The sequence below is a fragment of the Camelina sativa genome, chromosome 6 (assembly GCF_030686135.1).
Source record: "Camelina sativa cultivar CO46 ecotype springtype chromosome 6, ASM3068613v1".
NCBI lineage: Eukaryota > Viridiplantae > Streptophyta > Magnoliopsida > Brassicales > Brassicaceae > Camelina > Camelina sativa.
In genome coordinates this window covers 5276542-5348324 of record NC_141885.1, presented here as the reverse complement: position 1 = coordinate 5348324, position 71783 = coordinate 5276542, and the positions used below count along the sequence as shown (strand labels likewise).

At 37.1% G+C, this 71783-nt stretch overlaps 4 protein-coding genes, 1 non-coding gene and 7 pseudogenes across 8 annotated transcripts; 4 read left to right on the top strand and 8 right to left on the bottom strand.

Annotated features, from left to right (window-relative positions):
- Positions 1-6621: 6621 nt before the first annotated feature.
- LOC104790473 (UPF0496 protein At3g28270-like) lies at positions 6622-8589 on the bottom strand. Of its 2 annotated transcripts, none has more exons than XM_010516232.2 (2): positions 8483-8589; positions 6622-8024 (listed from the first exon to the last, which is right to left on the bottom strand). In XM_010516232.2, the coding sequence occupies exons 1-2, from the start codon at positions 8532-8534 to the stop codon at positions 6844-6846; spliced, it is 1233 nt and encodes a 410-aa protein (XP_010514534.1). In that variant the 5' UTR covers positions 8535-8589; the 3' UTR covers positions 6622-6843. The 2 variants fall into 2 exon arrangements, with proteins under 2 accessions (XP_010514534.1, XP_087312118.1); XM_087455992.1 differs by having other exon boundaries at positions 8523-8558.
- A 6893-nt stretch (positions 8590-15482) lies between these two features.
- Positions 15483-15589, bottom strand: LOC147942303 (small nucleolar RNA R71). Its single transcript, XR_015560530.1, has one exon. It is a non-coding gene; the product is annotated as a small nucleolar RNA R71 (small nucleolar RNA).
- A 3383-nt stretch (positions 15590-18972) lies between these two features.
- LOC104698719 (uncharacterized) lies at positions 18973-19443 on the top strand. Its single transcript, XM_010414127.1, has one exon. The coding sequence runs from the start codon at positions 18973-18975 to the stop codon at positions 19441-19443; it is 471 nt and encodes a 156-aa protein (XP_010412429.1).
- Positions 19444-36001: 16558 nt separating this feature from the next.
- LOC104790472 (UPF0496 protein At3g28270-like) lies at positions 36002-38105 on the bottom strand (annotated as a pseudogene). Its single transcript, XR_015560419.1, has 2 exons — positions 37993-38105; positions 36002-37377 (listed from the first exon to the last, which is right to left on the bottom strand). The product of XR_015560419.1 is annotated as a UPF0496 protein At3g28270-like (transcript).
- Positions 38106-39866: 1761 nt separating this feature from the next.
- Positions 39867-44313, top strand: LOC147942302 (uncharacterized). The gene is made up of 3 exons (XM_087456009.1): positions 39867-40019; positions 40113-40635; positions 44096-44313. Exons 1-3 carry the CDS (start codon positions 39867-39869, stop codon positions 44311-44313), a joined length of 894 nt encoding a protein of 297 aa, XP_087312135.1.
- A 1363-nt stretch (positions 44314-45676) lies between these two features.
- On the bottom strand, positions 45677-46909 carry LOC104790471 (UPF0496 protein At3g28270 pseudogene; annotated as a pseudogene).
- Positions 46910-47235: 326 nt separating this feature from the next.
- Positions 47236-50153, bottom strand: LOC147942301 (uncharacterized). The gene is made up of 4 exons (XM_087455581.1): positions 48365-50153; positions 47981-48277; positions 47685-47900; positions 47236-47604 (listed from the first exon to the last, which is right to left on the bottom strand). Exons 1-4 carry the CDS (start codon positions 48692-48694, stop codon positions 47338-47340), a joined length of 1110 nt encoding a protein of 369 aa, XP_087311707.1. The 5' UTR covers positions 48695-50153; the 3' UTR covers positions 47236-47337.
- Positions 50154-52039: 1886 nt separating this feature from the next.
- LOC104698716 (putative F-box protein At3g28280 pseudogene) lies at positions 52040-59754 on the top strand (annotated as a pseudogene).
- LOC109133290 (putative F-box protein At3g28280 pseudogene) lies at positions 57395-58078 on the top strand (annotated as a pseudogene).
- A 506-nt stretch (positions 59755-60260) lies between the features above and the next one.
- LOC147942300 (protein THALLO-like) lies at positions 60261-61387 on the bottom strand (annotated as a pseudogene). Its single transcript, XR_015559520.1, has 5 exons — positions 61201-61387; positions 61014-61096; positions 60809-60872; positions 60628-60696; positions 60261-60523 (listed from the first exon to the last, which is right to left on the bottom strand). The product of XR_015559520.1 is annotated as a protein THALLO-like (transcript).
- A 215-nt stretch (positions 61388-61602) lies between these two features.
- Positions 61603-62756, bottom strand: LOC147942299 (receptor-like protein Cf-9; annotated as a pseudogene).
- Positions 62757-67506: 4750 nt separating this feature from the next.
- Positions 67507-68443, bottom strand: LOC109133453 (uncharacterized; annotated as a pseudogene).
- Positions 68444-71783: the final 3340 nt, after the last annotated feature.

The following is a 71783-nucleotide window of genomic DNA, read 5'->3' as shown; positions in this document are numbered from 1 at the left end:
CAGCTTCTTCTCCGTCTCTTCTTCATTCTTCTCCATTGCTACTCCATCGCTTCCACCTCGGCCTCCACCACCTACTGTTTAATCTTCTCCTCTGCTTGTAAAATTAAAGACAAGAACAATCTTTGGTAAAAAATCTGACTTTAAGCAATTAAATCATAAAAATCCAAATAAAAGTTAAAATCAAACTCGAAAAAGATAGAACTAAACCTTTTCCAACGGACTACCCAATAACAATTCTCATATCCAAATAAGAAAACCCATGTGGAACCCAAATTCAACCAACATAAAACTAAAAACATAGATTAGGTAGGTAGATATGAAAACAAAACCTTTGGGATTAGATTTGAATATAAATGAAGGCCAAAGCTGGAGGGAGATTCGTAAAGTCACATTTGCAGAACTTCTTCAATGAAAAAAACAAGAGAGAAAAAAGATGATAGATTGAAGTTGTGACATCTGTTTTTAGATCTATTTTTTTTTTTGGAGAGCCGAGATATATTTGAGACAGAGGCAAGTAAAATAAAAGAGAATCTAGGGTTTTCTTATTTATCTTTGTAAGCCACGAAATAGTATGTGGGTATATGTGGCTCAATTTTCTAGAGCAACAATATCAGAATTTTTGAGACGGAAATTTTGGAGAGAGAGAGAAATTTTGGAGAGAGAGGGATCACATAAAAGAACTATGGTTGACTTACAGAGAGAAGTATATATATATATATATATATATGGTTAAATTATCCGGTTAGGTTAAAATCAAGTAATCGGTACACTTTCGGTTAGGTTCAGCTATCGGTTTGGTTAAATTATCGGTGAAATTAAGATAATATAATATTAATCGTTGATTCCATAACAAAATCAACCACCAATAGTCTATAGATAAGTCTACTTAAGCAAATCCTAAATCAAAAATTTTAGCCTAATCAACCTTTCCTTGTTTAATTTGACTATTTTATATGTAAAATTATTTTATTTTAATGCAGGAACTCTATGTGGTTATTATTTGATCAACAAGTTTATCAAATTATTTTTTTATAATTTTATAATTATAATTTAAACTATAATTAAGGAGTAGAAGTCTTTTTATGTCTTCTTGTCAAAGTCAATTTGTAATCCACCTTAAAAAATCTGTTACAGACTTCCTCGAGTTAGATCAGTTATTTCGGCTTCTGTTTTTTGTTTGGTCGTAAGGGAGTCAACTGTAATTTCAGTACCCTTTTTTTTTTTTTTTTTTTTTTTTCAAAAGAGATACCGTTTTATATATATGGAGCCAGATTGTTCTTTTACAAAGTGAAAAGACAGGAAAAAACACACACATTCAGGAGGAAAACGATTTGTAAATGAAGCTAAAAGGTAGAGGGAGCTTGATTGTGGGAGCAGTCTTGCTATGTTATGTGAGCTGGAAGTTTTCGAACCATAGGTAAAGGTAGGTATCCTGGATGGCTGAGGGAATTGGATTGATCGCATCCCTATCCAATCCTGTGAGCCTCCTTCTCATTTGTAATTGAATGGCCTTTCTTAGCCTTGCCTCCGATAGAAAAGAGCCTGAATGGAGTCTTGCATTTCGTTGCATCCAGATATTGTAGAGAAGAGTTTGAAACAACAGTTTACAAATGATATTAAGCTTCCTATTTGTGGTAGGAGACTTAATCCAATGTAGATAACCGCTGAACGAGTTTGGTAGCTGAGGTTGGGGTTGGAGATGAGCGAAGAAGTCAAGCCATAAAACTTTTGAGTAGGGGCAGCGGAAGAATAGATGGTCCCGAGTCTCCTCCCCTACAATACACAGTAGACAAGTGGAAGGTACCTGCAGGTTCCATCTCCTTAGCCGGTCCCTTGTTGTAAGCCTGTCAAGCGTTGTGAGCCAAGCCATAAATGCCATTTTTGGGATGTTCTCCTTGAACCAGATTTGAGTGTGCCATGAAACCGAGGGTCCATGAGGATGAAGCCGCTTCCAAGTTTTCATTGAGGAGAAGGTACCACCAGGTTGGTCAGATGTGAGCTTTCAACTGAAGATATCGACTCCCATATCGTCAGAGGGGAGATTCAGAGCGATGAGGCAGAATCTCAGCAGATGCATGGCTGGGTTGCGTCCTCGAGGAATCGACCAATGACCGTTTGATACTGCTTCAGACACTTTAGCGTACAAACCAATCCCAGACAGCCTTGGTCCTGAATCACCCACTATGTCTAGCAGAGAACCTAGTCCTGTCCAGTTATCATGCCAGAACAGAGCTCCTGTGCCTGAGACAATCTCACAACAAATAAAAGACCTTGCCAATCCTTAATTTAACAAGTCTTCTCCAGAAACTTCTTCCTCTTATTAGGTATTTTTTAACCCAGGAAACCCACAGTGAACCCGCCTGAGAAAAAATTAACCAGATTAGCTTCAATCCAAAAATCTGATTCCAGTCAACTAGTCTTTTGAGCCCCAGTCCTCCTGCAGATTTAGGCGAGCAAACTGTCTCCCAAGAGACCTTGGCTCCTCGGGCTGACTCAGACACTCCCTTCCACAAAAAAGAACTGCAAATTTGCTCCAACTCTTCAAGACACTTGTTTGGAAGTAGAAATATCGAATTCCAGAAATTGATGGTGCTATTGATGACTGACTTAAGTAGTTGGAGACGGCCTGCGAATGAGAGATGTCGATGAGTCCAACCCGAAATGCGGCTTTTGACTCTATCTATAAGAGGTTGATAGTCCGTTGGAGAGAGTTTCTGTGTAATGAGGGGAACGCCAAGGTATTTGACAGGTAAGGAACCATGAGTTAACCCCTGTCGCATTGCTATCCCCCTGATATCATTCCTGTCGTTGCCATCAAGAAAGAGACATGATTTTGTGAGATTAACCCCAAGCCCAGATACTAGCTTAAATTGTTCCAGGACTCCAAGAATTGCTAGGAGGTCATCAGCAAAACTGAGATGAGTGATAAGAGGATCCATACACAAAGGATGGGGTTTAAACCGATCCTGAGAAGCCGCAATATCCAGTTGTTTCGATAAAACATCCATGACCAAAGTAAACAAGGGTGCTGAGATGGAGTCTCCCTGCCTGAGCCCTTTTTTGCCTGGGAAGTAGCCTATGAGTTCACCATTCATAGCCACCGAGAAGGATGGAGAAGTGAAGCAAGTTACTAACCACCCAACAAACACATCCAGGAGATCGTAAGCTTTGAGGATATTAATCAGGAACTCCCAATGTATGTTGTCAAAAGCCTTTGAAATATCAATTTGGAGGCATCCTCTGGTGACCGGTCCATTCTTGTTGAAGTCTGTGACTAACTCAGCAACTAGAAGTACATTCTCGCACAGAAGTCTGCCTTTTATAAAAGCACACTGGTTCCTCTGAACTGCTAGGTTGGTAAAGAGCTTCAATCTTCTTGCAAGGATACGTGATATTATCTTGTAAATTGTGTTGCAACATGACACAGGTCGGAACTCACCAAGTTTCTCTGAAGTCACCTTTTTGGGAATTAGAGCAATGATCGTGGCATTTACCTGCTTGAGTAGTTTACCAGTGATGAAGAATTCTCTGACCGCGTCAATTACACTTGGTCCTACCTTAGCCCACGACTTGACAAAGAAATCTGCAGTAAAGCCATCTGGACCGGGAGCCTTGTTCCTTGGCAAGGAGAACAAGGTTGTGGTGACCTCTTCTGGTGTGGGAATTGCCTTGAGTTGAGTCGCCAGATCATCCAAGCATCTGTAAGGAGATAATTCTTGGATTGCTTCCACTGATAACGGTTGAACGCATTCATTTTTTGTGCCAAGCAATTCCTTGTAATAGTCCTTTATCATATCTATTAGCTGAGCATTATCTGAGATCCTTTCATTGCTGTCATTTATAAGGGCGCAGATCTTGTTCCTTGCCTGATGAGATTTAACAGATTTGTGGAAGAAGCTGGTGTTAGAATCTCCCTCTGCATACCATCTGATTCTCGATTTTTGTTTCAAGAATGACTCCTCCGCTGCCGACAAGAACAACCATTTTTTTCGGAGCTCCTTCTCCTCCTGAAAAAGAGCTTGTGATGGTGACGTAAGAATTTGATTCTGAATATTAGTGAGCCTGTCATGAGCTTCTGAGGTCCTTGCTTGAATGTTGCTAAAGCTTCTTCGATTAAGTGACTTACAACCCATCTTGACAGCCTTTAGTTTTTGGCAAAGTTCAAACATGGCTGATCCCCTAATAACCGTCTGAGACCAGGCAGTTTCCAACAGAGTGTCATACTCCGGGTGAGTAGTGAAAAAAGAGTAGAACTTGAAGGGTATGAGTCTTCTTTCATTATCCGTTGATAGAGTGACCAGGTTAGGTGAGTGGTCTGATCCTCCTGGCGCATCGAACAGAGCATTAGATTGTGGATATTCAGACAACCAAGCTTCATTTGAGAGCACCCTATCCAGCTTACGAGTAATGGGATTGGATCCTTGTCCGTTGTACCACGTGTGCGCAGCACCTCTGCTTGTCATCTCCACGAGTTCACAATTATCAATGCAATTCTGGAATTCAGTCATACCTCGAAGCGGAAGAGTGAAGGGATAAAGGGAATAATGATCCTGAGCCTGAAGTATTTGATTGAAATCCCCGAGAAGAAGCCAAGGGTGGTTTTGCTGGCTACTATATCGGTGCATCTCCTCTAACGTTGTCCACAACTCACGACGCTCAGTAATGGAGTTCCGAGCATAGATGAAGGATACAGAGAATGAATTATTTGTTGAGGGATCAAAAACACCACAAGAAATGACCTGGTTTGTCTTCTTATATATGAAGACCTTGATAGAGGGATCCCAGATAATCCAAATTCTTCCATTTCTTGCTTGTGACGAGTAATTGGAGTCGTACCTCCACCCAGGGAAGTTAGTTGCCAAAATGAAATCCTCATTTGCTTCCTGAACGTGTGTTTCCAAAATGCCTCCTAATAGAGGTCTTTGAGACAAAACCCAACTTCTGAGCTCTTGCTGTCTTTGAGTGGTATTTAGTCCACGTATATTATAGCAAAAAATCTTCATCATCATCAAAAAGGTGTGCAAAAGGTTGAAAGCCTAGCTTTCAAGGATGATGGTTGGAACGACCCTTTGAAGGAGGTCGTCCACTACTAGCGTTCTTCCCATTCTTAGAGGTTTTCACGTTCCTGTTTGTCTTTGCATTCAGTGCCTTCGCCTGATTAGCAGTAAGGTTCCTGGATGTACCTGCCTTATTCGCATCTACCAATACAACAGGCAGTCCTGCAGTGCTCCCATTATGAACCTGAACAGGACCCCTCGATTTCAAACTTACTCCTGTGTCTTTAGTAGTTGCATCCACCCTCTTTGGAGATTTTGATCTACGAGTGACAACCTTCCATTCATTTGAGGAATCTGCTGGAGGGGAATCGATGTAGACATGTTTTGCCTGAGCCAGAGGCATTGATTTACTCCTCGACAAGGATGTGGTGACCGAAGGTTCAACTGCATCAAGTGGGGATGGAATTCCTTTATCTATCATCTCGGGTGTCTCTATCACCGATCTGACCTTCTGGTTTTTAATAGTTGTCCCTTCCAATGCTGGAGCTGGATTGGTAATTGAGAGAGCCAGAGGTGCATTGCTTGGAGCTGAATTGTTAATAGTTGGAGCAGAGGGACAACGATGGTATAGGTGACCAAACTCACCGCAATAATCACATTTAGGCGGAAGACGGGGATATTCAACCCAAATCCTCACCTCATTTCCCTCATCGTCCTCCACAAGCACTGATTGAGGTAGCTCCTTTTTAAGCAAAATCTCTACTTTGATTCTTGTATCGACTGCCAGAGGAGGCAGCTGGTGCTTCTCCGTGTGCAGAGGCTCTCCAATTCCTGAAGCGATGGTACTTAATCCTGGCAGTGAGTAGAGTTGAGGTGGAACATCCTTTAGAATTACCCATATTGGCAGAGAGACGAGTTTAATCGGGGTGAGGGAAGCTGTTGGAGACCAAGCGGTGACTGTGAACAAGCAATTACTCGCTTACCAACAACCAACCTCAAGAACCCATTTGCGAGTAGCAGAAGAGGGTATGTAAATTAGCACCAACCCATTTGGAAGACACCTTATGTTTATTCGCCCCTCTTTTCCCCAAATGGGATTTAGATCGACAAAAATCTTGCCAGCTGGAGGATGATTACCGTGAAAGTGAGCCACGATGTGATCCTTCCAGGTGTCTGAAGCTTTTAGAATGACAGAGGCTGGCGCACGCACCCTAGGGGTACCGTCTGCCGTTAGAGTAGGTTGAACTGCCTTGGTGAGATTGCGAAGACTTGGATCGAATCGCGCAGCCCATTGTAGCAGGATCGAATCGCGCAGCCCATCCGGGAGATCAGATGAGACCGGATTCTTAACAGCAGAGTCTGACGGAGGGTCAGTTGATTGGACTAGATTCAAATCTGGGAGCTCAGCAATGGGTAGAGACGTCTCGGTTGGATCTGGGGGGTCCTTAGACGACATCTAAACGGGGAGAAGAAAGGAAGAGAGGGGAGAAAGTGGAAATTCTCGCTGGCGGCGTGATGTTACAAGACTTGAGTCAGCCGATTTCAGTACCATTAGTGATTATGTTTCTCAAATATCGAATATGGGATCTACCATTAGTCTTGCCCCAATTTATAAAGATGAATGTAAAAACAAAATAAGGAACGTTTATTTCACGGATTATAAAATACATAGGGGATAGAGGTACATAACATATCAACCAATCCTCTCGGATGGCCAACCTTACAAAGTACAACAGAAAGGTACGATGGGATGTATAAACCCTCATGATAATTATTAAAACATAATAAATATGGAAATTCACTCTTGAACAACAAGTATCGATAATAACGATTAACCGCGATGATATTATCCAGAACCAGAACCGTTGATCTTTTCGAGAATGTGAAATCCGGCCTTAAGGATCAATTCTTTCTGCTTAGCCACAGATTCACAAACCTCCTTGATTTTCTCTGTTAGTGTCGTTACTTTTTCCCTGATTGAGTAGATGGCAAGTTGCGTGTCCACCTCATCTCCTTCATTCTCAATAGCCTCATCTGCATCTTTCATAAGAGACTCGATCTTTTTTTCTAGCTGGAGGACTAATACAAGTATGGTCCCCAGCGAGTCTTCGTTGGTTTCGATACCAATCTCCACCGGTGTTGAATTTTCATGCTCTTTCTTCAGAGCTTCCGCCTGTTTCTTCAGAGCATCCATCTTGTTCGTCAAGTAAGTGTGGACGCCTACCCATCCCATCGCAATCAAAGATAATGATACAGCCCCTGCAACGCCCAAAGCCTTACCCACTCCTGTTGCAATAAGAGCTATTGATCCGAGGGAAACAATGAAAAACACAGCGCCGAAAATCACATTCGAGATTAAACTCCATTTTTTTGCATTAGCATATTCATGACCAAGCTCTTTTATTTCCTCAGCAAGCTTTCTTTTAGCCTCACTCACTTTTTGCAGAAGGAGTATCTGCTGCTGTTGGATCAGTTGCAAACTGATCGAAGTCGTGACCGTTACGATTTGAAAAGAATCTCCCATGAATTTAAACCGTTTTAACTCCTTCAAGGTGTTTTCATACCTCTTCTTTTTTCCACCAACACCCTTTACTGCCGACTCTTTGTCAAACTGTGCCACGGCCTCTACAATGTAATGCTCGCCCATTTCTGCTAGCTTCACGCAAGTCAATACATCATCCAAAATCTCGAAAGTGTTCTTGGTGTTTTCAAAATAGGCCGTGACCAAAGATTTTAGAGCTTTGCTCTCCCACACATTGTCTTCGGTTTCAAATATGAAGTTTGCCACATCTTGGCTAACTTCGAGTAGGTGTTTGGAGACCTCCATGTGTATTTCGTGTTGGGACATAAACCCAGTCCCAGTCTCGGCTCCAGTAGTGAGTGAGTCTATCGCTTTGATGGTTCGCTGCTGAAGCGAAAAATCAAAGGATTTGAGGTGTGGGTGGTCTTCACATGCCGATTTATAAGCACTTAGGTGTTCTGAGCATTTCGACATCGTATCTTCCGATAATGCCATCGATGATATTACTGAAAGGAAAAAAGAATATCAAGAAAAGGTTAAGCGATTTAGCACATAGTTCCCAAATCAGAGATTTCGAAACAATTTTTTTTTACTAGTCAGAGCTATATAAGAGTGAATGGGTTCAGTCGAACACCATAAACTTTCATATTTTAAATATTTTTTAATACAAATTTAACTAATAAGTTACAGTTATGAAATATAATGTTTCTTTTTTTTTTCGTGTGCATAGTAATATAATATTAAGCACAGAAAAATATACAGTTACTTGTAAAAATATCAAGAAAAATAAATTATTGTAACAAATATTTATATAGTTTTGTGTATAAAAGAAATTGGTTAATTTTTTTTATTATAAATATGAATATATATATATATATATATATATATATATAATAAATATGAGCAAAATCTAATTACACATAAAAGCAGAAATGAGCTAGAGTTGAAGAAAGACAAAAATTACCAGAAACTGGATCAGAACACCGGCGGATATCGATCTCAACCTTCTTTGACATTGTAGGTTTGAACTTTGAAGTTTGAATGATTGTTTTAGCTTAAGTGATATACAAGTATTTATAGGAGAAAACATGCAGGAGGAACCCGTGTTTAGTTAGTTACAACTATAAATCTCAACAAACAAATGTCTATATGTCCCCAAAATTAATAGTCATTATACATTACCGTGCGCCGAAAAAGTTAGTTTCTTAAAGGAATATTAATACCATATCAAAAGATTATACAATGGGATTACTTGGGTAAGGTGTAAACTTTTATAAGTTATCTCCTAGAAACCTGTAGAAAAATCAGAGGAAGGGATCGATGTTGTGCATGTATTTTACCTTGTCTTAGTAGAGTTTATTCATCTCTTTTACATAGTTTACTAACTAGTTTTGTTATTATTGTGTAGTTTAGCCTCAGTTTGTGCTATGTTTCATGCATAAACAGGTGAATTGGATCCCAAGAAACATTGAAATGAACTGAAGAGGAATAAAGTGCAACCAGTGGAGCAAACCAAGGTTGGAATAGAAGAAAACTAAGGTTCAGAGGCCACTAGACCATCATACTCGACCGTGTGAGAAGATGGACTCGACCAGGTGAAGAATCAGAAGAAGAAGAAGGCACTCGACCATGCACTTGACCGAGCACATGGTCGAGCACTTCCAGCCGTCTTAGTGTTTTGTCTGCTAGCTAAATCAGGGCTTCCTTCCCTCACTATATATACCCCTTGTACTCTATGGCCGCCCACAAGTCAGAACAAGTCAGAAATAATATCTAGAGCCACCTCAAACCTAGTTTTTGCCCTTTTGGGTATTTATTACTTTTCAGCATCATTATCTACTTATATCTTAGCTTTTTCCAGATTTTCAGAGTTTGTAAACCCTATAACTTTTTATGTGTTGGAGAATCTGAGTTTACTTCTTTGTATTTACTTGTAGATCTCGCTCTTATTTTTTCTAGTCATGTTGGTTTCATCATTTTCTGGATTTGAGTTCTTCATCATCATGATTTGTTCATGTGAGTAGTGAGCTTCTAGAGATGGATCAGGCTGGTTTAGAGTTATGGTTTCCTAGACTGATCAAGTTTTGTTTGTTTATAGATCTCTTCCAGATTAGGTGTTTTTTTAAGCTGTTCTTGTTATGAGAAGTTAAGAACAGATATCAGGCTTCTTTTCATCATATCATTGTTTAGGTTGCTAGATAAGACTTTTGCTGGAGATTATTGTGCCTAGCCTAAGGGTGTTTAAACCTGATTACTATTTTCTAGGGTGGTTTTTGACAAATAATGATCTGAGTTTTAATCCCTGTTTATCCATGTCTTAGCTAGTGAGAACTAGGTCTAAGAGTGTTTAAACCGGATTACTATTGTCATGAGAGTGGATTAGTAAGTTTATGAGGTTATTGTCTAAAGATAACTCATGTTGATTGAGGTGTGTTGATCAGTTTAGGTAGTCATAGCTTGAGACAAGCCCATGAATCCATCTCTAGGAGCCAAATTTTTTTTTGATTGTCTGTTATTGCATCATGTCTTGTTTAGTTGCATTACGTTTTGTTTTAATTTGTTGAAATTGCTTTTGTTCTTCGAATTTAGCCACTCGACCTATCATACGATTGAGTGCTTGTTCGAGCACCGACTGGGCTGCTTGTTTTGCATTATGTTTCATTCGTGTTTCATTGCATTCCTTTCTGCGTATGTTTTGCATCTCTGTAATTTTTTTTCATAACATTTGTCTAGTTCTTGTTTCTGTTTAGTTCAGTTTCTGCTTAGTTTATCCTTGTTTGTCTTGCATCTAGTTTCTTTTCTAAGTATTTTACATTCTCCATTTCATTATTGTCATCAGGTTGTTAGTAAATAAAACCATTATCATATCTGGCTTGACTTGAATTAGTATTCACATCTTAAGTGCTTGCATAATCACCATTTATAGATTGACATCTCTTATACTGTAACATCATAAGAGAATTGAAACCTCTTGCATTCCACCTAATCATCTTAGCTTATGTTTGTTTGACATTCATCATCCATTCATAAGTTTATTCACACACAAAAAGGCATGTTTCAATTGGCGTCGTTGCCATTAGGGTGTTCATTTGTTTCATTTAAGATTTACATAGGTTCAAGATTAAGTTCTATTGCTAATTGCTCACCATTGTTTAGTTTCTTCTGGTTGGTTGTTCTTGAGTTTCAGGTACACACTCGAGTTACCACTCGACCGTCTGCACAATCGAGCGTGTGATCGAGCACCAACCCATAAACCAACTTGTTTCCTCGTCTAAATCAATCGAACAGCTGCTCGAGCCAGTGCTCGACCGTGTGTCCATTCGAGCATGTGATCGAGTTGTTTCATGAAAACAAGATCCAAGGGAAACCACAACCTCTAGAAGTATATTGATCACATCAACCCATTTTCAAGGGATCTGAGGCAACAAAAAATAAGAATACTTCAAGAACAAGAGGAACAATTACTCATGGATCCACCAAACAATCAGAATCAAAGACCAAGGTACATAGAAGCTGGAGATGCTCCTAACACTCACAACCAGTGAGCAGGGATAGTTCCACCAGCTGTGGCCAACAACAACTTTGAGATCAAGATTGGTCTCATCACCATGATCCATGCTAAGAAGTTTCATGGTCCCCCTATGGAAGACCCCTTAGATCATCTTGATGAGTTTGACAGACTTTGTTCATGAGAAGTTGGATATGATACTCCTAAGCCAACAAAATAATATACATTTTCTTGCTGAAGAAGACACACCAGCTCAAGATGGGGAGAATGAACTTGCTGAGCTTTGCTATGTGCTAAACCAAAGAGGTTTCAAAGGCTACAATCAGTTTAAGCCTAACAACCTCTCCTAGAGAAGCACAAATGTAGCCAACCCTCAAGATCAGGTTTACCCTCCTCAGCCACCACAACAACACAACACATATATACCCAAGCAGCAACAACAAGGTTTCCAGGCTCCAATGTGTCCCCCACCAGGGTTTCAGACTCATCAAGCCCACAAACCAGATTTGAGAGCTTTATTGCATCAGCTGTTGCTTGGACAAGCTAGTGGTCAAAAGAAGACAACAAAGAAGTTTGCTGAGATAAACCAGAGGTTGGATTCCACTTATAATTATCTGAACATCAAGTTTGAGAGTTTAAACTCTAAAGACAAGTCTATGGAGAGCAATCTAGCTTCCACTTAAGCTCCTAAGCATAACCAGCTGTCTGGCAAAGCTATTCAAAATCCTAGGGAGTACACAGCCAAAGCTATTTATGTTAGTGAGAATGATGTCACTGAGGAAAGTGAGGTTCAAGAATGGGAGGATTTGTCACAAGTTTCAGCTCAGAATGAAGGTTATTCTCAGCAGAATGAAGCAGGAAAACCACTCGACTGTGTGCTCGACCAGGCACACGATCGAGTGGAACCTACAAAGACTGATAAGCCTATCATATACATTCCTCCACCATATAAACCACCTCTGCCATTCCTAGGACGTTTCAAGGAACAAATGCTTAGGAAAATTAAGGAAAAACTTGAAAAGAAGGATTTGATGGCCATACAACATGAGGTTATTGTTGAAAAGAAAGAAGAAGAGACATGGCCTGCTTTAGAACAATTTGATCTATATCCTCTCTACAAAGGTATGCTACTTGACATATCCAAGCAAAAGACTCAGAATCAAGCCAAGAGGGATCTAGAGGAGATTGGAACAACTGTGATTCCAACAAAACTTGAAGATCCATGTTCATTCAACCTGCCATGCTCCCTCAACTACATGCACTTCAAAAAGTGCCTACGTGATCTTGGAGCATTTGTTAGTTTTATGCCTTACTCAATACAGAAAAGCTGGGATATGAAGAATTTAGAACTAGTAACTTTTATATAAGTCTAGCTGATGGGTCAAACAAGGATGTGGTTGGTTAACTGGAAAACTTTATAGTCAAAATAAGCAACGCCAGAATTCCTACTTATTTTGTCATAATAGAGATGGACAAAGAGCTTGAAGACCCAATCATTCTTGGGAGGCCATTTCTTGCTAGAGCTGGAGCTATTATTGATGTGAAGAAAGGGTTCATCAGCCTGAACATTGATGAAAGGTGGAAAATGAAGTTTGACATCAAAAAATCCAGCCAATCAACCCACCATTGAAGGCCAACCATTTGTGATTGAAGAGAAAGCTGATTTTGGAGTTTGTAGAGAAGTAGAGTCTTCAAAAGCTAAGGTTTCAGCTCATGAGGAATCTGTTCAAGACCTAAAATGTTCAGTGCAAGAGTTGACTGATCTAGTGAAGGATCTTCAAGTGAAACTCAACAAGAAATCTTTGAAGAAACAAGGCCAAGATTCAAGCTCAAGAAGAAACAAGGTTCAAGTGTTAAGACTGTTGTAATCAAGAACAAGCTTCATGGTGATCAAATTGAACCACGAGGGACCTCATCACCTCTCTGGTCTCCAAACAAAGCCTGAAAATGCACCAAAATTCAAGCTTAGAGACTATAAACAAGATCAATAGGTAGGAAGTCCCTAAGGTATCTTTGTAAATAAGTTTAATTTCCTTGTAGTTTTGATTTCTTTCTTTCATGTTTGTGTTGGGCAGGCCTTGTAAGGGTGTATAAGTGGGGTAAAGAAGAGTTGGACTCATGAAGAAGGAGTTTTGAGGCCATTCGACCAGGCCCGTATGATGCACTCGATCGAGCACTGTAGAAGCCCAAGCCCAATCGATCCATTCACCACTTGCTCGATCGTGTGGAGGGAGAAACAAGTTTGAAATTCAAAATTGGTCAAGTGCTCGACCAAGTGGGGTCAATTGGTCAAGTGCTCGACCAAGTGCAAAACTGAGTCAAAGATTCCCAATTCAAATTTGACTGCCAAAAACGCTCCACTCTTGTCTCCTTGTCCCCTTAGCCTCTTTAAAAGAGGTGAATTTGACCACAACCCTCCTCACTCCCTCATTGACATTATTATCTAGCTAAGAATTCTCTCTGTGTTCTTGATAACTCTCTAATTTACATGTTTTTAGCATCTTTTTTTGTCCATATTTTGCATTGTTCATACCCTTAGCTTAGCATTTTTAGGTCATTAACTGTAGGAATTCACTTTTAGGCCATTTAGGGTGTTGCATTTTTGCATTTGCATATTTTGGATGAAAACAGGTGCTTAAGAGCCTCAAATAGGAAAAAACAAGGACAAACCCGAGCATGTACCCGAAGGAGCCATCAAGCTGGAAGAAAAAGTCCAAACCCCAACACGATTGAGGAGGATCCAAGAGCATGAAGAACAACCCGAGGATATACCCGAGGACGAACTCGACCACATCCTCGTGTACCACATCGTGTAGACCCTCAAACAGGACTGGGAAGCTAGGTCAAAGGGGTTTCCATATATAAACCCCTCCTCCTCTTCCTCGCAAAGGAGCACGCCGCAGACCCTCAAACCAGAGAGCGAGAGCTTCTGTGAGAGAACTGAGCGACTCAAACACATTTCCCTTTTGTTTTGGATTTTATTTCATAACTTTTAATCATTTTCTATAGATTTCTTTCTTGTACTCTTATCCCTCTACTTTATCGTTTAATATAATGCAATTTTCCTTCATATTTGTTGTTTTGTTTCTTGCTATGATTTCCGAGTAGTGAAGTAAAGTTTCTAGGGAAGGGATAGATGATTTTGTGTTCTTGATCGGTTAGGATATCTTAGTTGATTGAATATGTTTAATACATTTCCTTCTAGATTGGTGTTCTTAATGCTATCAACAAACCGAGAGGGTGAGATTAGATCTAAGGTGTTTTACCACCGAGAGGTGTAGATGAGATGTTTGAATCAACCAATGCTAGAGGTTTACTCATTTTGCCTAAGAGATTAGATGAGTAAGGGGTTTACTGACAATAATGAATCAAATTCGATTACCCCATCACTCGATCTCTTACCCGATCAGGTACACGATACCCTGCATCGAGTAACCCCTCGAGTTGTTCATATTTCATTTGCTTACTCGATCACCCCCACCCTATCCTGTACTCGAATGCTTGCATCGAGTGCTTAGGTCGTGTGGTTCTTTGTTTATACTCTTTTTTTATTATTATTTTAGGATTGTTAGATAAAACCCATAATTGCTTGGCTTGACTTGCATTGTTCTGATTGCATCCTTCCTGCTAGCATAAACAACCATTTGGATTGATTACCCCTTTGTACTACAATTGCATAGGGAATTGATACCCTGGGTGAAAAACCTACTATCAATTTGGCGCTGTTGCCATTTGGTTAATTTATTTTTGCTATGTTTAGGATTTCAGCACTTGCTAGATCAAGTTCTTTTGTTTATATTGGTTCGGAGTCTGACTTGTTTGCTTTCGTTCTTGTTTGTTTTCAATCTCAGGTACAACCCGATCACCCACCCGACCCGTCACTCGATCGCCTGGATCGATTAGACCCTCGTGTACACACTCGGTTACTTTCCTGTGCATGAAAACATGATCCAAATGTAGCCAGAACCTGAGCCCTTTCATTGATAACATCGACAGACCAAGGCTACTCAGACAACAATAAGTTCAACTGCAACCAGCAATCATTGAGGAGACAATGAACAATCAAAACGGTCCACCAGGTCCTCAAGCAAGGACCAACATAGGAGCAGGAGATGTTCCATCTACTCACACTCAAAGGAATGGCATTGTGCCACCTGCTGTCCAGAACAACAATTTTGAGATCAAGAGTAGTCTCATCCAGATGATACAGAGTAATAAGTTTTATGGATTGCCAATGGAGGACCCATTGGATCATCTGGATGAATTTGATAGGATTTGTAGCCTCACAAAGATAAATTGAGTTAGTGAGGACCGATTCAAACTAAGGTTTTTCCCATTTTCTTTGGGAGACAAAGCACACATCTGGGAGAAATCACTGCCCAAGGAATCCATCACCACTTGGGAAGCGTGCAAGAAGCCATTCCTGGCCAAATTCTTCTCCAACTCCAGAATCGCAAGGCTGCGAAATGACATTTCCAGCTTTGTTCAGAAGAACAATGAAACGTTCAGTGAAGCTTGGGAACGTTTCAAGGGATACACTACCAGATGTCCTCATCACGGTTTCAGCAATGCTTCATTGCTGAGTACACTTTACAGAGGAGTGGTCCCCAAGATACGGATGTTGCTGGACACCGCAAGCAATGGTATTTCCTCAACAAGGATGTTGATGAAGGTTGGGAACTAGTGGAGAACTTGGCTCAATCTGTTGGCAATTACAATGAGGAATATGATCACTTTGTGCGATCTACGGGAGAGGAAGATGCCAAGTACAAGAGGGACATGAAAACCCTCAATGACAAGCTCGACAAGCTCCTCAACCAGCAGCAGCATGTTCATGTAATATCAGAGGAAGAGTAGTTTTTACAACAAGATGGGGAGACTGTACAGATAGAGGATGTTCACTACATCAACAATCAGGGAGGTTACAACAAAAGGTACAACAACTACAAACCGAATCCAAGTCTGTCCTACCCACAACCGATACAAAGACCAATGCCTCCATCTAATTCATCTTCACTAGATTTGCTATCACTGATGCACACAGTCCTATCCAATCAGCAAACCGAAATGTTACACATTAATACAAGATTCGATGATCTCGCATGCCGTCTATCCGCCAACTTCAAAGAACTACATAACAAGTCTGATGCCCTGGGATCTCGAATCCAGGTGCTCATGGATAACTGGGCTTCCACCTCCAAAAGTCCTAAGAAGTCTGCATACGCGATAGCCTGACGGAGTGGAAGACAGCTACCATCTCGAACGGCACCAATAAACATCACTGAGGACATAAATGATTTAGATGGGGAGGATCTCCGTGAACCGGCCTTTTCGGCTGAACCACCAGCCCATTCTCCAGAACAGCCCGCCCCTGCACCCGACCACACTCCTCGGATAGATGATCGGGTCGACACTCCAGTAACTCCGTCCCCTGCAGACAAACCGGGAGGAGAGAAACAGAAAGAAAGAAGATTCATCCCTCCACCCTACAAGCCACCATTACTATTCCCTGGACGATTTCGCAAGGAAATTCTAGAGAAGTACAAAGCACTGTTCGAGAAACAGATGGAAGAACTTGTACTCTGCATGCCTCTAATGGACGGTTTCACCCTGATACCTCCTTACCAGAAATTCCTGAAGGATGCAGTGATAGAGCGGATCAAACAAGTACAAGGGATGGTCATACTCAATCATGAGTGCAGTGCCATAATCCAAAGGACTGCTTCGGAAGATGCCTTTGCGATTTGGGGGCATCCATCAGCCTAATGCCACTAATTGTAGCCAAACGTCTTGGATTCGAGAAATTCAAGCCTACCGACATCCAACTGGTTATGGCAGATCGAACTACGAGGTTGCCAAGCGGAGTTCTGGAAGACTTGCCGGTCAAGGTAGGGTCAGTAGATGTACCAACCGACTTTGTGGTTTTGGACATGGATGTGGAGCCAAAGGATCCGCTTATCTTAGGATGACCATTCCTAGCCACCACAAGGAAATGATTGATGTAAGAAACAGGAAGATCGATCTGAAGCTCGGGGAAGACCTCACTATGCAGTTTGACATTCGGGAAACTATGAAAAAACCTACTATAGCTGGTCAAACCTTCTGGATAAAAGAGTTAGAAAAACTTCGTGAGGAGGCATTTGAGGAGATTGCAATCGGGGATTGTTTACAAACAGTACTTACAAATGATGGTAAGGAGGGATTCGTGCATCAAGAAACGGAGCTCTACAAGGAGCTTCTTGATACTTATCGAGAGGTCATCGAACCTGAGCTAAGTGAGGATATGAGGGAAGCTGAAAGAGAGGGAGTGATGCTCGACAACAAAAGCTCGAACATATCAGTAATCAACTCCTATGTCATGTCGTGCAGTTGCTGAACACCAGCCCACCCGGACGCTAACACGATCGCCCCATCGAGTAGGATGATCAAGCACAATCTCGAGCAGCAACTCCAAACCACTGATGATTGGTCCGAGTCTAAAGCGCCAAAAGTGGACCTTATTCAACCTATCCAGTGATCGTCAATTCTAGCCTGCCTGAAGAGGAATTGGATTTGCTTTGCACTCAATTAAGAAACTATAGGAGAGCAATAGGCTATACTTTAGATGATATCAAGGGCATGTCCCCTGATCTTTGCACACACCGGATAAACCTAGAGGACGAATCGTACTCTAGTGTGGAACCTCAGCGTCGGCTAAACCCGAACCATAAAGAAGTGGTAAAAAAGGAAATTCTGAAGCTGCTCGATGCTGGAGTTATCTATCCTATTTCTGATAGCACTTGGGTGTCCCTGGTGCACTGCGTTCCGAAGAAAGGAGGAATCACCGTCGTCAAAAACGAGAAAGACAAGCTAATTCCCACAAGAACGATAACTGGTCATCGAATGTGTACTGACTATAGGAAGCTTAACGCAGCCTCGAGGAAGGATCATTTCCCGTTGCCTTTTATCGACCAGATGCTGGAACGACTGGCTAACCACCCTTACTACTGTTTCCTTGACGGATATAGTGGATTTTTCCAAATCCCAATTCACCGTGCTGACCAGGAGAAGACAACCTTTACCTGCCCTTACGGTACCTTTTCCTATAAGCGCTCCCGCGACTTTCCAAAGATGCATGACATCCATCTTCTCGGATTTAATAGAAGAAATGGTGGAAGTTTTTATGGATGACTTTTCAGTATATGGAGCTTCTTTCACATCCTGTCTGTCAAACCTCTGCAAGGTGCTGAAAAGGTGTGAAGAAACCAACCTAGTGTTAAACTTGGAAAAGTGCCACTTTATGGTCCATGAGGGAATAGTTTTAGGGCACAAGATCTCAGAAAAGGGGATAGAGGTCGACAAGGCTAAGCTCAAAGTAATGGTTCAGCTGCAACCTCCTAAATGGGTGAGAGATGTCAGAAGCTTTTTAGGGCACGCAGGGTTCTACAGGCGATTCATTAAAGACTTCTCTAAGATCGCACGACCGTTAACGCGGCTCCTTTGCAAGGAAGCAGAGTTTATTGTCGGCAAGGACTGTTTCGACGCCTTCAACATGATAAATGAAGCTTTGGTGAGCGCGCCAATAGCTCAAGCACCTAACTGGGACCATCCCTTCGAGATTATGTGTGATGCATCAGATTATGCTGTGGGAGCAGTACTGGGTCAAAGAATTGATAAAAGCTCCATGTGATCTACTACGCCAGCAGAACCATGGACGATGCCAGACGAGGTATGTGACAACCGAAAAGGAGCTCCTTGCTCTGGTTTTTGCGTTTGCGAAGTTCAGAAGCTACCTAGTCGGTTCGAAGGTGATTGCCTACACGGATCATGCTGCCCTATAGTACATTTACTAAAAAAAGGACACCAAACCTAGGCTCCTCCGATGGATCCTTCTTCTGCAAGAATTTGACATAGAAATCCTGGATAAAAAAGGAATTGAAAACGGGGTACCATACCATCTGTCCAGAATGAGAATCGAAGATCCACTCCCAATAGATGACTCAATGCCCGAAGAAAGACTGATGCACATCACCTTCTTGGAAGAAATGAGCCACACGATCGGACACACGATAGCTTACTCGATCCCCGAGTCTATCAGGTCGATCGAGTTGATGGCAATCGAGTCGGCTGAGTTACCATGGTACTCAGATTTCGTGAACTACATGGTGTGCGGGGAAATTCCTAAGGACTATGACGCTCATAGAAAGAAGAAGTTCTTCAGGGATGTCAACAACTACTACTGGGATGAACCTTATCTTTACAAGAAAGGGGCGAATGGCCTGTTCAGACGATGTATAGCAGAGGAGGAAGTCCGAGGAGTACTAGAGCATTGTCATAGGTCCGCCTATCGAGGACAATTTGCCACCTTCAAAACAGTCCAAAAGATACTACAAGCTGGTCGTTGGTGGCCAACAATGTTTAAGGACGCACAACTCTAAATAGCACAATGTGATTCGTGCCAGAAAATAGGTAACATAGGTCGAAGGAATGAAATGCCTCAGCAGCCAATCTTAGAAGTTGAAGTTTTCGATGTCTGGGGAATAGATTTCATTGGAACTTTCCACCCACCCTCAAATGGAAACGTGTACATCCTAGTGGCAGTCGACTATGTATCGAAGTGGGTAGAAGCAATCGCAAGCCCGACGAATGATCACAAGGTCGTAATGAAGATGTTCAAAAGCATCATTTTACCGAGATTTAGAATCCCGAGAGTAGTAATCAGTGATGGAGGAACCCACTTCATTAACAGGGTTTTCGATGGCTTGTTGAGAAAGTATGGAGTCAAGCATAAAGTCGCGGCAGCCTATCACCCACAGACCAGCGGACAAGTGGAAGTAAGCAACAAACAGATCAAAGCGATATTAGCCAGAATCGTGGGAATCACAAAAAAAGATTGGGCATTCAAGCTGGATGATGCGTTATGGGCTTACAGAACCGCAGTTAAAACACCGATTGGGCGGACCCCTTTCCAGCTTCTTTATGGAAAAAACTGTCATCTTCCGGTCGAGGTTGAATACAAAGCAATGTGGGCGACCAAGCTGCTGAATTTGGACATAAAGACTGCACAAGAGAAAAGAGTAATGGATCTCCACGAACTCGATGAGATACGGCTAGAGGCCTATGATAATTCGAGAATCTACAAGGAAAGAATCAAAGCTTTTCATGACAAGAAGATCCAACACAAGGATTTAAAAGCTGGGGACAAAGTCCTTTTGTTCAACTCAAAGCTTCGGCTGTTCCCTGGAAAGCTCAAGTCAAGATGGTCAGGACCCTTCGAAATTAAAAAGCCCTATGGAGCGGTGACTTTACTAGGAAAAGATGAGACAGAATTTACTGTGAATGGGCAGAGAGTGAAGAAATACATGGCAAATGAGAACACAGAGGTGGGATCATCTCTGCGTCTCGACGATCCCGCGTCAGTCTGAGATGACCTGAAAAGTCAAGCTTAGAGACTATAAACAAGCTCACTTGGGAGGAAATCCCAAAGGCAGGTTCGTAAATACAATTTACATTTTAAAGTCTTTTCTCTCTTAAGTGCTTTCGCCCTACCCGATGAGCTACGCGGTACCCCCCTCGATCAACCCCTCGGATGCTGGTCCGCGTAAGTCGTCCGTGCATATCACCGAGCTCTCTGACGAGCAAACACCGGCACCTGCTGAAGCCGGAGACGACCCTGGCTACACGTTGGCGAGTATGGAGACTGCGGCAACCTCCTTCTTCACCAACCCATGAGGTACCCAATTCATCCGATCTTTGTAAATAACATTGCATTTAGTTTCTTTCATTTTTTGTGATTTTTGGATTCTCTTTCCAACTTTTATTTACACAGAGACTGTGTAATTAAGTTTGGCGGAGAGTCCTAGAATATTTTTAACATTATATTTCATTTTCTTAATTTTCTTATTTTAAATTTTTGCATGCTAGTTTTATTCATTTGAGTCTGCATCTATGTGCATCGAAAAACCCAAAAAAAAAAAGTGTTCATGTAGTTGCATTTACATATTAGGATTGATTCTAGTTTGCTTCATATAGGATTGCTTAGAACCTTGTGTCTTTTGAATGCTTCCTCCACTTGTTTGAACTTTGGAACATCTCTATATTATTGGATTTAATTTGAACTTTAATTGTCTTGCTTATGAAACTTGAATATTTGCTCATGGTAACTCTAAATTCGGGTTAGCACTCCATTTTACCAATCTTTTTTGTTTAACCCGATTTATTTGTCCTACCCATGAACCCAAACCTTTCTTTCAAACCTTGTTGTGAATTGTTGAGTGAGGCCTTTTTCATTGTGTTATAGGTTGTGAAACCTTGAGAGTATTGAGAACGACAAAGAACTGCCTCTTGAATTAGCTAAGTAAGAATTTGAACTAGCTAATAGATTCGGTTTTGAAAGATATGTGGTTAGTATGTTTATTTGGGGTTGGATTGAGGAATATATATATAAAAAAAAAAAAAAAAAAAAAAAAAAAAGAAGTCCCTAAGGTTAGAATCAACTAGCTCTAAGTCTCTAAGTAAAAAACCAATATAATAAGAGAAAAAGTGTTTGCTATAGTCTCATAGAAAGAAAAAAAAACATATATACATATTAGGAGTTTAGCAAAAGAAGAAAAGAAAAAAAAAAGAGAGAGAGAGAAGAGAGCTAGAAGTTTAAAGTTTAAACCTTAGGGAGTAAAAAAAGAAGAAGAGTTAAAATCAAGGATGTGGGTAGTATAATTCTAGGGGTTTGATAAAAAAAAAAAGAGAAAGAAAGTGAATGAGAAAAGGGTAGATTATCAAGAGTTAAGCTTTGTAGGCCCAAATTGTTCTCAATCTTAGATAGGTTTCACAATTGTCTAGCATTCATTCTTTTGAGAGAAAACCACCCAAATAATTTGTTTGAAACCACCTTACTAAAAAGCATTATCCTTGAAACCGATTGAGCTTGATTCACCTTCCATTTGCAAGAATTTGCCAAACACTTAATTGAATGTGAAAGAGATGTTCTTTACTTTTAGATGGAGGTTGAAATAGATCGATGCATGGTAATAAGCATAGAAAAATATTTGTAAGTATGTTGATTGATCTTATCACCATTAAACTATCTTCAAGGACTATAGCTTGAATCCTTCGCTTAACATATAAAGGTTATGAGTCCCCATTTTCAAACAGCACGCTCCTACTTCCTTGCTAGAGGACTAGCAAAATTTAAGTTTGGGGGTCTGATAACTCTCTAATTTACATGTTTTTAGCATCCTTTTTTGTCCATATTTTACATTGTTTATACCCTTAACTTAGCATATTTAGGTCATTAACTGTAGGAATTCATTTTTAGGCCATTTAGGGTGTTGCATTTTTGCATTTGCATATTTTGGATGAAAACAGGTGCTTAAGAGCCTCAAATGGGAAAAAACAAGGACAAACCCGAGCATGTACCTGAAGGAGCCATCGAGCTGGAAGAAAAAGTTCGAACCCCAACACGATCGAGGAAGATCCAAGAGCATGAAGAACAACCCGAGGATCTACTCGAGGACGAACTCGACCACATCCTCGTGTACCACATCGTGTAGACCCTCGGGCAGGACTGGGAAGCTAGGTCAAAGGGGTTTCCATATATAAACCCCTCCTCCTCTTTCTCGCAAAGGAGCACGCCGCAGACCCTCAAACCAGAGAGCGAGAGCTTATGTGAGAGAACTGAGCGACTCAAACACTTTTCCCTTTTGTTTTGGCTTTTTTATTTCATAACTTATAATCATTTTATTTAGATTTCTTTCTTGTACTCTTATCCCTCTACTTTATCGTTAAATATAATGCAATTTTCCTTCATATTTGTTGTTTTGTTTCTTGCTTTGATTTCTGAGTAGTGAAGTAAAGTTTCTAGGGATGGGATAGATGATTTTGTGTTCTTGATCGGTTAGGATGTCTTAGTTGATTGAATATGTTTAATACATTTCCTTCAAGATTGGTGTTCTTAATGTTGTCAACAAACCGAGAGGGTGAGATTAGATCTAAGGTGTTTTACCACCGAGAGGTGTAGATGAGATGCTTGAATCAACCAATGCTAGAGGTTTACTCACTTAGCCTAAGAGATTAGATGAGTAAGGGGTTTACTGACAATAATGAATCGGATTCGATTACCCCATCACTCGATCTCTTACCTGATCAGGTACATGATACCCTGCATCGAGTAACCCCTCGAATTGTTCATATTTCATTTGCTTACTCGATCACCCCCACCCAATCCTGTACTCGAATGCTTGCATCGAATGCTTAGGTCGTGTGGTTCTTTGTTTATACTCTTTTCTTTTATTATTTTAGGATTGTTAGATAAAACCCATAATTGCTTGGTGTGACTTGCATTGTTCTGATTGCATCATTCCTGCTAGCATAAACAACCATTTGGATTGATAACCCTTTGTACTACAACTGCATAGGGAATTGATACACTTGGTGAAAAACCTACTATCAGTTCTCTTAAGAAAGCTCAAGGTTTAGTTTTCTTGTTTTCTGGTTTACTAACCTATTAAAAAAGCTTTGAGTATATTTCTTTCAAGTTTTCTTTCAAAATGACTTCCCAAGCCAAGGAAACACCACAACAAGCTGCTATTCACCGAGCTACTGCCAAGAACATCCCTGCCCACTTCAGAGGAATTCGTGATGCACCAGTTGTTTCAAGAGGAGAAGTTGGAGAAAGCACTCGATCGCCCACTCGAACAGGCAAACGATCGAGTGTCCCATCGAGCAAGGGGTCTAGTGGCAAGAAGAAGAGGAAGAACCAGCCTGTTGAGGAAGATTTGGAAAGAAATGAGAGTGATGAGGAGATGGAGGTTGATTATGTTGAGCATAGGAGGAACATATCAAGTGGAAAAAGGCCAGCAGAAGAAATTCAACAATAGGAGAGTGAAAGTGGAGAAGAAGAAGATTATGGTGTCTTAACACCAAGCCAGCTCTATGAAGCCTTCATGACCATGAAGTTCCAAGGAACCATATATCCACACAAGGAGACCATGGAGAAGCTTGGTACAGCTGAAGATGTGGAGCTTCTCTTTGAAAAATGCAAGCCAAAGCAAGTTCATGGGCATGAACATGGAGGGTTATAGAGAAGAAAGCTGTGAGTTCTTAGCCACCCTCCAAATGCAAGTCTTTGTGGATGGGATTGACCAAGAGAAGGGAGCTGGTTACATCAAACCTCTTTTCCTACTTATGTCTTGTTTATTTGCTTGAGGGCAAACAAAGTCTGAGTTTGGGGGAGTTGATGTGCATATATTTTACCTTGTCTTAGTAGAGTTTATTCATCTCTTTTACATAGTTTACTAACTAGTTTTGTTATTATTGTGTAGTTTAGCCTCAGTTTGTGCATTAGAGTAGAATATGCATTGCATTTGCATTGTTTCATGCATAAACAGGTGAATTGGACCCCAAGAAGCATAGAAGTGAGCTGAAGAGGAATAGAGTGCAACCAGTGGAGCAAACCAAGGCTAGAATAGAAGAAAACCAAGGTTCAGACGCCACTCGACCATCGCAGTCGACCATGCACTCGACCGTGTGGGAAGATGGACTCAACCAGATGAAGAATCAAAAGAAGAAGAAGGCACTCGACCATGCACTCGATCAAGAACATGGTCGAGCACTTCCAGCCGCCTTAGTGTTTTGTCTACTAGCTTAATCAGGGCTTCCTTCCCTCACTATATATACCCCATGTAATCTATAGCCGCCCACAAGTCAGAAATAATATCTAGAACCACCTTAAACCTAATTTTTGCCGTTTTGGGTATTTATCACTCTTCTGCATCATTATCAACTTTTATCTTAACTTTGTAAACCCTATAACTTTTTATGTATTGAGAATCTGAGTTTACTTCTTTGTATTTAGTTGTAGATCTCTCTTATCTTTCTAGTCATGTTGGTTTCATCATTTTCTGGGTATGAGTTCTTCATCATCATGATTTGTTCATCTGAGTATTGAGCTAGGGTTCTAGAGATGGATTAGGCTGGTTTATAGTTATGGTTGCTTAGACTGATCAAGTTTTGTTTGTTTATAGATCTCTTCCAGATACTAAGTTGTTCTTGTTCTGAGAAGTTAAGAACATATCTCAGGTTTGCTTTCATCATACCAATGTTTAGGTTGCTAGATAAGACTTTTTCTGGAGAATATTGTGCCTAGCGTAAGAGATTAGTTGTCCACGGTGGTTTTTGACAAATAATGATCTGGGTCTTTAATGCATGTTTATCCATATCTTAGCTAGTGAGAACTAGGTCTAAGAATATTTAAACATGATTACTGTTGTCATGAGAGAGGATTAGTAAGTTTATGAGGTCATTGTTTAGAGATAACTCATGCTGATTGAGGTTTGTTGATCAGTTTAGGTAGTCATAGCTTGAGACCAGCCCATAAATCCATCTTTAGGAGCCTACTTTGTTTATTGATTGTCTTTTATTGCATCTTGTCTTGCTTAGTTGTATTATGTTCTGTTTTACGTTGTTGAAATTGCTTCTGTTCTTCGTCTTTAGCCACTCGACCTAGCATACGGTCGAGTGCTTGTTCGAGCACCATCTAGGCTGCTTGTTTTGCATTTTGTTTCATTCCTGTTTCATTGCATTCATTTTTGCTTATGTTTTGCAACTCTGTAATTTTGTTTCATAGCATTTTTCTAGTTCTAGTTTCTGTTTAGTTTTGGTTCTGCTTAGTTTATCCTTGTTTATCTTGCATTTAGTTTCTGTTCTAAGTAGTTTACATTCTGCATTTCATTATTTCATTATAGTCATTAGGTTGTTAGTAAACAAAACCATTATCATATCTAGCTTGACATGAATTAGTGTTCACATCTTAAATGCTTGCATAATCACCCTTTATAGATTGACATCTCTTATATTGCAACATCATAAAAGAATTGAAACGTTTTGCATTCCACCTGATCATCATAGCTTATGTTTGTTTGACATTCATCGTACATTCATAGGTTTATTCACACACAAAAAGGTATGTTTCAATTGATAAAAAATAAAATAAAAAATATGTATGTTGTGTTTTTAACATATTTGAATCTTTGTTTTGTAGAGTTTTTTTTTTTTGAGCCCGTGAATATTTTTGATCATTTTAGGTGCTACGATGGAAACAAATGAAGTTTTGAGTAAAAAGGATCGAAAAATGTCTTCTTCTTTTTTAAAAAAATTCAGCACTGATCCCAAAAATTTTCCAAACCCAAAAATTAATGTTCTAGAGCTGGGAGAACCATATTATAATACTAAAAAATGTTCAACTTGTATGAAAACATGTTCAGAACAGTTGACTTGACCTGTTCACTCGACCAGAGGTAGGGCAAGACAAAGTTCCAGAAGATTGACCCTCTAAACAAATGATGATTCAAAGTTCTAGCAGTGTCATCCGACCAATCCATTCTACCAAAAAGGGGTGAATTAAAGCGTCCGGTTGAATCAGATCCGGTTTTTATTTTTTTATCTCTTTCATTGTAAGCAGCAACCACGAAAGAAGAATCCATCTTCTTTTGACAAATTGGAAAAGACTCCTAACCCCTTTTTTGTATATCAATTTCTTTTCATATCTATTTGTGTTGTTTCTTTTGCTATTATTTAAATTTTAGGGTACTTAGTAGAGGATTCAAATTTCATGATTTGATTGTTGTTTGAGATTCTCTATTAGGTTCTTCAATTAACATGTTCTAAATGCTAAAATTGGTATAATTATCCTGTTTCAGATTATTCTATATTTGATTGATGTTTTATTCATGCATCAAAAGTGTTTGTTATAATGCATGAATGATTATGAGTTGAGATATATGCTTCTAACAAAAGAGAGTTTATGTTAGAATGATAAGGTCCCAATCAGAGTTTATAAGAGAACACAAGACTTAAACTATTTTTTTTCATTCTCCTTTTGGTTTACATCGAGATCTTATTATATAAAGTATGGTTTCAAAAGTTACTAACTCAAAAGATTGTGACACATGTCAATTTCAAAAGTTACTAACTCACCAGATCGTGACAAGTGTCAATTTCAAAAGTTACTAACTCATAAAATCATGACAAGTGTCAATTTAACACAAATTTTTAATTTTAAAAGAAAATATTTTTTTTTTAAATCAACAAATAAAAAAAATTCTAATCATAAAATAATTTATAAAAATAATCTTACGATAAAGATACATGTAGTTCCTAAAGAAAATTCTTCTATAATTGTAACGCCCCGACCGCCACCTCTTAGTGGGCCCCATGTACAATCCTAGTCCATGGGCCCACCTTCCTTAATGGACCTTATGTCCTCTAACTAGGTCTGTGATCCCATCCATATCTGATGGCCGATTTGCTACGTCCGTAAGGCTTTAAAGACTTGTTACTGTCCCTACAAATAACCACATGATCTTTCCCTGTGTTTTATCCCACTCGCACAGTTCAGACAGTCACTTCCCGGAAGGTCACCATCATGAGACTACTCCAGCATAAACACGCTTAATTGTGGAGTTTTCTCAGGACCCTTGACCGAAAAGATAAGTGCAGTTTGGTGATATAGGTGGTCAAATCAATTCTTTTAAACATCTCCGCAAGTCTCTGAAACCAGGGTGTGACAATAATAATTATATTTATACAAAACAATCATACTTTATATTGAATTCTTGGCCTAATCCTAAAAGAAAAAGAACATTTCCATATAGAGAAAGATATACCACGAAGAGGTCATATGTTACAATGCGAAAGTATTATGCATACCCAATACATTCAAGATTCATATCTCCAGGAACAATAATTCGTTCAGGCTGTATTTTCGATCAATATGTGTTTGATGCAAACACTATTATTGAGCAATAATGTATGAACTGTTATCTGTATAACCAGAAAAAAATCTTAGAGCAGATCTTTACAATGATGTATGCGATGAAGTTGAACAAGGGGATGCAGATTCAAAAAAACTAGGCCAAGAAATAATTTTACCATCTTCGCTCACAGACAGACCGGGACACATGGTAGATAATTATTGAGACGAAATAGCAATATGTAGATGGTATGGAAATCCAGACCTTTTCATTATTAAAACATCAAATCCAAAATGGGAAGAAGTGAACGGACATATAAAAAGGCAGAAAATGAGAATGCAAATGACAAAACTGATATTGAATGTTGTGTATTTAAAATGAAATTCAAAAAAACTCCTTAAAGACCTACAAGATGGAGTCTTTTTCGGCCCTATTACAGCAGGTAGAAATATAATTTATTACGAAATATTAATATATTTAGACTTTAAATTCAATTAACTGTTATTATGTTGTTCATATAGATAAATAATAATTTTAGCAAAAAAGAATTAGAAGACATTCACATATGTGTGCATTCAATTGTTGAAAATACTTATTTGTTCGGGATTTAATTTAAAAAGTTTGATTTTGATGCATTATATCAAACTTTTACATTCCGAGAGATCATAGACCAAATAAAGGAAATTATTATATATATTATGATGTGCTATGTTTGCTAAATACAAAATATTCTTTCATTTATCATATTAATGTTTTTCTTTATGTGTTTAAACAAGTTCAGATGATGAAAATTACGGAACCAAACGCCAAGTTTCGTAATGAGGTGATATTTCCCTGTATTTTGTCCCACTCGCACAGTTCTGACATTCACTTTCCGGAAGGTCACCCATCCTGAGACTACTCCAGCATAAGCACGCTTAATTGTGGAGTTCTCTCAGGACCCTTGACCGAAAAGATAAGTGCAGTTTGGTGACATAGGTGGCCAAATTAATTCTTTTAAACATCTCCACAAGTCTCTGAAACCAGGGTGTCACAATAATAATTATATTTATACAAAACAATCATACTTTATATTGAATTCTTGGCCTAATCCTAAAAGAAAAGGAACATTTCCATATAGAGAAAGATATACCACGTAGAGGTCATATGTTACAATGCGAAAGTATTATGCATACCAAATACATTCAAGATTGATATCTCCAGGAACAATAATTCTTTCAGGCTATATTTTCCATCAATACGTGTTTGATGCAAACACTATTATTGAGCAATAACGTATGAACTGTTATCTGTATAACCAGAAAAAAAAAACTTAGAGCAGATCTTTACAATGATGTATGTGATGAAGTTGAATAAGGGGATGCAGATTCAAAAAAACTAGGCCAAGAAATAATTTTACCATCTTCGCTCACAGACAGACCGCGACACATGGTAGATAATTATTGAGACGAAATAGCAATATGTAGACGGTATGGAAATCCAGACCTTTTCATTATTAAAACATCAAATCCAAAATGGGAAGAAGTGAACGGACATATAAAAAGGCGGAAAATGAGAATGCAAATGACATAACTGATATTGAATGTTGTGTATTTAAAATGAAATTGGAAAAACTCCTTAAAGACCTACAAGATGGAATCTTTTTCGGCCTTATTACAGCAGGTAGAAATATAATTTATTACCAGATATTAATATATTTAGACTTTAAATTCAATTAACTGTTATTATGTTGTTCATATAGATGAATAATAATTTGAGAAAAAAAGAATTAGATGACATTCTCATATGTGTGCATTCAATTGTTGGAAAATATTTGTTCGGGATTTAATTTAAAAAGTTTGATTTTGATGCATCATATCAAACATTTACATTCCGAGAGATCATAGACCTAATAAAGGAAATTATCATATATATTATGATGTGCTATATTTGCTAAATACAAAACATTATTTCATTTATTATATTAATGGTTTGTCTTTATGTGTTTAAACAAGTTAAGATGATGAAAATTACGGAACCAAACGCCAAATTTCGTAATGAGGTGATCTTTCCCTGTGTTTTGTCCCACTCGCACAGCTCTGACAGTCACTTCTCGGTAGGTCACCCATCCTGAGACTACTCCAGCATAATCACCCTTAATTGTGGAGTTCTCTCAAGACCCTTGACCGAAAAGATAAGTGTAGTTTGGTGACATAGGTGGCCAAATCAATTCTTTTTATACATCTCCGCAAGTCTCTGAAACCAGGGTGTCATAATAATAATTATATTTATACAAAACAATCATACTTTATATTGAATTCTTGACCTAATCCTAAAAGAAAAAGAACATTTCCATATAGAGAAAGATATACCACGAAGAGGTCATATATTACAATGCGAAAGTATTATGCATACCAAATACATTCAAGATTCATATCTCCAGGAACAATAATTCGTTCAAGCTGTATTTCCATCAATACGTGGTTGATGCAAACACTGTTATTGAGCAATAACGTATATACTGTTATTTGTATAACCAGATAAAAAAACTTAGAGCAGATATTTACAATGATGTATGTGATGAAGTTGAACAAGGGGATGCAAATTCAAAAAAACTAGGCCAAGAAATAATTTTACCATCTTCGCTCACAGACGGACCGCGACACATGGTAGATAATTATTGAGACGAATAGCAATATGTAGACGGTGTGGAAATCCAGATCTTTTCATTATTAAAACATCAAATCCAAAATGGGAAGAAGTGAACGGACATATAAAAAGGCAGAAAATGAGAATGCAAATGACATAACTGATATTGAATGTTGTGTATTTAAAATGGAATTGGAAAAACTCCTTAAAAACCTACAAGATGGAGTCTTTTTCAGCCCTTTTACAGCAGGTAGAAATATAATTTATTACCAGATATTAATATATTTAGACTTGAAATTCAATTAACTGTTATTATGTTGTTCATATAGATAAATAATAATTTGAGCAAAAAGAATTAGAAGAAATTCTCGTATGTGTGCATTCAATTGTTGAAAATACTTATTTGTTCGGGATTTAATTTAAAAAGTTTGATTTTGATGCATCATATCAAACATTTACATTCCGAGAGATTATAGACCAAATAAAGGTAAATATCATATATATTATGATGTGCTATGTTTGCTAAATACAAAAATATGATTTCATTTATCATATTAATGGCTGTCTTTATGTGTTTAAACAAGTTGAGATGATGAAAATTACGGAACCAAACGCCAAATTTCGTAATGAGTGTCAAAAACTAATTGATGATCAACCGAAGAAACCAAGGAATGAATTTGATTTTTATCTTTTTATAAGTCTATGCATAAAGTTCGGTTTTATATCGTTATTCTAATTTGGTTTTAACTCATCCTGAGGAAATAATTTATTTTTATTATACCAAATAAAATAAATGATAAAAAATTCGAATTTCATGAATGTTCGGTTAATAATTATTTAAAAAAGATATTGTTCAATAATTATCATAATAAGTAACTGATAATATATTATTTTAACTAAAAGTAATAGTAACATATATAGAACTTAAAAACAAGCATACATAAACAATGCACATATCACTACAAATATAAGAATAGATGACCTGTAATAAACATATATACATAGATTTATATTCTACAATTATATAAAACATACTGATTAAAAATTAAACATGTAGCTATTTAACTACACGAATTTAACTACAGTAGTACATATATCTACATTTATTTATGATGAGCATGTAGCAATTTGCTAGCTTTAGAAACAAATTTATAATTATTCACTACAAGAAAACAAGCCTTTTGCGATGGAAGAATTCATAGCAAATCCCTCGCAAATAGGCAAAAACGATGGAATTGCGAGGAACACACTTCCCTCGCAAATCGCTTCTCGCAAATTGGTTAACATCGCAAATCCCTCGCAAATTTTGCGAGGAAAAAAATGCCGTCGCAAAATCAACGCAAATTGCGAGGGACAATATCAATAGCAGATTCCTCGCAATTTGGTTCAAGCTAATCCCTCGCAAATTTGCGATGGATTTGCAACATTTATGTCTGTCGCAACAGCTGAGATTTGAATTAGGAATTATTCATTTTGTAATTATGTTTATTTTTAATTATGCAAATTAATTATGATTAATTTCTAATTAGGCAAACTAAAATTCATAATTAGCCCAAAAAAACTTTGAATGAAAACTGAAATTAAACTTGTAATACAAAATGTTGTTAAACTTACATAAACATAATAATATAAGTTCAAAACAAAAATCAAACACATCTTCTGAATATACAAACACAAGTTCTCGGATACAAACACATAAACACATAAACACAAGAGATCCTAAGTTGGTCTGGTGATACCTCCTGCTCCGGTCTCAGGTCCGGTATCTCCTGCTCCGGTCTCATTGGTGGCAGCAGTCTCAGGTCGGGGAAATCTTGCAGCAAATTCAGGGTCCTTCTCAGATAGATAATCGAAGTAGGCATCGTAGCAATGCATCTTCTGAGTATTTTGTTGCAACTTCAATGCATAATCTTCTAGCTGAGTAGACTGACTCGCAAGAACAGCTTCGGCCTGAGAAAGCTTCTCAGCTAGAATGACTGGATCTTCAGTCGGAGTAGGCGTCAGAACAACTTGAGCTGAAGATGCTTCAGTTTGCATAGTACCGACTCCATATATCCTATTTTTCTTCTTCGGAGCAACCTGCAAACAACAAAAAACAGAGACACAATGTAAAGTTCAAAGAGATAAAACAAAACAGTATGTAAAGTTCAAGAATTTACCTCAGCAAAAATTCGGTTCTTCATACTAACTGACAATCCGCCAGAAGCACTACTCTCTATGTTGTCCCCTGAGCATAGCCCAGTTTCAGCCTCAGTTATCCTCGATGACACTTCATGGTATACTTTCTCAGATAATCCATCCACAAACGACCCATCATGTTTCCTATGAGTATCTTCTATGACTTTCAAGAAATCAGGAAGTGCCTCACCAGTAATCTCCGACTTAACAAAGATATGAAACAACAAAGTATTAGACTAAAGCAAGAATTTATAGGTAATTGTACTAAATAACTAACTAAACATACTTACATGTTTTCGTGCACGAGCTTTAAAGGAGGTCTGACCAGACCGGTGTTTATGCATTCCAGTGCCATCAGGATCACTGTATCGAGCATTTCGACTATTGATGCTCTTTTCCTCAGATTTTGGTTCACACCAAAACTTGACCAAGCCGTCCCATACTGTCGGATCAAGCCACCGCGGCTTTGCATCATCACCTTTTACTCTCCACTTAGACTTCCACTGAGACACTTGATCAGTCATCCGGGTCTTCAACTTGCTTTCAAACTCGGCTTGAACTCTCCCATTGATGGACTGGTCCCAGTTATATGTTTGCTTGTAAAAACATAACATGAATCAAAATCAGAATCAAGTAAGTAAAAACAAAATCTGTAATTTAAACACATCAACAAACATTTAACTTACTGCAAACGTTTCAAACCACCGGTTTACAACCGCAGCTGTTGTTTGGGTCCAATTGGCATGAGCTCCTTTAAAAACTCTTTCAAAGATGGCCCGAACAGTAGCAGCAACCGAAGGATCCTCGTCAAACCTACAAAACACAAGAAAAAAAGGAATGAGGATCAATGAAAATATATCTAAAAATTTTGACAACCCTAACTACATTCTTACCATAGAGTACCCGGAGGGCGTTTACGGTCCAATTTCTTTAAGCTAGCACGACCGGGACTTGCAAGTAGCTCTTCCAAAGTAAAAAAAGAGATCTGAGTAGACTCATCGTTGACACGCGAAGTCGATTGCTGTGGTGGAAGATGATCTTCCACCGCCGGTGAGGTTCCTTGACGATTCTCTTGGATCACCGGTGAGGTACCTTGCGAGGAGGCGGGAGAAGCTACCCTTGGAGCAGAGGCAGAAGAAGGTAACCTTCGAGAAGGGATGGGAGGAGATAACCCTTGAGAAGATATAAATCTTCTGTAAACGTTTTGGCTCCCAGAATGATTTTGGTTCTCTTGCGAAGACATCTAAAAAACAAGTCCAAAAAAAAGATATAATTAGAACCCTAAATCGAAAAACCCTAAATCGATATAACCCTAAATCGGAAAACCCTCAAATTCAATATAATTAGAACCCTAAATCGGAAAATCCTAAATCGAAACCCTAAATCGATATAACCCTAAATCGAAAAACCCTAAATCGATATAATTAGAACCCTAAATCGATATAACCCTAAATCGAAAAATCCTAAATCGATATAACCCTAAATCGAAACCCTAAATCGATATAACCCTAAATCGAAAAACCCTAAATCGATATAATTAGAACCCTAAATCGATATAACCCTAAATCGAAACCCAAAAATTGAAATAAAAACCCAAAAATTGAAATAAAAACCCTAAATCGAAAAACCCTAAATCGAAACCCATCTAACAAAACAACAGAAGAAGAGAGAGGAGGAGGAGATTAGTCAGAGAAGGGATGAGAGGAGGAGAAGACTAATCTGAGAAGGGATGGGAGGAGGAGTAGACACCGGAGAAGAGATGAGAGGAGGAGTAGACAACCGGAGAAAGGATGAGAGGAGGAGTAGACAACCGGAGAAGACAACCGGAGAAGAATGAAATCGGAAGAAGAAGAGAAGTTTTTAGGGTTTGTCGGCTGCGGGTATTGGTTTGAGCTTCGCTCAAACTAGGTTTTTTACTTATATAGGAAATTAATGGCGTCGCAATTCCAACGCAAAATTTGCGAGAGATTTACTAGAGTCCCTCGCAAAAGCATCGCAAACAATAATTAATATAAATTTTCTTATTTAGAGTTTTTTGCGACCAATCTGCGAGGGAACGTAGCAAATCCCTTGCAAAATCTTTAGGGTTTAGGATTTGCAATTGTCATTAGTACCCTATCTTATATTATAAATATTGAATTATATCAATTTAATAATTATTAGTAATGTAATTAGTCTTAAAGGTTAAGGTTCAAGGGTTTAGGGTTGTTATTTGCGAGGGAATTGCTATGTATTGAGTCCTTTGCAATGGATTTGCGACGAACTTGCTATGGCTCTAGCAAATTTGTCGCAAACCTTCAATATCTAATTTGCAAAAACCATCAAAATAATTGTAACAAATTAGTCAAATTAAATTTCAAGTATATTATAAGGTCCAATGGTGTCATCATACTCTTTTCTATCATCAAACTTTCCAAAATTGTCCAATTTTGCATCTTACTCTAAACATGATGATGTTCTACACTATATCACATATACGTTCAATACATTGAGACAAATTTTTGCCAAATTGTCCAATTCTCTAACAATTTTGTGTTGCACTGCTATCTTTGATTAATAGTTTTGGATTCATCTTTTTTAATCATTAATAGTAATGTAATAAGTCTTTAGGGTTTAGGGTTTAGGGTTAAGGGTTTAAAGTTTTTTTTGCGAGGGAATTGCTATGTTTTGAGTCCTTTGCAATGGATTTGCGACGAATTTGCTATAGCTCTAGCAAATCAGTCGCAAATTTGTCGCAAACCTTGAATATCTAATTTGTAAAAACTATCAAAATAATGTTAAAAGTTAGTAAATTCACCTTATGAACACATTCAAATGTATTTCAGAATAATTCTATTAAATTTTGTAATATTTAGAAAAACTTATTATCCTAACTTTGCAATGGATTTGCTATGGCTTTCGCAAATCACTCGCAATTCCATAGCAAATTTGCTATGGAGTTTGTTTTCGCAAAATCGTCGCAATATTGCGATGGATTTGCGAGGAAAGGGACCTTCCCAGCGAATTTGTCGTAATTGCATGCTTAACTTTTTATGATATAAATATAATTACTTAAGCACGTAACTTTTATCAACTTCTTCAACATATATTCTCTTCTGTGGTTGGCTTTTAATTTTCTTATCAGCAAATCACACTTTTAGAATCCATAAAACATGGATTTATTTTTCCTTGAACGGAGGAAGAAGCTATATCCATCATGGAACTAGAATTCTTGTGATAACATATTTTAGATGTTTAAGCTTCTTAGCTCACATTTTATGATAATGAGATGTACGTGCATAAATGTGTTTCCAACTAGTAATAGTATCTCAAAGATGCTTGATAACTTGGTGTTTATTCAACTTCTACTTTAGACCAAATACCTCAGTTTTGTCGGAAGGCAAAAGTGGTTTTATCTGGAAAGTTTTTGGGTCATTTAATTTGTGAATAGATGAATGTGAAATAAAATACAACAAGTTTATTCAAACTTTATTTCACGAATTATATATAATACATACGGGATAGAGGTACATATATATCAACCAATCCTCTCGGATGGTCAAACGACGTTACAAAGTAAAATAAAAAGGTACACTGGGCTGTAAACCCTAATAACCCATTTATTATTATAAGACATAGAAAATATGGGTCTTGAGACTCTTGAACAACAAACATCCATAACGTCAACCACGATGTTATTTTCCAGAACCGCTGATCTTTTCCAGAACGTGAAGTCTCGCCTCACGGATCATTTTGTTAAGTTTATCCACTGTTTCACCAATCACCTTGAGTGTCTCTGTTAGTTTGGTTACTTTGTCTCTGATTAAGTGGAGGGCAAGTTTAGTGTCCACCTCATCTCCTTCATCCTCAATAGCCTCATCCACTAGTTTTAAAAGAGACGAGATCTTTTTTTCTAGATGGTGGACTTGTTCAGATATGTTCTCTATTGCTCTTTCGTTGGTTACTATACCATGCTCCACCGATGATAAATTTTCGTTCAGTCTCGCGAGAGCTTCCTGCTGTCTCTTCAGAGCATCCATCCGTGACTCCAAGAAAGTGTGTACGCCTACCCATCCAACAGCAATCACTGGTAATGATACAACCCCTACAATGCCTAAAGGCGCACCCACCCCTGATGCAATTAGAGCTATTGATCCGACAACAACAATGCAAAACGTAGCGCCGAAAAGCACATTCGCAAGTTTACTTTGCTTTTGTGCTTTAGCATATTCCTCAGCAAGCTTCTTTACTTCCTCATCAAGCTTTGTTTTAGCCTCACTCACTTCTTGTAGAAGGGACTCCTGCTGCTTTTGGATCAACTTGAACTGATTCGTGAGCTCGCGGCCATCAAAAGGATCTCCCATGGCTTTAAACTTCTTCAGCTTCTCCAAGGTTTTTTCATACCTCTTCTTCTTTCCCCCAACATCATTTTCTGCCGACTCTTTTTCGAACTGTGCCACGGCCTCTTGAATGTAAAGTCGGCCAATTTCTGCTTTCTCCACGCAATCCATTACATTATCGAAAATCTCTAAAGTCTTCAAGGTATTTTCAAAATAGGCAGTGACCAAAGAGTTTACAGCTTTGCAATGAAGTTTGCCACATCTTGGCTAACTTCAAAGAGGTGCTTGGAGACCTCCATGTGTATTTCATGTTGGGACAAATACCCGGTCCCAGTCTCAGCTCCAGTGGTGAGTGAGTCTATCACTTTGTTCGCTCGCTCCTGAAGCGCAGGATTAAAGGATTTGAGCTCTGGGTGGTCTTCACAAGCGGATTTGTAAGGACTCAGGTGTACTGAGCATTTCGACATTGTTTCTTCGGATAAAGCCATTGATGATATAACTGAAAGTAAAAAAAATATCAAGAAAACGTAAGACAGATTTAGGAAAATGTTTTGCATAGACCTGAAAATTTTATAGTTCCTCAACAACAACTCTCAGTTTACAAAAAAATAAAAGAAAAAAAAAAGTTATATAAATGTTTTTTGTTTTATATTTTTTTATTTTCATTTTAATGCATTTTCATTAATAAGCACTGATTTTGAAATTATATTTCTGATTTTTTAATATTAGTTTTTAAGAAAATATAATATCCTTGATAATGAAACATATTTTTGAAGAAACTTTATATGCTAATTAATATATATGTACGTCATTCTCGATAATAATTTTATTCTTGATTTCCAAAACAATAAAAAATGTAGAATTATTTTCTGATTACTCACCTAGTGTTTATATTAAGTACATAGAAAAAAAATTACGATAACAAATAGAAAATATGAAGAACACAAAGAAAAATAAAAATAATAAAACAAATTTTTATAAGATTCTTTGTATAACTTTTTTTTAGTTAATAATTGATTTTATTAGCAGAAATATGAGTACAATATACAACTAGGTATATATGAGAAAATCTAAGAATACTTTAAAAGCTGTAGTGAAAGATAGAGAAAGTTACCTAGTTGAATGAGACTCTTGCTCCTCAAGGTTTGAAGTTTGAATGATTTGTTAGGTTGAGTGATAGACATGTATTTATAGGAAAAAAACATGCAGGAGGAACACGTGTTTGGTTAGTTACACTGATTTTGGTTACGAACACGTGTTCTGTTAGTTACAACTTTAACCTCAATAAACATCTATAAATCAATAGTGATGAAAGAATGATAGATACGATGTGGATAACAATTTAGGATAGACTGAAAGAAAAGTGGAAAACAAATTTTGTTTTATGGATCTTTGTGTGGTTTTTTTGTTTTGTTTTTTTTTTTTTTGTAAAGCTGTGGTTTTAGATTTTTATGGATATAATGAAAGAATGATAAAAAGATGTGGTTTCTAGTTTTTTTTTTTTTTTTTGTAAACTTGTGAGCAACCAACTGTTGGAGATATTGAACACATGTTTCTCTATATAAGCCACAATCTCTTACGTGATTAAATGGGAAAGGAGAGAAATGAGATGAGGAAAATGTGTGTTTTGGAAACTTTGTAATAAAAATACTTTGTAGGGAAGGAAAAGAGATTTGTTTTGTTTTGGTTTTTGAAATAAAATATACTTTATAATCTTTATTGTTTTACCTATGTTATTTAGTCTCCATGTTAACATAATTGTTATGGATAACATAGCATATATAGCCTTAGAAACTCAAAGTAAAATGCTTTATAATCTTGGTTTTAATTTTGGCTTGTCTTAGTTTGAGATTTGCATAGTGCTATTAGTTTTTAATTATTGAGTTTGGGAGAGGAGTGGAGTTGCCGACTATATATTTTGCTTATCTTTTGGGTCTCGATATATGAACTTGATACGCGGGAGATTCTAATTGGAGCAACGGGATTCTGATGATTACGTTGGTCCCGTTAGCACATCGTGGTAACTAACTGCTAGTTATATTAAACACATGTTTCTTTATATAAGCCACAACTAAACTCTTTAAGTACTGACAACTAAACTCATAAAGATTAAGTACTGACAACTAAACTCATAAAGATTGATGTTTTGAGATTTTTTTTGTGCCACAAAAATTGATGTTTTGTAAATTTCAAGAAGTAATCATTGAAAATATTTAAAATTTTGAATTGTTATTGGTTTAAAATTAAATAATATCTATTTAGTCAAAAATATATATATATTTAAACTTAGTAATCATTGTTTTCTTAAAATGTGTAAAAGATTCTAAACATCAATCTTTATGAGACAGAGAAAGTATTATAAACTTTTTCTTTAAAAAGAGAAAAATATTTCAAAGCTAAAATAATTAGGGAATTCATATATAGGTCCTCAAGTCTTTAGAATAATTAGCTATAAGATTCATATTTAAAATGGGTTAATTTTCTAAAAAAAATAAAACCGTTTAAAAATGTTTAGTATGTTGGATTATGCTTCAAGATAATTTGAGAAGGAAGACATCTAATCCAAATTGAGTCATGGTTTAATTGATAAAGATCAAATATGTTTAGAAGTTATCTAAACATAGAGGTTTTCTAATAGGATTGGGATTGGTGTTTTAGTAAACATAAAAGGTGTCAATGTGTGAGAACAAGACAGCTCTAGGTTTTGAGAGTTTTGAGAGAACAAGACAGTTCTAGGTTTCGAGAGATTTTCCGAAAGATTTATAAAAGAGAGTAATTATTTTAGCTTTTGTGTTCTTCAAACTTGAAGAGTGTTCTTGATACAAATTATATATTTGGTATCAGATCTTTGCAAACGATACTATGGGAGAGATCACGGAGTCATCAAGCACGGCACTAGCAAAAATAAAGGAGGGAGGATCTTCTTCTTCTTCTTCGATCAAATGCCCCATGCTAACCACATCCAATTACACGGTCTATTCTATGTAGATGAGAATTCTCCTCAGGGTGCATAAGGTCTGGGATATCATCGAAGAACCTTCATATGATAATGAAAAGAACGACATGGCTATGGCCTTGTTATTCCAATCAATTCCTGAGACACTTATCTTACAAGTTGGAGAGTTGGATACGGCAAAAGAGGTATAAGAGGCCATAAAGACAAGACATGTAGGAGCAAAAAGAGTTAAGGAAGCAAGATTGCAGACATTGATGGCCGAATTTGATTGGTGGAAGGTGAAGGACACGGAGTCAATCGATTACTTCTCTGGCAAGCAATCTGAAATTTCCTCAAAATCGGCTGCATTAGGAGAAGATATTGAAGAATCCAAGCTCGTCAAGAAGTTTCTGAAGAGTCTCCCCCAGAAAAAGTACATTAATATCGTTGCTTCACTAGAACAAGTACTCGATCTCAAGAAAATGAGTTTTGAAGACATTATTGGCCATTTGAAGACCTATGAAAAGAGCATCGCTGAAGAAGAAGAAGTCCATGATGATCAAAGTAAGTTGATGTATGCAAACATGGAATCTCAAACATACTACGACTCTTCTAGAGATTTTAGAGGTCGAGGACGTGGAGGACAATTCAGTAACAGAGGTAGGGGTCGCGGAGAACGATTCAAAATTGAACGTTTCAATGGTGGACGAGATACCTCAAGGGTGATGATTTGCTATCGATGCGACAAGACAGGACATTTTGCTTCAAATTGTCCTGATGGTCTTCTTAAGCTACAGGAAGTGCAGGAGAGTGATAATAAAAGTACAATGGAAGCAGATGAGCTTATGATACTGAAACAACCTGACCCATTTTTTTTTATAACCTAATATCTAGTGATCCCATACTCACTACTAACCTACTCCCAATCATCAAAAAACAGCGGATAACAATAATAAATCAATAACCATCAAAGAAATAAGATAACATCAATTCCAACAATAATCCAGAACATAAGCTCGTTTTCTAATATCCACTAGGTACTATCCCGTGCATATGCGCGGGTTGTTGTATTAGTTATGTTAAAATAAGGAGATGAATCTTTTAAAATAAGAACAATGTAAAATATATATCATATAGTCTCTAAAATTAAAATTTAGTTTTAAAAATTTACAGTGATATTTCATTTGTTTTTTACAACCCATACAACAAAAATAAGAAATAGAAAAAAAAAACAAAAAATGATTTGAGGTATTGTAGAAGAGAATGAGAGAATGTGAAAATGAGATAGTAAAAGAATGCCAATATGAGAGAATGAGAGATTGAGAGAATGCTTATTTATATGATAAGAAATGATAGAAGTTACATTTACAATTATGGAGTTACAATAGTAATTTATTGTGTTTGAATAAAATTGAGTGGTAGAATATGATTAATGCATAATTTATTTTATTTTCAGTTATAATTTTATTTTAATGTGTGAGTTAAATATATTGTGTCTATTGGGTCTTAAATATTGTTTAAAGCAATTAGAAAGAAAAGAAAAATAAAAAAATTAGAAAACATTAAATGAAAATCAACCAATAAAGAGAGACCAAAACCTTACTTTTATATATATGATATATTGCTTTAAACTTTGAAATGAGAAATATATTAAAAACAATAATTTTACATGAGAAATATATTAATTTAGACAACCAAAATATGAATATAAGTTTAGCCAACCAAAATAATTTTAACCAAAAATATTTTCTCTTGAAAGATAAATAAGTTAGTAGGAGGAATGAATTAATGTACAATTATTGGATAGGAGTTACATTTGAGTTAAATGGAGTTACATGCCTTTAATTATAAATAAATATTTTAATTTTTTATAACCTAAAATAAAAAGAATACCAAGTGGCCAAATCAAAATTCACGTGATTTGGTTGTTTGTTGATATAAATTCAACACTTACACATAATATTTCAAAATAAAAAAATATTACTTTTGAAAAGTGACAAACTAAATTAGTTTTCTTATAAAATTTTATGAATTCTTCAATCTCAATAATTTTTAAAACCCCAAGGATAACTTATATATATATATATTTTTTGTTTTTCACTCATCAATTTAATTTATAGTGCTAGATTTCATAATAATGGTTTCATCTTTAGAGAATTTAGTTAAATGGTATTTTTAAAATTATATTTTATTTTTATATTTAAGTTCCAGTTGAATATGATTTCTTTTTTGGATCATTTTTTATTTTGATTAAACACACAAAAACCAATTGTTTAATTATGTTCTTTTTTTTTCAAAAACCTCAAATCATAAAAAATATATATATATTATATTGATCTTTGCAGATTTATCAATTGGATCACAAAAAAAAATAGTCTTTATAAATAGAGTTGATAGACTTTACAAAACAAAATAGACTTTATAAATAGATAATTATATTGATCTTTAAATATTATATTGATCTTTATAAATTATTAAAAATGATACATGAATATGTGAGATAACCAAACACATAATAGATAATTAGATATGGATCATTTCAACTTCATGATCTTATTGTGTGGTGAATATTGTAAGAAAGTATGAAAATAATGACTTATATGATGTTAATATAAAATAGAAAATGGAGATAAACCCTTTAAAAGATTTATATATATATATATATAAGATATACATATCATACAAACTCTAAAACTAAGCTTTTACAATGATATTTGATTTGATTTTTTATAACCCATACAACAACAATAACAAAAAAAAAAATACAAAACAAAACAAAACAAAAAAAGAGATTTGAGAGTAGTGGAAGAAGATGAGAAAAAGAAAGAGTGATAGACTAAGAGAATAAGATAATGGGTATTTATAGGAAGAGAAATGATGAAAAATTACATTTAGAAAAATGAGAGTTACAATTCTAATTTATTGTTTTGTTTTAATACAATTGATTAATACAATTTAGTGGAGAAAGAAAATTAATGCATAATTTATAGGAGGAATTTCTATGATTTCAGTTTTATATTATGTGAGTTAAATGCGAAAATTAATTGTTTTTAAATTTGTGTTTTAATATAAGTATTTTTTTTTGTTAAAATTGCATTGCCAAATGGACCAATAAGGAGAGAGTGAAACCTTACTTTTATATATATGATTCTAGACCACTAATTTCCACTATAGCCTAACAAAGACACTGAGCAAACAACTGAGCCTCTAGAACATTCTCCTCTTAATCGCTCTGATTCTACGATCACACTTTGCATTTACATGCGCCACAACATAAAAGAGAGGCGTAAGTATTACCATAAATACTTAGTGAGGCAATCCTGCCATCTATGGGGCTATATACACAAACAATAAGATCTCTCATGCCACAAACAACAATAATAAAACAAACCAATGATATGAACAAAGCAACACGACATAAACCGGTTACTGTCAGAAGGGTGTCGACTGGTCATCTGGTGTCGACCGACACCTGCTCGACACTCCCGAAAACCCTAACGGTGTCGACTGACACCCGAAGGTGTCGACCAACACCGGTCATCTGGTGTCGACCAACACCTGCTCGACATTCCCGAAAACCTAACGGTGTCGACCGACACCTCCACATGGGTGTCGACCGATGCTCGCTAAGTCCACGAGTCGTCCTCGCGTTTGTGTTGACCAACACTGATGTCGAGCAGTGGTTTCCTTCGAACAGAACCTCTGAATCTCGCCTCCAAGCTTCTCATTTTCATCCCACATGATCCCAGGAACGAATCTAAGCCTCAGGAGCTACGAAAAACTCACAACCAACCAAAAGAAACAACCACACAACACACAAAATCACAGAAACAGAGAGCTTAGCTTAGATAAGCCATGGTCATGCACTCACCTTAGCCAAAACAACGAGATCTCACAAACAACGACGAAACCACACCACCACAAACTTCCCACCACGTTCCTAGCCTTGGATCCACACCCTCCAGAAGAAACTCACCTTACACAGACAGAGAATCCACCAAAACTTCAAGAACTCTCACAGAGACTATGTTCTCTCTTCTTTCTCTCTTAGATGTGAAGACGGCTAAAGGAAGTGGAAGTCGTCGTGTTTTCCCTTATAAACTCAAGTTTAAGGCTTCCCTAAAGTCGCCACGCAAACCAAAAAATTAAAATCGAACCGATTTGACTAACCACGAATGGTGTCGACCGATACCACTAGGATTGTCGATCAACACCCCTACCAGAAATTCAATTTTTGGTTTGCGGATGTTACATATACATGAGATCGTAAACCTAAACAAAGAAAAGGTTCTGCCAAGTCAATATGAGACAAACACTGGAGAGGATGTTTGGTACCTTGACAATGGATCCAACAACCATATGAATGGAGACCGCAGGTCTTTTGCGAAGCTTGACGACCCTATTGCTGTAAAAGTCCGTTTTGGTGATGACTCTCGAATAGATATCGAAAGTAACATCATTAGCTTAGGACAAGCTATAGAATCAGGCTGCAATGTCTGAATGAAAGGAGATAATCTGATAATGCGAGATTGTGATGGTAAGTTACTGGTTTAGACAATCAGGTCGAAGAATCGGTTATACAAAGTGAATATGGGAAATAAAGATGCGTTGTGTTTGTTTTCTACAACAACAAGTGACACAAGCAGATGGTATGCTCGTTTAGATCATCTGAACTTTGGAACAATGAAAGCTATGATACAAGGAGAACTTGTCATAGGGTTTCCACGGATGAACTTGGAGAAAGATATTTACGGCTCTTGCTTACTTGGCAAGCAAACACGTCTAATATTTCCACAAGCCATCGAGCGACAAAACCCCTAGAGCTTATACACGGTGTAACTCCGTATACAATGGCTAGAAACAAGTACATCTATGTGTTAACCGATGATTATTCAAGGTATATGTGGATGAATATTTCAAAGTTAGTCGAAATAATATTTTCAGGTGAAAAATATGTTATCATCTATTTTTTTATATATATAGGGCTATATTTACAATCATTTTCCTTTTAGGATTAACAAAGTTTTGTTTAATATAATAAGATTACAATTATCTTATGCATCAGTTTATCAAATTTGAAAACTGTGATTTTTGATCGTTAATATGGACACGTGTTACGATAGGATGAATTAATATTTTGTAAGACTTTATTTATTCTTTGTTTTTGCTAATTACTGTTAGTTCCTGATGCAATATCGTTGAAGAAGTTGTAGCCTTTAGGATGATGCATAGCTTTTTTGTTTGAGTTTTCTCAGGTTTTTTTTTTTGTTGACCGCACTTTCTCAGCGTTTTGTAGTTTTGATTGCTTGATGATCATAGAAGACGTATGTTCCTAAATGTGTTTATAGTGAGACGTATGTTCCTTTGGTAGGCTTTTTTATTTATAGTGAGACGTATGTTCCTAAATGTGTTTCCAAGTAAAGTCGGTCGAAGATGCTTGAGAACTTGATTTTTATTCAACATCTACTGTAGACCAATGTTAAATGATAAATCAATTCTAGTGGGACTAAATAAATAAATGTGTCATATCGTGTTGAAGTGACAATCTGTTGGTTCATATATTTTAGGTTGATATGATGTGATTAATTAGTAAAAATTTGTTTTATCTGGAAAGCAAAATGTTTTTCGTCATTTAATTTGTGAAAAAAATGAATGTGAAAATGACACAACAACAAACTTTATTCCACGAAGTATAAAAATACGTAGTAAAATAACCAACCCTATAGGATGATCAACGTCACGAAGTAAAATAAAAAAAGGTACAATGGGCTGCAAACCCTAATAACCCTTTTATAGTTTTATTTAAGCATATAACATAGGGGTTACAACAAACATGGTTTAAAGTTCAAACGGAACAATGTTTTCAAGAACGGTTGATCTTTTGGAGAACATGAAGTCTCGCCTCTGCGATGAGTTTGCTATGTTCTTGCACACTTTCACCAACTTCCTTGATTTTCTCTGTTAACTTATCTATTTCCCCCTTGATTACTTTTAGGACAAGTTTCGTGTCCTCCTCATCTTCTTCATTCTCAATAGCATTATCTGCAAGTGCCAACATAGTGTGGATACGGTCTTCTAGCCCGCTGACTAGAGTTGATACGGTCTCTGTCGCTTCTTCGTTGGTTTTTATACCCTTCTCCACCGATTCTTCAATATCAACCAGTTCATTCAGACCGTCCAACTCTTTCTTCAGATCAGCCTTCTTTTTCTCTAAGATAGTGTAGACGCCAGCCCATCCCGCCGCAAGCAGTGATGAAGACAGAGCCCCGAAGCCCGCAACCGCACCAACGCCTGTTGCAATTAAAACTATCGATATGACGGCAGTAATGGCAACAGTAGCACCGAATACAACATTCGCAATTAAAATCTCTTGCTCCAGGTTAGAAATTTCGTCAAGAATCTTTTGTTTAGCCGCACATACTTCCTTCATAAGGGATTCTTGCTGCTCTTTGATCAACTTGAACTGAATCGTGAGCACTTGGCCATCAAAGGGATCTCCCATGGCTTTAAACTTCTTCAGATCCTTCAAGGTTTTCTCATACTTCTTCTTTTTCCCACCAGCATCCTTCTCTGCCGACTCTTTCTCAAAATCTGCCACGGCCTGTCGAATGAGAAGTTGGCCCATTTCTGCGTCCTCGACGCAATTCTCTATAGTATTGAAAATCTTTAAAGTCTCCTTGGTGCTTTCGAAATAAGCCTCGACCAAATCCTTTAGAGCTTTGTTCTCCCACACATCATGGTCGCCTTCAGTAATGAACTTTGCCACACCTTCGGTAACTGTGTACTTCGTATAGGGACACCGACACTACAAGAAAACAGCATCAAACCGACAGGCATATCCATCAGTTTTCCGTCGGAAACGACGATTATCGACGAATTACACACGTAAATGTCCGTCGGTTCTAGAGCGTCGGAAAAAATAATCCGTCGGAAATCTGTCGGAAATTACCAACTGATTTCCGACAAGACAAATACCGACGGATAACCGACAAACATGTTGAGTCGGTAAACCGTCGGTAAATACCGACGGATTTCCGATGGATATCTTACCGACGGATTTCCAACGGATTATGTACCGACGGGTTTCCGACAGCATTATACCGACGGGTTTCCGACAGCATTATACCGACGGGTTTCCGACGGAATATTTACCGATGGGTTTCCGACAGCACGAATACCAACGGAACTACCGACGGTTTCACGATTGATTTTTGAAAAACTCCATCATTTCCGATAGAAAACCGAAGGAATGTTTCGAAAAAATCCGTCGTTTCCGACAGATTACCGACCGATTTCTTCGAAAAAGTCCGTCATTTCTGACTGATTACCGACTGATGTATTTTTTGTATTTTTTTTAAATTGCATAATTATTCAAATTTTAATACTAATTTTTTTGTTAAAATAGAAATGCTTATATAATAATATTTAAAAATTTTAGGGAAATATTATTTCGTACAAACATGGAAAATATTCTAAAAACCGAAAACATAAATATTTTACAAAACAAAGCTAGAATTCAGAAATCTAAAAGGCAGAATGTCTTGTCCGCATCTCGCTCATGAACGCTGCTAGATCCTCATCCCTCTTCTTGTTCTGCTCGTCCCTTCTTTTGTTCTCCGCTTTTTGTTCTTCCATTTCCTTTTCCAATGCTGCAATCCGAGCATCCTTCTCTTGCAGAGCTTGTTGGAACTCTTGTGTGGGAGCAAATGAGTAACCCGTTGATTGAGATAACGGGCTTTGTTGGGAGAGATTTCCAAGTCCAAAAATCCGTCCCTTGTTTTTTTCAGTTTCCTACACATTCATTTTAAAATTTTCAAACATTTTAAAACAAAACAAAGTAAAATCAAATTTAAAAAAAAAAAAAATATTACCTCATAAAAAATCTCGTTTAATTTCTCTCTTCCAAGTTCAACAGTAGACTCTGATCCTTCAGAAGATTGTTGGGAACTGATTATCTCCTCTTGCCGCCTCCTCGAACTCTCAACAACCAGCTTAGCTCTACCATCTTGTATTTGTTTGGTCTTTTTGTTGGTATGCATATCCTCCATCAAAGTAATATGGTCTGGTACCACACCATCCCTAATAGTCTAAAAGAAGTATTTTAATTATATAAAGATTGTCTTATTAATGATAAAAAATAACAATTATACGAAATCTTAAAACTTACAAGTTGGCGTTGTCGGGTATAGGCGCTAACTGGACCATTGTTGTGGGTTGCCATGCCCAACCCGCCACGGTCGCTCCTTCTATTCTGAGAATATTTTGAGGAAAGTGAAACTGTATTTACTTCACCCCAATATTGAATCAAACCTTGGAAGAGATCATCGCTCAACCCTTTTGGCACCTTTCCTTTCTTCCACTTTTGCTTCCACTCATTCAACATCTTAGAATATTGTCTAGCAGCCGCCTTCTTAAACTCTTTTCGAACGTTGTTGGTGATATCCAGATGCCAAGTGAAATCTTGCTAAAAAAAATAGTAAGATAATGCATTATGAGAAAAATATTATAAAACGATGTTATAAAATTAAAGTAATAAAGTTGAAAACTGTACCGCAAATTGCTTAAACCACATTTCTTGTTCTGACGAAGGCATCACTGAAAACTTTGCGTATGGTGTTTTGAGGATTCCATACATCATACGCAAAAGAGATTTTGTGATCCCATTATGCGAATCACAAAACCATGTGGTATTTGGAGCGCCATAAGGATCTAAACGGGGGATAAGTTCTCGTCCAGGTTGAGAAACAAAATCTTCAATGGTCATCTCCATGGGAGCATGTTGTGAAGCTTGTGAATCTGGAATGGGGCTATGACGTGAATCTGGAACCACTAGCTTCTCCAGCAGCATGGTTCCCACATTTGTTTGCAACATAAGAACCATAGTTTCTTTGGAAAAAAAAACAAATTTAGATCCTATATGAATATAGGGAAAAAAAACAACAGAGGCACAAAAAGATGGTAAATTTTAAGCTGAAAAACGATTGGAGTTTGATAATTAAGAAATATAAATCCAGAGTTTTAGTTTAATTAAAGAACATAAATGATTGTTTTACCAAAAACACAAAAATTAGTTTTTTCCAAAAATAACAGTATTAGTTTTTTTCCAAAATCATTTTTAGTTTTTTTCTTCAAAAACTAAATTAACACATAATTTATAACATTAACACATATTTTACAATAATAACAAATAACTAAACTTTCAACCAAAACAAAAAATTTCTAGAAAAAAAAACAAGATAAAACAATTAAACAAAAACCAAATCATAAAAAAAAAACGAAATCTAACACCCTAACAAAAACAAAAACGAAATCCAATTCATCATTCATCAAACCACAGTCTAACAAATCACACTCTAACAAATCTAACACTCTAAATCTTCAAATTAATCTAAAGCCAAATCTTCATAAAATCTAATAAATATACCATAATCCTAAAAAACTAACAAAAATTAAGGAAATATGACAAAAAATGAGAGAACTTACGCCATTCTTTAAAGAGAGCCGCCGGAGTAGATCCGCCGGAGTAGAGACAGCCGCCGGAGTAGAGAAATCCGCCGAAGTAGAGAAATCCGCTGGAGAGAAGAAAGCCGCCGGATGAGGGAAGAAAGCCGCTGGTTTGGACGCCGGAAGTCGCCGGATTGGAAGCCGATTCGTCACCGGAATTTTGGTTACGAGAGCGAGAGAGAGGATCTGAGAGTTGGCGTTATGTCGACGAGTGCGAGAAAGAAGATGAAATGACTTAGGTTTTATCGATGTTACCGACGGAAATACCGACGGAACATCCGTCGGAATTCAATAAAAAATTTAATTCCCCGAGATACCGAAAATTTAATTGTATTTCGTTCCCGGGGTGAAATTTCGCAATCCGTCAGAAAAAACCGACGGATTACCGACATAATACTTTTCCGACGGTGTTCCGACTATTTACCGACGCATTAGATATTAAAACCCTTAATCTTATTATTTTTCTTGACAAATATGCTTATATTATGTAGTTTATATTTTTTCTTGACAAATATGAGTAAATTATGAAAAATAAAAAAAAATTGATAATTTAAAAATCATTCTATTAGTACTTTAGGCAAATAACATATTCATTTTTTTAAAACACAAATTTTGATGATTTTAGTTTAAAAGAAGATTATATAGTCATTGAAACTTCATACTTTATACATCTCTTATTAAATATGTGCGTTATAGAACAAAAATTAGAGGTTTTACAAAACTCCATCGGAAATCTGTCAGTATCCGTTAGTAAAAACCGACGGATTACCGACAGCACAAGGAAAACCGACCAAAATTTTACTAACCCGACGAAAGTTAGATATCCGTCGGTAACCCGTCGGTAATTTCTGACAGATTACCGACAGAATTTACCATTTATTTTTAATTGATTTTTTTAATTATTAAGTTAATTACATTTATTTATTTTACTAAAAATTTTGAAAGCAAATATTTATTTATTACAAATATTTATTACTAAAAATTTTGAAAGCAACGGTCATAAAACGGCTATAAGAACGGATACTTTGGGTCGTCAGAAATCCGTCGGTGATTCGAAAAATGTAAAACGGACATATTTTCTGACGGATTTTCGACGGATATTACTGACAGACTATATCCGTCGGAAATCCGTCGGAAATCCGTCGGAAAAAGTGACGGTTTTTCGACGGATAAAGTCTGTCGGTAACTTACCGACGAAAAACCGACGAAATCATTCGGCGTCAGATAACTGTCGAAAATCCGTCGGTAATTTCCGACAGACAAATTTCCGTCAGTACGTCCGTCGAAAATTACCCTGTTTTCTTATAGTGCGAATAGACTTGGATTGAGGCTTGGCCCTAACGGGGATTGATTCTATCGTTTTCATGGTTTTCTGCTGAAGCGATGCATCATAGGATTTGAGGTGTGTGTGTTCTTCACAAGCGGATTTGTAAGCACTCAGGTGTTCTGCGCATTTCGACATCAAATCTTCGTATAATGCCATCGATGATATTACTGAAAAGGGAAAAAAATCAAGAAAAGGTAGAGCGTTTAGCATCTGCTTCCCAACAAAGACTTTTGGAAACATTCATATTTTGATTATTTTATTTTATACAAATTAACTAATTAGTTACAGTTTTGTAATATAATATTAAGCACAGAAAAAAGATACAGTTACGTTGTAAAAAACTGATGAAGAAAAAGTAATATTATCAGTTATAACAAATAGAAAATACGAACAACACACAGAAAAATTACAAATATGTATTGATATAGTTATATGTATAACCGATTTAGGCCCCGATTGGTAACGGCTGTTACTTATGATTGTAAAGACTTTAACTTTAAAATTTTAGTTGTAGAGAATTTGGTTGTATATGTTTTGATTGTAGGAACTTTAACTGTTAAAATTTGATTGGTAACAAATACTTTTAAAACTGAAGCTGTTACTTTTATTATTAAAATATATTAAACTGATGATAATGAAAAGAAAAATTATTATTATTGAAATGTGTAAAAATAATAATTAATGTGTAAAAATAATTTATATAAAATTTAAATATAAACTTTTAGAGAGCTTTTAAGTATAATAGGAAAAGAAAAAATTAAAATTTTATATTTGTTTAATTTTAAAGTCTGGTTTTCACGCTTTAAAAATTCTCGGAAAACAAAGAAGAAAAAAAAAATGACTTCTAAAGCTTTAAAAAAAATAAAAGTCAGAAAAGTATGATTGGTAAATAAATGGCTGTCAAAGCTTTAATTTTTTTTAAAGTCTTAAAAGTCTTGTACCAATCAGAACCTTATTTTATTATAAATTTGAAAAATATATAAAAAAATAAATATGAGCAAACTAATGAAACAAAAAAAGGTTGTAAAAAGAGAAAATGAGCTTGAAGAAAGACAAAAATTGGATCAGAATAGTGGAGGATATCGATCTCAACCTTCTTTGACCAATATATTGTAGGTTTGAAGTTCGAATGATTTTTAAGGTTAAGTGATCTATAAGAATTTATAGGAGAAAACATGGACGAGGAACCCGTGTGTTTGGTTAGTTACAACTAAAAGTCTCAACAAAAGTCTATCCATCTCCAAAATCAGTAGTCCGTCAGTAAATGTCTTCACCTATATGAGTGATGTCTACACCTGTATGGAGTAATGTCTTCACCTATATATTTAACGACTCCAACAACTAAGATTCGCCTTGGCCCAAAAATGATTCAAATCGTAGCTCCGAGAGAATACGATTAGGGTTTTTGTATATAAAAGAGTAAACCCTAATCGGAGTGAAACAGAGGAATAGGAAGATGAATTCCTTTACAGGTGATCTATTAGCAATTATACTAGCACGATTACCACTAAAGAGTATCACAACTTTTCAACTGGTTTGCAAGCAGTGGAAATCTATAGTCGAGTCTCCATATTTCCGTGAACTATTCCGGTCTCTTCACCAAAACTCACAACATACTTCACCATGGTCGCTCATGTCTGGGGATGGTGGGAAAGAAGTTATATCTCACTACGGATGCACCAACACTTCGGGACTTAAACGATCTCTTTCTCTTTCTCTTTGTCCTATTACTATTTTTCCAATTCATTTAGCTTGAAGGGAAGTATTCACTTGCATGGCCTCAAAAATGACACTGAAGAGGTTGTTGTGTCGATGGACTTCTACGCAGATTGCATGGGATCTGATCAATATCGTATTACCTCTCTCGTGTTGCATCTTGAAACCCAGTCCTTCAATGAAGCGCAGCCCAACCTTACATGACAAACAACAACAATCCACCCGCAAACCACCGCCTCGGCTGGAGTGAGAGAAAACAAGTCCAATGCAAGTGCATTAAACCAGCACCGTAGATCCATAAGAATAAATCCCCAGCCCCTCACTTCCCCACCAAGCCAACGAACCCACCAGTGAAAAAAAAAGACACACGTAGTCGCGAAACCCAGATTTGCCAGATTTAGCCCCAAAGTTGACGTCGTCCTCAAGCCTCTCCATCGATTCTTCACCAGCGACCACCACTACACGAGACTCCGCTTCAGACGTCGAAAAGCTCACCGGAAACAATCATCTATAGAAACCCAACCGAAGTCGAAGGACGGCTTTACTGATTCAAAGCCGACGCCGGAAGGAACAGAGTAACCAGAAAAGAAGAAAAGAGAGCCCTCTTCAGCGCGCAGGAAGGACAAACCGAAGAGGCAAAAGGCTCAGATCTAGGTTTGGTTTGCAGAGAGAAGGGAGAGACAAAATATTTAGAGAGAGAAGTGAAAAACTTTGCAACAAAAATTTACGTATTCCTTCTAATCTATTTCCATATTTCTTTTCCAAAATAATGGATGTTGTTGAAGCTTGATCTCAAAAAGGCTTATGAGAGGATCATATGTGATTTTTTGGAGGACACCCTTTTAGCAACTGGCTTTTCAGACATCTGGGTACGTTGGATATTACAGTGTGTCTCGGGGCCATCTATGAGCTTGTTATGGAATGGGGAGAAGACAAGCTCGTTTAAACAACAACGAGGACTAAGACAAGGGGATTCCTTATCCCCATACTTATTTGTCTTGTGCATGGAGAGTTGTGTCACATGATCGATCTATCTGTGGCGGATAAGAAGTGGAAACCAATAAGTCTCTCTCGAGGAGGACCGCAGTTGTCTCATATTTGCTTCGCTGATGACTTCATCCTGTTCGCGGAAGCATCAGTGGCACAAATAAGAGTGATTCGGGGTGTGCTCGAGCAGTTTTTTATAGCGTTTGGGCAAAAATTCAGTCTTGATAAGTCGAAATTTTTTTTCTCCAGCAATATCTCTAGCGACTTGGAGAAGTTGATAAGTGATGAGAGTGGGATAAAGTCCAATAGAGATTTAGGAAAGTGTCTAAGGATGCCTATTCTTCACAAGCGTATGAATAAAGAGACTTTTGGAAGCATTCTGGAGAGAGTTTCCTCTCGATTATCGGGGTGAAAAAGTCAAGTTCTTAGCTTCGCGGGTCGATTGACTTTGACCAAAGCGGTGTTATCGTCTATACTAGTGCACTCCATGTCTACCATAATCCTGCCACAAGCTACACTAACTGCTTTGGATAAGGTTTTTCAATCATTTATGTGGGGTAGCACACCAGAGAAACGGAAACAGCATTTAGTGGCTTGGGACAAGGTCTGCAAGCCAAAAGGTGAAGGAGGGCTGGGAATTCGAGCTGCTAAGGATATGAATAAGGCGCTTATAGCAAAGGTGGGGTGGCGGTTAATAAATGACACGGATAAACTCTGGGCAAGAGTGGTTAGGAGCAAGTATAAAGTTGGTCATATTCATGACATAACGTGGACTGGAGTAAAGAGTAACTGGTCTTCAACATGGAGGAGTGTGGGGACTGGGTTGCGTGAGGTGATTGGTCCTGGTCACAGCTGGGTCATTGGTGATGGCAGAACTATCAGATTCTGGGTTGATAGATGGTTGTTGTCTGATACACTTTCAGGGAGTGAGTTAGCTACTGTTTACCTGGGAATGAGTTCGTATTGGCAAGAGACTTATGGATTGAGGGAGTAGGCTGGGATATGTCTCGGATTGCTATGTATATTTCTGAAGATAAGAGAATGGAGCTATTGTCTGTTGTTTTTGACACTTCTACAGGAGCAAAAGACAAACTGTCATGGGGACTTACACTAGACGGTAAATTCACGTTGTGATCTGCATACCAAATACTAATACAGAATGATGCTCCTAGACCGAATATGTAAGAATTCTTCAGTCGAATATGGAGCGTACAGGTACCAGAAAGTGTGCACACTTTTCTTTAGCTCATTGGGAATCAGGCATTGATGGTAAATGCGGAAAGACATCGTCGACATTTGAGTGACTCGAATATTTGCACGGTTTGTAAGGGTGGAGTTGAGACAATTCTCCATGTTGTGCGAGATTGCCCAGCTATGTCTGGAGGGTGGTTACGCTTGGTTCCACTACAGAAAAGGTCCGTGTTTTTTACTCAGAATTTGTTTGAATGGGTGTATGATCATCTGGGTGAACATGGACCTCAAGAAGTTTTTCCTTGGGCTATTAAATTCACAATGACAGTATGGTGGGATTGGCAGTGGAGGTGTGGGAATGTCTTTGGGGAACAAGGGAAATGTCGGGATCGAGCAAAATTTCTCAGCGATCTTGTGCAGGAAGTGGCTATGGCGAATCAGTTATCGAGAGGGGGGCAACAACGACCAGTAAGGGTAGAGAGAATGATAGCGTGGAAGAGGCCAGAATCGGGTTGGTTGAAAATGAATACTGATGGTGCCTCTCATGGCAACCCGGGTTTAGCTACTGCAGGAGGAGTGTTGCGGAGTGAGACAGGGGAATGGCAGGGTGGGTTTGCACTGAATATCGGGCGTTGTTCTGCTCCTCTGGCCGAGCTGTGGGGAGTATACTATGGTCTCTGTATGGCTTGGGTAGACTTAGAGATTGATTCTGAGCTGGTGGTGGGTTTTTTGAAGACACGGATAAGTGGGTATCATCCGCTGTCTTTCTTGGCGTTTGTGACATGGCTTCCTCTCAAGGTACTGGATAGTCCGTATTTCTCATGTGTATAGGGAAGCTAACTGTATGGCAGATGGGTTAGCGACCTATGTGTTTTCATTGCCGTTAGGTTTTCACACTTTTGATTCTGTTCCAAATGTAGTAGAGCCCCTGTTCAGGGCTAATCTTCTTGGCCACGCATGGTCCCAAGACGTTTGTTTATAATTTTTTCTATTAATTATAATAAATCACGGGTGACTTTAGTCGCCCGGTCCCCTACCAAAAAAAAACTATTTATTAATTATTTTTTCTAAATTATTTCTCCTGTTCATTGATATATTTAGGTAAACACTATATATGATTGATGACAGTTATGAAATATTCGCTTATATAAAATTTCAATTACAATTGATAGGTGAAAATTTTAAACTTTTATTTCAGATACAAAATTTTTTAAAAATATAAAAGTCAATTGTGTTAAAATTCAAATCTGATTAAAAGAACCATGAAATTAATTGAACGTCAAGGCGAGGCAGGTCGAACTGGTGACCTAGCATATCCTAAACCGTTTCTTTCATAAGACAAACAAAACATTTTTATAATCATGAATTAATCTTATTTTCTCATATTTAATTGATCACCACCATCTATGTATTCGAGATTTGTTTTTCACTATTTTCTTACTCTTCATATTCTTTCTAATCATTTTCATTGTCAAATTTTCATGATAAATGTAATCGTTACTTTTACCGTCTGGTTCTTTGTGATACTCTTCTTCTTCCTCTTCCTCATCAGCTTCCTCACATTCTTCCACTGAATAATCATTTAAAACCCTTATTTTAGACTATCACACAACTTGTTAACTCATCAAAACTCTAAGACCAAAATCATTGCCTTTTGTCTCGTAAAATTTTTGCAATCCACATACCAGATTAGTCACTACATGAACCCAATTGTTGATACTTTCACCTATATACTTAGATCCACACATATTGAAACTTTTTAAACCAAAATCTTTAATAGTACGAAATTGCAAATTACTTGTAGAGAAAGTAATATGAACACATGTATAGCTAATAAAACATGTGTGCTTGTCATCGATTCTTCCTCTTTAAACCTCAAAAATTAACTCAAACAACATCTAATCAAGATCTTGCGAAGTCATTCCTTCTTTCTTTGACCCAAAAATAATTTTACATAAACAATAATAAATCATCTATAAAGTCATACATAAATATGTTTTAAATTTTTGATAGTTAAATATTAATAATACTTAAACTTCTTATAGAGTTTAAAATTTATAATAAATTTCTATGGAGGTATTTATAATATTTTAAAACATCCTATAAAGTTTAAAAATTTATAATATTTGAACTTTTTTAAAATTTCAATAATTATAATATGTTAAACTTTTGAAATTTTTAAATTTGGACGCATGATAAATCAAGCTTTCTGCTCATTCGTAGTTGGAAACATATTAGTCTTATTAATAATGGTTCTCAGTCATTGTCTAAATTTTTCTAGCCGATGTGGGACGTTGTAAATACACTTATTTATAAATATTTTATTATAGAAATTTAACATAATTTCAAAAATGTTAAATATTGAGTTGTCTGATCGAGATTGGTCGTTCTAAAAAAAAATCTTAATATAGAAAATTCTGGAAATTTAAAAAATGTTAATTAGTGACATGTCGAATCCCGATTGGATGTTTTATATCCTAGGTGGACAGTTTTTAGAGCTTATAGCTTCTACTTGTATTACAACACTTATTTATAAATATTTTTATATAGAAATTTAACATAATTTCAAAAATATTAAATATTGAGTTGTTTGATCGCGATTGGTCGTTAAAAAAAAATCTTAATATAGAAAATTCTAGAAATTTAAAAAATGTTAATTAGTGACATGTCGAATTCCGATTGGATGTTTTATATCCTAGATGGAGAGCCTTTGGAGCTTATAGCTTCAACTTTTATTTAGTATAGATTATAGATTTATTAATGATAGCACTTATCTTCACCCGAGAACCCTAATCCTAAAACACGCATGCTTTAGCAAAAAACCCTGATCCCATTGACAGAGAGAGGTAGGAAGATATGAATTCGTTTTCAGAGGATCTAATGGCAATTACTCTTTCGAAATTACCAATAAAGATTTTCACAGCTTTGAAACTTGTTTGCAAGCAATGGAAATCGATCGTGGAGTCTCCATATTTCCGTGACTTGTTTCGGTCTATGGACCAAAATTCAGATTCTTCATCATGGTCGCTCATAGATTGTGGTAATGACAAAGAAGTCATAGCTCACTACAGATTCAACACTTGGGGACTCGAACGATATCTAGCTAGGCTCTTACATCTCGTCATTCCTAACCAAGAAGTTTGAGAGCCAGAAACAACTACAGAGTCTAGGCTTACAGTACGGATGCTCGTTTAATATTGCTCAGTGAAGTCCCTATGCCTGCGAATAACCGATCCTTGTACGTGGCTAATCCAGTTTCACAGAATTGCGAAAAGATTCCTCCTCATCATAAGGGAAATTCGTGTCCTTTGGGAATTGCCACACGAACTAAGAATGGTGTTCTTTTCGATTACAAAGTTGTTCTGTTTGATCACTCTGATTCGTCTGTTCGATTCCTACACCACTGCAAAAAGTTTATAAGCAACGCAATAAAAAAGTTTATGAAAACAAATTTTTATAACACATAATAAAAAGAAAAAAAAATGAAAATTATAACCACAATGACATATGAGCATTCGATAATTCAGAGATATGAAATAGAAACTAAAAAAACTAAAATTTACTATAACATAATATTTCTTTTCAAAAAAAAAAATATATTACATATACCACTTAATAAAAAAGAAATTAAAAAAATATATATATATAAAATCTTATTTCAAATCATCACAGATTTCAAATGATAGATTTAAAACTTTTTTGAAAAAATATATTTAATATTTTAATAAATTTAGAATTAAAACTTCTCCACAACTTATCAAGAGAATTGAAACGTGTCACGATCTTCTTCATGAATAACTTGTTTTTATATAATAAGATTTTCTTGATAAAATATTTTTATATATTAAAGAACTAAAATTAAAACCCTATTTTAAAATATCAGAGAAATTTTATTGCTAATAAGAGAAGAAGGTAATATTTGAGAAAAATAACAAAAAATCAAAATATATTAAAACAAATTTAAAACTTTTTAACCTTTATTTTTGTGTATGGCACCCGGGAACTAGATACATTCTGGTATAAACCCTAGCGCGCACAACCCTAATCTCATTGACAGAGAGAGATAGGAAGATATGGATTCGTTTCCAGAGGATCTATTGGCAATTATACTCTCGAAATTACCAATAAAGATTTTCACAGCTTTGAAACTTGTTTGCAAGCAATGGAAATCGATGGTGGAGTATCCATATTTCCGTGACTTGTTTCGGTCTATGGACCAAAACTCAGATTCTTCCTCATGGTCGCTCATGGGTTATGGTAATGAAAAATAAATAGTAGCTCAGTACAGATTCAACACTTGGGGACTCGAACGGTCTCTAGGCTCTTACATCTCGTCATTCCTAACCAAGAAGTTTGAGAGTCAGAGAAACAACTACAGTGTCTGGCTTTACAGTACCGATGCTGGTTTGATATTGATCAGTGAAGTCCCTATCCATGTGAATAACCGATCCTTGTACGTGGCTAATCCAGTTTCACAGGAATGCGTAAAGATCCCTGCTCCTCATAATAAGGGATATTCGTGTCCTTTGGGAATTACCACACGAATTGAGAAAGGAGTTCTTTTGGATTACAAAGTTGTTCTGTTTGATCACTTTGATGAGGAGAGCAGAGATATTCGCTTGCTGATATATTCATCTGAGACAGGTTTGTGGACTCTCGCCACTGTCAATTTGTATTTGCCAGGGTTTCATTGTCAAACACCCATTAGTTTGCACGGGAGTATTCACTGGATCGCAACCAATAGTAATGAAGATGATGTTGCTGTATCCATCGATTTCTACGCAACTGGCACGAACTCTGTTGAAAGCCGTGTGACTTCTTTCCCTGATTCCGGACAACATTCCAGATTCAATAGATCTTTTTCAACTTGTCAAGGATCTCTCATGTATATGAGAATAGTCTCTGTTACCAAAGCTGATGGAAGTGTAGAGGATATGCTATGTGTATGGAGGCTAAAGAGCGGAGAATGGCAACTAGTATCTTCTTTAATATATACTGCTTTCAAGTATTTCCCGATGGGAATAAACCATTTTGATGCTAATACAATATATTATTGGAGAAAGGAGGACCGAAGTTTGCTATCTTTTAACGTACGCAATGAAAAGTTTGTGCTCGAGAGAAAGTTGAAACATAGCCACGACCTAACAGGATCATACTTTTCCTCGTTCGTCCTCCCACAATGGCTGCATAAGATTCCCAAGACGGTGAGAGAATAGTTTCTTCATTTGTTTTTGTAATACTCTTAGTTCCCTTACGCAAGAGGAATGAGGTGTGTAGTATCGTGTTTGGTCTTTAATAAGAGAGAAGAACAGAAAAAAAAAATTTGTTATGGCATTTTGAAGGTTAAATAAATTATATTGAATCGTTGTGTCTAACTTATATGCAAGCTCATCAGCAAATCTAAATTTGCATGTTGAGTTACGAAGAACATACAGAGCAATTAACAATACTCTGTATATGAGAATAGTCTCTGTTACCAAAGCTTCCTTGGCAAACAAGTAAAATATATTAAAAGACTCTGTATATGAGAATAGTCTCTGTTACCAAAGCTGATGGAAGTGTAAAAAAAAATTTGTTATGGCATTTTGAAGGTTAAATAAATTATATTGAATCGTTGTGTCTAACTTATATGCAAGCTCATCAGCAAATCTAAATTTGCATGTTGAGTTACGAAGAACATACAGAGCAATTAACAATACTCTGTGAAACGAGAAGCTTCCTTGGCAAACAAGTAAAATATATTAAAAGACTATCGCAAGAAATATGAAATGTTTGGGAAACTACTTGATTTCTGTTTAATTTCGAGTGATACAAACACCATCAAATATTGCAAGACAAATAAAAAGTACGAGGTTAGTTCTTGATTCGGATGCTTCGGCTTGTGTTGGGATTGATACCGTGAGTTTCTCCTGCATATGGACCCGTTTGTGTCCTGATACCTCTGACCTGTCCTCTATGTCTAATGACTTTTTTCATGTGCTTGTTCTTCAAAATAAAAATTCAAGATCCCAAAACATCTGAATTTGATGCAAAGAAATAGGTCATAAAGAAATGAATGTTGCAGAAACTGGCAGTCCAAGATTTTTTACCCGGTACTTCGTTCTGGGGGTTTTAAAGTACTTGTTGCGTTGCCGGGTTAATCCTCTGCTGCTAGGGATCTAGGTTTTGGTGGAGATTTAAAAAAAAACAAATGGTAAGGAACGTTAAACTATATATGGTGCTAGGTAGAGTAACAAATTACGTTTGTTGTGTGCTTTTGAACATTCTAACCTGATTTGGAATCAGTCGTTTTCCATCCACGCGTTCTGGCCATGATGGGATCAAATGTGGTTTCCTGAAGCAACACAAAACGTGCCACTGAGAGAAACTGTATATTCAAGATTGTACTACCACAAATTGTACTACCACAAATTGTATATTCAAGATTTGTGAATTAGAAAATGTTATTGTAATGTATTGTTATTATTATTACTACCTTGAATAGATCTCTGCTTTGGCAGCTCGTTTAGCTTCTTGTATCTGTTTCACTTGTTCGGTAAAATCATCGAATGCCTTTAGCTTCCTGGTTAGTTAGATCCGATATAGAAAAATTATTGATACATCACAATCTTCAAAAAGGATCGATGATGAAAATTAAAAAAAAAAAAAAAAAAAGCGATCACCTATTTGATAGTTTTTGAACTTTATCAGACTTTTGAAACAGTAGAACCAAGGACTTCATTGCTTCCAAGTTTTCCCTCTAGAGCTGCTCGAAGTTTCAACAATTCCTCGGTTTGCATATCAACCTGCTGGTGCTTATGTTTCTCTCCTTTTTTTATTCTTTTCTTCTCTCGCTTTGTCAATTGTCATCGGATGAATAAAGGGAGATCAGCTCCACACAACAGTTACACAAAAACCTTTTACGACGGGAGCAATTTGGAGATTTATTAAAGGTGTGTCTATATAAAGAAACAATCTTAAAGGGGTCGGTTAAAACCCTAATAGGGGCTTAAACATTGAGGGTATAATTGTCTTTTATGAATATCATATTCTTATTCCAGTCCGAAAATTTATTGGGTTCACCCCTAATCGTAAACAACTATCATTTGACCTGAAAACTTGTTACATGATAGGTCTAATGCCTCGAGATTAGTCAAATTTGCCAGGAATCGTGGGATGTCGCCTGTGAATGCGTTACCTGACAAGTTTAGAAGATGCAGTTCCACCAAAGAGCCAATGGATTCAGGGATTTTGCCAAATATTTTGTTTGCAGAAAAATTAATGGCTCTAAAGTCTTGTCGGATCCGCTCAAAACTCATCTCTTCTCCTTTATTCACAAAACGTAAAGCTTTGCAATTGATCAAAGACTTTGGAAAATTCCCCTCCAGCTGGTTGCCACTTATGTCTAGTGATTGTAAGTTGGTAGTATTGGCAAATATGTCCGGAAGAGTTCCATTGAAGTTGTTGTTCCTCCGACTTAACTCAGTATAATCGAAACGCCTTAAAACATGAAGGAATCGAGCTAGTGAAGAGATTGTTAGACAAGTCTAGAAAGTTTAACCATTCAAGCTTGCATATCCAAAAGGGAAATGGTACTCGAAATAAATTCGAACTCAGATCCAAACACTTGGATCATTGTTTCTTTTGAAGATACTTCAAAACTGCTGAAAGAATTGTGAGAAAGCATCACCGACGACAGTCTCCACAACCAACCTGGAACTTCACCTACCAAATGATTATGAAAAAGTCCAAGATCTACAAGTTTAGAAAGGTTTCCTAGTGAAGAAGGGATCTCTCCTGTGAGATCATTATACCCAAGGCTAAGGTTTCTTAGATGCTTTAGATGGCCTATTGAAGTCTGATATATCTATTAGAAGAAAGCTCAAGATATATGAGTCGAGAAAGGTTTCCTAGTGAAGAAGGAATCTCTCCTTGGAGATTGCAACCTTAAAGGTATAGGCTACTGTTAGTTTTTAAAGAGCTGTTGAGAAAGGTGGTACGAAGGTTGAGTGATATCACCTGGCCAGATTTATTGTCGCATGTGACACCCTTCCAAAAACAACAATCGTTGTTCTTATTCCACGGATTTGGTTTAGACTCGTAAATTGGAAACTCGTCTCTGAATTTCAAAAGACCGTCCCTCTGGTCTTGGCGGCAAAAATGGAGCAAAGGAGAAGCTAGAGTGTATTAAGAGGGAGAGATAGTGGATGGTAATAATACAAGAAAACGAAGTCATCATTGTTATATCTGCATTTTGAGTTTGTGTTGTAATTAATGAGTAAATCTGTGCTTCAGTCACTAGTTCTCTTTAAAAAGAAGAAGAGGAAGTAGAAACCCTTAGTGGAGCTGTGACTTATAGCAAGTCTTGCGTCAAGTCGTCGATTCAGTACTTTTGACTTGTCTTAGTCTTTACGTTAATCCATTGTGCCATTTATCTCAAAAATTTCCTCCGAAACCACTATATTCATTCAAATGTCCACTAAAACACTTCTCACGATTACTAATCTCAAATTTATATTTAGCTTCTTTTGTATCCTTTTTTTCTTTAAAGTTTCTCTGTTATAATTGGATATATAAGGCTAGAGCCGGCTTTGAGGCCAAGCAAGCCAAGCATGTGCTTGCCGCCGTTTGTGAGATAAGTACTATTTTGGCCCTAAATTTTTAAAAAGTTTTCTTCAGCTCAGTTGGTTAAGGGTGTTGCTGAGGCAGTGAGAGTTTCACCATCAGCTGTTATTGCATTCTTTTGTTTTTTCATTAATTTGTTGGCCTATATTTTTTTTGTCTTGTATTGTAGCCCATTTATTCTCCGCAATGGGCTACAAATGTGCTCTAAAAATCTTATAAAATCTTGATAAGTTAGCTTGGTTGTTTCTAATAAATTATATAGATTATTTTGAGAAACATTCTAAAATTGATATAATTAAAATATTACTTGTTTTTCCTGATTAGGATTATTTCCCTATATTAATTTAGAAACATTTTATAAATAATATCATTAAAATAACAATTACTTTTACACTGGTGGTTGACCAAAAGTTGATTAATACTTCTACATCATGTGTAAGGTTTGAGCCTCAGTAAATGAGTTCTTGCATATTAATGATACATGCAAAATTTATACAAAGAAATGTAAAAAACTTAACTATTGAAACGAAAAGTTGTTACAACAAATACAAATAAATTATAACAAAAAAAACAAAAAATTTTCAATAAACATAGGATACAATACAAGTAAAGAAACAGCTACAAAATTCTCATTTTCTTAAATAAAATGGAGAAAAAAACAAATATTTTACAAATTGTACGATTAAAAGTTTATTGAGATTGTTAATATTGTATGTAGTTCAAAGAACAAGAAAAAGCAAATATATTATTTAAAAAGTAGGATTAAAAATCGCTACTTTTATTAACACTTGAACTCTCTTGCGATTTATCTTAACAAACCGCCTCGGAGGCATCCTAGATTAGGTTATTGTTCGTGTGTGCCTTTTTCCTTGTGTAACAAGAAACCTTTGCCGACTTGAAACACAAACGTGGCTCATATGTAACACATGATCAGATTCTCTAATTAGATCCAGAAGCCCAATATACTAGTGGTTATTTATATCTTACTAGATAAGGACCGTCTGATCCGTCTGATGTGCGGGTTTCAACCTCTCCATTCTCCATCAATATCATGGGTCGCTGGTTTGGATATGGGCTAGTATAATGTCCTATCCCATGACATCTGAAGCATTGGATATCTCGGTTTCTAGTGTGAGTAGCCTCCACTTTTTCTTTTGACTCTTGTCCAACAACATTTGGCTTAGCTCCCACATTTGGTTTGAAGTCTGTCCTAGGCCGAAAACTTGACTTATCCTCCTTGTAGTAACTCGGCTTTGAACTAGAACCAACGACTTGTCGAGTATTGCTCTTTCTCTTAAGTTGCTCCTCAATCAGAATTGCCTTGTGCAACATCTCTTTCGAGTCCTCATAGGTCTGCAACTCCATTTGATCTTGAATATTTCTGGCCAATCCTCCTAGAAACCTTGTCATAGTTGCATCTACTTCTTCTTCAATATCAGCTTTAATCATAAGAGATTCCATCTCCTGGAAGTAATCCTCTACACTCTTGCTGCCTTGATTTAGACGTCTCAATTTCTGATGCAACTCTCTGTTGTAGTGGCTGGGCACAAACCTTTATCTCATAACTGTCTTCAATTCATCCCATGTTTCAACAGGTTGGACACGTCGGCGCATCCTACTAGTAACCAGTTGATCCCACCAATTGATCGCATAATCATAAAACTCTTTAGCAGCTACTTGAACCTTCTTGCGGTCTGGATAGTCTTGACATCTAAAGACTAACTCCATTTTCTTTTCCCACTCCAAGTAAGCATCTGGATCATTCTTTCCATAGAATGGTGGTATTTTCAACTTGATTCCTCTCAAATCATCATCATTTCTTCCTCTAACCTCTCTGTTTCGCCTTGGACGCCTTTGACCCTCACTAGACGAATTGCTTCTTTGGTTGTAGTAGTCGTCTTCTTCATTTCTGTTACGCCTAGGTCGATCTCTGCCCCTCTGATCGTGTTCCCCTTCAAGCTGTTGTTGAGGCTGTTGCGCTCTTTCAATCTGCTGGTGCATAGCCTCTATTTCAGTGTGAAACACTTGAGTAAAATGCCCCGTCAAATCTTGCATTTGGATAGGCGAAAGACCTGCCACTTGTTCTCTTCTTGGGCTGTTGTTTCCGGAGTTATCACCTTCATTAGAAGACATTTTTCACTACAAAACTGAACAAACGGTTAATAGTAAAATATCTCACTAGTGTTTCTCTCAAGTGTTTCCCACAAGTGTTTCACTCAATCTCTCAAAATGTTCTCACAATAGTGGTTCTCTCCGAGGTTCCAATAAAACTAATCCCACTCAACTCAATGAGATACCAAAGGTTTCCAGTAATTTGTTACCCAAAAGAAACAAAATGGAATTGATCTATGAAATGAAATAAAATAGAATCAGATTTTTTTTTGGTAGAATAGAATGGGTTCTTCTTCTTCTTCTTTTTTTTTTTGAAAGGTAGAAGATGAAAAGATAGAAGATGAAAAGATAGAAGATGAAGAGATAGAAGATGAAAAGATAGAAGATGAAGAGATAGAAGATGAAAAGATAGAAGATGAAGAGATAGAAGATGAAAAGATAGAAGATGAAAGGTTTTGATTTGAAGAATACCAAAAGTCCTTGAGCGGGCTCTGATACCACTTGATGTGATCCTCCCAAGGAATCGACGCTCTAAGGTAGGTAGACTGATCATCCTAGAACTCTGATGGCTCGCGAAGCTGGATGATAAGGCGTGAGATAAACTCGAAAATCCTTATGCCCCAAACTCTCTTAAAACAAACCAAACAAAGCAAGGCGGTGAAACTTTAGATAGAAGCTTCGCGGAGACAGATGGCAAGGCGTGAGACGAATCCCAAAAATCATTGTGCCCTAGACTCTCTTGTAACAACTCTTCAATCCTCAGCTAGTGAATGGAAACGTCAAGTGCTGTGGAATCACTTGATATACCAGAAACTCTTTGATGTAACCCACCAAGGAGAAAGAACAAGTTCCAAAGGAACAAAGGAATTTACCACTCTCAAATAAAAGATAAAAGATTTCTTGATTGAATGATTTTCTCAAATGAGATTACATGTGTTTATATAGGGATAGAAAACTTGGTCACAAAGCCAAGTATTGATTATTCTTGAAACTAAAAACATTAAAGATACTAAGTTGAATGAAGACCAAACTTTTGGTGCATGTTTCCTTCCTCCAAAGTGACTTTTGGTGCATATATCTCATATTTTCGTCACTCTTCTTAGACCACAAAATAAAGTGATTATTTTGGGCTTTCTTGGGCTTGTATTAGGCTCAAAGTGGACTGGACTTGATAGATATCATCTCCAATACAATTTCCCATGTTCTCTTTGCTCCAAATATCTTCAAATATCAATTGAACAGCTCCAGCAAGCTGTTTGGTCTTTGCCCTTGTCATTGGTCCAACAGGTACAAGCATATCATCCTCAGGAACAAGCTCAGCTTCCACTTGATCATCCTCATTGCTTCCCATTATCATATCACAAGTCTACACACGTCACACTATTCCAACGTTCACAAGAGATGATTTTAGAAAAGTTCAAAACGCAAAGTTTAAAGGAAAAGGACCAAAAAGAAAGGCCGCGTCCTTAGGTTGAGTGCGGATGCCATGTCACTGACGCTAAGCATACATCCTTGGGTTAAACGCGGCGTTGTGCGTTAGGACTCGTCGCCTCATTAAAACTTTCTCCAATAAACCTCATGGGAAAAATCCAAAGTAAGGAAAAAGAGTACGAGTCATGATCCTAACGTCTATGGCGCCCTCATCCTTGGGTAAGGACGAAGGCCGTACGGACGGTCTCGCCGATGGTTGCCTTGGCCGATTCGATCTCTTGGTCTTCTTGGACGAAGTGGTTGATCCTTTGCCTTGAAGTCCTGGATGAGCTCTTGCTCCGCGTGGTTGCACCGGGAGTGATCCTAGGAATGATGGCTTTGAGTTGTCCCGCGGGTGACACAAGTATTCCGCTGGTGTCCTGATCTGGTGCGAGTGTTTCTGGATGCGTCTCCGGTCTGGTGCTCACATCAGTATCCCTAGTACGGTTTGGACAGAAAAAAGTGTTTTGCATTCGTCTCTGTGTACCAGACATAAGTTTGAGATTATGTATTTTAAATGAAAATTTTGGCATTTGAAATTACGTAAAACCGTCATTGTCTCAGTTGTTTTAATTTTAAACGTTTAAAGCTTTATTTTTTTTAAAACTATATAACATGGCCAATTTTAATTTTACCAAAAATATATTAGGCAATTGTGATGCCCTTGTGTTTTTTTTTTTTTTTTAATCTAATGTTAAATTATATTCAAGAGAAAAAATAAACGTTTTACAAAGCTTGGATATAAATTGTTTCGAATCATTTCAAATCAAAAGAGTTTCATATTAATATAATCTGGCCTCAAACCAAAGTCGGATGCTTGAACCGTCATCATCCTTGATTGTTCTCAAACGATTACGGATATTCTTGTCAATGAGTTTGACAAGTTTCAAAGCCGGAGAAGGTGTCTCACTATGCCGCTGTTCATTCCGCTCCCGCCAAAGGGAATGGATCGTATTCTGAAAAACATATCCCACAATTAATCTCCTGGTTTCTGTGTACAACTTGCGATGAAATTTTGATAAAGAAAGCAGATGTTATAGGAGAAAAAGGTACGGAAAGGGCATAAGGAAGTACCTTGATATGTGAAATATATACTTGTCCTCTTTCCGGTTTTAAATGAAGAATTTGACTTCTGCGTAAACTTCTTTAGGAGAGTTAAGGAGTGCTGAATTGTCTATTTGGCCCTACATTGAAACCCAATCAGGTGGAGCACCATCCTTCACGTTTCCTTTAGGATAGACAATAAATGTCCTGTTTGCAAATAAATATATATACTCTTACTATCAAATGTGTCTTTGTAACTTGAGATGCAAGGAAATGCACAAAACCGTAAAGTAAAAGAATATGTACCAGTTGTATCCACGGGATTGAAAAGGACGGGATTTGTACTTCTCGACGTTCCGAGAGTGGCGAGTTTTGTGAAAGTTTCGATTTTGAGACAATACGTAGACGGTTGACTAACTCTCCACAATTCTTTCCTGTCAGAGAGCTTATTGGCGAGATTGGGCTATCAATAACGGAAATGGAAGATGTTGCTGTTGAAGGTTGTGTTGTTACGAGTTTCATGAATTGGAATGCAAAGAAACAACAAAAGAAGCAAACCAAGCAAATTGCTCCATAGTTTGTCTTTCTCTTCTCCTCTTGATACATGTTTTCTTCTTTCTTTATCAGACCCTTTTCAAACATGTTTAATCCAGTGAGTTGATAAGTGTGACGGTAGTTATTTATAATTAAATCAAAAGATTGATATAAGTAATGGCGTTAGTTAGATATATTTTAATTATAAACACAAAAAGGGTGAGTTAGGTATATATGTATCATATATATATACAGTAGCCACATTTCTTTTGATTTTTGGCTTTTTATATTTGGTGTAAAAGACTAGACAGTTCCTAATCGCAAAAAGTTACTTCAAGCATACATAAGGATGTACGTGGCTTGAGACTTTTCACATTATAACTTGGATTACGCCTAGATATAGATTTCCTGAACTATCTACCAGATTTGTCCAAAAAGAAAAAAAGAATTATCTACCAGATAAGATTTTCACAACACGTACGTGTTTGAACTAATAATAAACTATAGAAATATATGCACTTAGACCTACTTTCTCTCAATCTTATTGCACTTAAACCTATATTTAGTTATTGCTATACTTTTGTCAAGTTTTTTTACATTTTACCTTTCACTTCTTCTTAAACCTTACAATCTTCAATCTAAATAAACTATTAACTGAATTACTAACTAACTGAATCACTGTAGCTAACCCGTTTCACTATAGTTACTCAATTTTTTTTTGTTTTTTACTCCAAAATTCTAAACCTGATAAAAGTAAAAATTTAAATCAACCAAAATCTCCAAATTTCTCAACCCCCAATTTCCGAAACCCTAGATCCCCAAATGCTCAAGCCCTAAATCCCCAAATACTCAATTCTCAATCCCTAATTTCCCAAATCCTCAATCCCTAATTCCCCAAATTCTCAATCTATAACCCAACCTTCATCCCCTTTTTGTCGGAACCCCTTTACTCCCATGCGAATGGCAGATAACCGTCGCATTTCTCGATTCTTCAAACCCTCGTCAAGCGCTTGCGCTGGTACATCCGGCAATGAATCCGCCGAATGTGATGACCTTCTCCCACGCCGTCTGTTCACTACGGATCGTTACCCTGATGCTAGGCTTAATGTGTACTCCCGGCCAGATATCCTCACCGCCATGTACAAGGTTCTTAAAGGCACTCCAGAATTTGAGAGGATTCTTGGGTCTTGTTTGGGGTCTCTTTTCAGGCTTCGGATTATTGAGTCCCCTATATCCTGTAAGTTACTCCACTCTCTCCTTTGTAGACAGGTTCTATCCAAAAAAAAATACGAAATGTGGACTTTTTTTGGTGGATACCCCATGAGATTTTCCTTGATAGACTTTGGAGGTGTTACTGGTTTACCTTGTGGCGAATTTCCTGAAGACTACGATCCCGAAGATGACCCTACTCCTGATGCTGATGGTGAATGTTACTCAGACAAGTTGATTGGGGAAGATCGAAAGGCAACTTTAGCTGATGTCCACAATACTTTTGCAAACCCTGCCATCACTGATCAAGATTGGAAGCTTCGTCTTGCTCTTCTTCTCATTGTTGATGGTGTACTGATTGCCTCCAGCCAAACCCATAGACCGACGTGGAAGTATGTCGAGATGCTTAAAGACATTGATTCGTTCCTAGCATTCCCTTGGGGTAGAGAATCTTTTCTGAAGACTATTTCCACAATGAGACCTGATTTGAAATCCCAACCAAAACCAGTAGTTAAAAGAGCTAGACGCCAGGCCAATTTTCCTAAACCGGTGGACCCATTACAGAGTTTCACTGAGAAGCTGCAACAGAAGACTTTTCGTTTGCATGGCTTCCCTCTAGCCCTTCAACTGCTCGCATACCGTAACATCTCTGGCTTACTTGATAAGATACAAGGGGCTGGTGATCCACGTACATTTTTGGAATGGGATTCAATTGGCCTTCCAAAGAACAATCTACCGCTAACTGATGTATTATCTGTAGAGCATTATTCAGGCGTAAGTTCTTTATTCATTTTGCTTTTTTCACCATATCCACATGGATACAATTTAAAAATTTATTTTGTATCCACAATCGCTGTTATCAGTAACCCCTTATCTTGATGTTGTTCCACCGGAACCCGATTGGGGAGAGTGGGACGATGAAGTTAAAGATAAAAAGATTAAACATTTGCAGTCTAAAATTAAACAAGGGCACATTTTCACAAAGAAGGAGTGGCCTGGTGGCGATTGTTCTTTGCCATTGATATCTTTCTCTGAAAAGAAGGCGCCAGTCATACATAGGAAACACATTGTGCCAAGGCGTAAAGAAGTTTCTTCAAAACTTCGTGTAAAACACGATCCACCAAAACCATGTTCCTCAATGTCTAGGAGGCCCCGCGTCCTCAATGCAAATACTGACGAGGACTGGGTGGCTGATTTCAAAGTATCTTTGGAGAAAGAGTTCCAGTCTTTTAAAGAAGCTACAGAAAGTAAGTTTAAGATATTAGAAGCTGAAAATAAGAAACTTCAAGAAAAGATCAACGCACTCAGATTCCGTAGCAGGTTTAGACAACGGTTTCGACGCCCTCTCTGGTTACTAAGGAAACCTGCACATTTTAATCCTCCGAACAAAAAGGATTCCGCAACATCCAGTGTGCCAAAAGATCAGTATACTAACGCTCCCGATGATGCAGCAGATAACGTAACCCTCAGGACACCATTACCAATTGCTAACTTATCTCCTACCAAACCAGTTACCTCTCCTAATGATATTCTATCAAGCGATCACGACTGGGTACAATATGTCCACCCATTTTGTACCAAGTTAATTCACTCATATCTGCATTGTGACTAACCATTGTCCTTAACACTGAGCTCTCTCTTTAATTACGCAGGATCCTTCACCTGAAATCATTCCTCCCACTAACACTCATGGAACTCAGGATGTGTCCCCTGATTTTGTTTCGGATTCTGGTATCAAACCCGTTTATGACACCGAAACTAAGGTTAGCGACATTTCCATCTTTAGTATTAAACCTACCTTTGTATGACACCCGTTTATGACACCGTTTATTATCTAACCAACTTTTTGGTAGCAAGGATCTCCTTTGTATGACACTATCACCAAACCTCAACCGTATACCACATTGTTAAATGACTTCATAGGCAACTCTAGTCAGCATTATGTTCCAGACAATGAACCTTATGGGATTGAGGTATTTAGCTGCCTGTCTTATGAACTTTCAACTAACCAAACATCTTAGAGGTTGCCACTCTAACTTGTTGTACCCATGCGCATATCATTCAGAATATTGATGTTGCTAATGTATTGGAAGCCCCTTGTCTTACATTTACTCTATATCGTCGTGAGGTTTAAACCTACTTAAAGTGTTATCTCTCATATTTCACATATTTATCATCCTTCCTATACTCATATAACTTCTTCAGGTCTCCCCCGATGAGTCTCCCGTTGGGTCCAAGGAAGCAGACAACGACGACCAGCAGGTAAAAATTC

Bases quoted from the DNA above. Each gene is read 5' to 3' on its own strand.
- LOC104790473 (XM_010516232.2), bottom strand. From the start codon at position 8,534: ATGTCAAAGAAGGTTGAGATCGATATCCGCCGGTGTTCTGATCCAGTT. The intron at 8,025-8,482 runs GTAATTTTTGTC...TTTTCCTTTCAG, and splicing joins GTGTTCTGATCCAGTTTCTG to TAATATCATCGATGGCATTA.
- LOC104698719 (XM_010414127.1), top strand. From the start codon at position 18,973: ATGAGAATCGAAGATCCACTCCCAATAGATGACTCAATGCCCGAAGAA.
- LOC147942302 (XM_087456009.1), top strand. From the start codon at position 39,867: ATGAGAATTCTCCTCAGGGTGCATAAGGTCTGGGATATCATCGAAGAA. The intron at 40,020-40,112 runs GTATAAGAGGCC...GATTGGTGGAAG, and splicing joins AGTTGGATACGGCAAAAGAG to GTGAAGGACACGGAGTCAAT. The intron at 40,636-44,095 runs GTACAATGGAAG...ACCTAAACAAAG, and splicing joins GCAGGAGAGTGATAATAAAA to AAAAGGTTCTGCCAAGTCAA.
- LOC147942301 (XM_087455581.1), bottom strand. From the start codon at position 48,694: ATGGTTCTTATGTTGCAAACAAATGTGGGAACCATGCTGCTGGAGAAG. The intron at 47,901-47,980 runs GTAAGTTTTAAG...TACTTCTTTTAG, and splicing joins ATACCCGACAACGCCAACTT to ACTATTAGGGATGGTGTGGT. The intron at 47,605-47,684 runs GTAATATTTTTT...ATGAATGTGTAG, and splicing joins TAAACGAGATTTTTTATGAG to GAAACTGAAAAAAACAAGGG.